At 38.8% G+C, this 60948-nt stretch overlaps 3 protein-coding genes across 3 annotated transcripts in view; 1 reads left to right on the top strand and 2 right to left on the bottom strand.

The window, feature by feature from the left end:
• Window positions 1-8278: 8278 nt before the first annotated feature.
• Window positions 8279-15924, bottom strand: LOC139136184 (uncharacterized). The gene is made up of 6 exons (XM_070703932.1): window positions 15721-15924; window positions 14891-14960; window positions 14291-14566; window positions 12672-12940; window positions 9985-10331; window positions 8279-8591 (listed from the first exon to the last, which is right to left on the bottom strand). Exons 1-6 carry the CDS (start codon window positions 15793-15795, stop codon window positions 8576-8578), a joined length of 1053 nt encoding a protein of 350 aa, XP_070560033.1. The 5' UTR covers window positions 15796-15924; the 3' UTR covers window positions 8279-8575.
• Window positions 15925-21221: 5297 nt separating this feature from the next.
• LOC139137128 (sulfotransferase 1B1-like) lies at window positions 21222-28732 on the bottom strand. Its single transcript, XM_070705090.1, has 7 exons — window positions 28489-28732; window positions 27933-28056; window positions 25826-26036; window positions 23960-24086; window positions 23326-23420; window positions 22122-22275; window positions 21222-21640 (listed from the first exon to the last, which is right to left on the bottom strand). Exons 1-7 carry the CDS (start codon window positions 28640-28642, stop codon window positions 21534-21536), a joined length of 972 nt encoding a protein of 323 aa, XP_070561191.1. The 5' UTR covers window positions 28643-28732; the 3' UTR covers window positions 21222-21533.
• Window positions 28733-36937: 8205 nt separating this feature from the next.
• The window catches only part of LOC139137127 (solute carrier family 7 member 14-like), a 51965-nt gene continuing 27954 nt past the window's right edge, over window positions 36938-60948 (top strand). Inside the window, exon 1 of the mRNA XM_070705089.1 lies at window positions 36938-37240. The gene's annotated coding sequence lies outside the window, so the exon portion shown is untranslated. The remainder of the gene's footprint in view (window positions 37241-60948) is intronic.

Raw genomic sequence — 60948 nt, 5'->3', positions numbered from 1 at the left:
AGCTTGGTGGTCGTGGCACGCATCTGCAAGCCGCCTACATTTTTATTTTAGCCCCCTACTTCAAAACTTAGTGAAATCCCTGTCATACTTACAGACAGACAGACAGACAGACAGACGGACAGACGGACAGACGGACAGACGGACGGACGGACGGACAGTAAATAAGAGAAGTAATGACAGTTATAGACTTGGTTCAAACCGGTGAATTTTAAAAAAATAAAATCATTTATAATAGTTTCTCTTGTGTCTCTCCTATTTCGTACAAACCTATTCGGAATTTGACAGCTCACGCCAGGTTTTCCCAGCGATTGAATGCGTCATGTTTGAGTCTGCGCAGTAGTGAGTTAGTTTCTGCCGGATTCACCGACTTGGACTTCTTGCAAAATACAGGCGGTGAGACGGACTGTGTACTCAGTGACGTGGGGGCAAATACAAAATGATTGACAGCCCCCGCCGTTATTCTGGCCAATAAGAAGAACGCATGCTAATAAACCTCTGCATGTATTAAAAAGTTTGTTGTCATCTCCGTGCAAAGCCAGACATCGAGTACGTTTTATATCGGGCGAATAATGGCATCAAGTTCGTACATCAACCGCGTTTTACAACTGATCGGTCGATCAGCGCTAATCATGCGAGATTACCAAAGAAAGCTTGTTGAGAGTTACATTGAGGGAAAAGATGTGTTTGTCTACGCACCAACCGGCAGCGGAAAATCACTGACATACGAAGTCGCCCCACATTGTTTTGATTTCCATCGCTTTGGGCACGTAAGAGATCACGCTACAACTGTAAGGACGGTGTCTTTTTCCATCCTTGAATAACCGGCGACAATTTGCGCATTTTGCAACATGGGCCCCACAAACAACACAGATATTTTCACGCGTTTTCGGTGATACAACAGAGGTCGTGCTGACTTTTGTGGGAGTGATCGCACTCGACATTTTGTCAACAACGCCATGTGAGTTTTATGCACGTCTCGTTTGGGTCAATTAGTAACTCCTCCCAATGTGTAAAATTTAGTGATGCCATCTTATGAATAACATATGAGTAAAGAAAACGTCATCTCATGAATAATTTATAGCAACGCAGATCCTGCAAGAAAGCCAAGTCTGTGATTCCGGGTGAAACTCCGCTGTATAGCGTTCACTCACGGTCCCAGGGACCGTGGTTCACTCCACTCATCGCGTCCACTCACGCGCGCGTTTCACATGAAAGCAGAATACAAATCATTGCGTTCACTCCACTCAAACATTCACAAATCACAGACTTGAACCAAGTCTATGACAGTTACGGTAGTTAAATGAACACAATTGCAAAAATGTCCATAAATATGTGCAGCGAACATTATACCTCACCCGTAACTGGTACGGATTATGTATGATATCCGTTCCGCGATTTTTTCTAAATTCGCAGGTACGCCATTCATCAATGTGAGCCTCCAACGTCTCGCAGGTCTTCAAGAAGATTCAACAACTTCGTATCATCAGACATGATTTCATTGACGAGCACCATTTTTGACGACTCGGAGATTTTCGTCTTTCGTCCTTTTCGCCTGTGCTGCATGTTGGTTGGACTGCGACTGTAAACTCAGATTGCAACCAGAGAAGGCCCGTTGATTTTGGGTGCGTATGTCACGACTGTCATTTGACCTTGGCACTGGTGATGGCCTTCTCAGCGATTCCGTTGATTTTCTGGTCAGTCGGACATTCCGATTACCTCTCACGCCACCCGATAGATGTAAAATTGATCTGGAGCGGTCTATAAGTCGCAACATTGAAGCAAACATTATGATAAGTACTGAAGTATAGCTTGGGATGCGGATTTGGTTCTGGGTGTGGCATAACTAACTAGAAGGCAGTCACCAACTTGACGTCCTTGACAAGTACTAACCTTCATCTGATTGCCTGCACAAAGACCAAGGACCCTTCTCCTCGATCGGAAACAGGTGACACTCCCCTATATCAAAAAATGTGCATTTCAATATACAGGTATAGCTGTTTAGAAATTGCGCATGCTGTCTTCGGACCGAACGCGCAAAGTGAATTTGTATACGTAATCTGTTTTTTAGGCGCGTGAAGTTCGTAAAAAAATAGCAGCTGATTGAAACACAGCATGGAGGTCGGTTTTTACCCTCATGATCACGGACACTGCCAATCTATATCTACATATAAATGCAGGTATTTTTGTTGTGTTGTCAACCAATATTCCATTCGCTATGTCACTCATCATCGGGATCGCTCAATCAGAACCTTCCGCGCCTATGAACCCTTTTCCGAGATCGAAATTCTTACACAAAATTACATTGTACATTTACGCTTGTGTAGACGGCATCGAGATGCCGTAGCAGTCCCAACAGTTAGGTCGAACAGTTAATACTCTGTCTAAATCTTACAGCTAATCCGTCATAATTATGCATAAGGCCAAAAAAAAAAGAAATGTTTCTGGTCAGGTCCTCCTTTAAAAAATGGTGCGGCGACGCGCATTTTATTTTTTTTTATTTTTTTATTTTTTTTCCCTCAAGGGAGGGAGGAGGGTCAGTTTTATAGTTTTATCAATAAAGTCACATATATACTGTTCATGCAGTCACTGATCATGCCTCCCAAAGAATTTTCTCTTTCTCTTCAGCCATTTTGGTTTGGTGTCAGCCACGGCCGCCGGCCACAAACAGAAAAAAAGGGTGACGCGCTGTTGTTTAAGTGACGCGCGCGCTGACCAGAAACATTTCTTTTTCTTTTTTTGGCCTAATCCCTTCCTGGGCCCTCCTCAAGTTTATTTAGTCATAGTCAGACCTTCTACTGTCTATGATTTAGTCATAGGCCACTGTGTACATTGTGCTCTGAGAGGAAACATCGCTCCCAAATCGCCCTAAGCGTTATTTCAACCGTTGACATTGATTTCAATGAGTGAAAATACTGTTTGGGCTGAAAAGTTGATAACACTATCTTGTTTTGGTGTTTTATCTGTCGAGTAAATTGTTTATGGCCATTCATAAGGACAAAACCGAACCAATTTACTAAATCGCCTTTTTATTAGTTCAGCATTTTGTCACTTTGCAGCACGCTCAAAAGAGAACACACGAACGCAAGTCCACCAGATTTTCACCGATGTTTGTTGAATAGGTTGTCTCTAAAATACTGTCTCAGTTTTTTTAATGTGGGTCCTTAGAGTCGAGTTATCGCTGGTTAATTAGACGGCATTGTGAGACTAAGCGGTTCATAAACTTTGATTGAACACTGTGAAAAAACTAAGGCTTTTTCAAAAATCTGAGACACGGTTTTGTAGCCAGTATTCTGAAGTACAATTACTCGTTGACACCTAGACGATAGCCCCCTTCCGCTCTGACTTAAACTTTTTTACGTCAGTTTACCCAATTTCTTTTCACTTTCACTAAAATCTTCACAAAAATTCATCGCCCATTAATTTTTTCGCTCAAACCAAAAAATTCATAGAAATAGCTTTCCGGTGATATATAATACTTGGGTAGAAATACACAACTTGATGGTAAAATTCACATTTGAAAAGAAGTCGTCGCAAAGCTGGAATGCTACCTTAAAAACATGTGCTTGTCGTAAGAATTCTATTAATATTCTGTAATGCAAATTGCGTACAGAAGAGTCCTTTGTGACAACAAATGGTGAACAGATATGCAGCTTGAGCTCAAAGTTCCCCAAAAGAAGTTTCCACCTTGGTTTACACCTCATTTGGTTTTATGCGTTTCTTTACAAATAGCTCAAATAGTGCAGTACAATCACGTGATCATTTGGACAGAAAAATAATAGGAAGAATATACAACTTCAAAATGTGACTCACGTATTTTTTCTAAGCCAAAGTTTAGGGATTGCATTTATATCAACCCCAAATGTTTGGGACAGTTCGTTGTAATCTTTATATATCACAAACATCATAGAGTGTCGAAATAGCGCCAGTTCCATCAACAAGATCTGATACACAATTTTCTCCTTTGTGATACCAAGTTGTATAAAACAATGTATTATTACTCACCTTCATTTAAAGGTTAAACAAAGTACATAGACAACATACATAATCAATTTCTTACAAAGCGTTTTAGACCAACTAAGTAAAACAGAGTACCAAACATTATGTCTGAAATAGCAAACTATATTGTTTGCTCAGCAGGAGATGTGCACGGTAAGTGGGATTGATGCCACCTCAGACCGTAGACGGTCTAGCCAAATTGAGAATCTTGATTGAATATTATAGAAATAACGGGCGACGCGCTGACCATTAACGTTTATTTGTGGGCAAGGGCGAGAGGAAAGCCAAAAATTAACGGGCGAGGCTTGCCGAGCCCGTGCCCACAAATAAACGTTAATGGTCAGAGCGGATTCTGTTATTTCCATTATATTATCAGCGAACCTAAGAAAACCGTCAAAATTTCCGAAAATTTCAGGTGCGAACGACAACTGGGCCCCAGAAACTGACCAATACGCGACGCACTGTCACGTGCGCTGTAAAAAAATGGCAAATCCGGAGATGTTTTCAGAAAAAAGTATCTCAACTTGACCTACAAGTGCTCCATTTTATTTTATGATTGATTATGATTTACGTTTGAGGTATAAAGTTACGATACTTTCAGTTGTTAATCTTATTATTCATATTCACGGGCATGTAAACAAACCATTACTGTGTATTTGTGGTCAGTCACGTGGTTCAGCTCGAGCAATCAAAATGCGACGGGCAGGGTATGGTAATATAATAATCTATGAATACATGCACTGCTTCGTGGAAAGACAAGAGCAGTGTCATTCGCAACCCATTGTGCTGATAGTCACAACAGAGACTTACTCTATTTTCTTTATCTTCTTTTGAATTCCAAATAAATTTAAAGAAAACCTTTGACGCTGCCATTCAATAGTTGTTAGACATATGCGGTAACGAATAAATGACATGTCACTGAATATACTTTAGGTAAGGCAAGAGCTTTGATTACAATAATTTACAGCATAAAGACATCGGACGCCATCTAAATCAACACTAAATTAAATACCAAGTACAGGAAATAGTTCGTTAACCTAAGGTAATATTTTTACTAGTAGCATAATATCCCTTGAATGGCGCTTAGAACCTATCCAGACCAGCTGTGTTTTCTCACAGTTAATGCGAAGACAAGACAAAAGTGATAATGCGTCTAAAATGTCACGGAAAAAGCAAACGGTTTTCGTAACCATCCAAGATTACAAATGTATCATATGCCTAATCAACGATTCTTTATCGCTGAGCATAATGCCCTTGATATTTGTGTGATGGCTCCGATTTAGTGTGAAAGAATTTCTACACAAGTGATGAATAAATATGATATAATGGTTGCCCCTGACGGACACCACAAAATAATTCTGAAAAAATGTCACTGATCGCACGACTGGTAATATTTGAATAACAAACTTTTTTACGTAAGTTAATTTGGATTAAAAACTTGAAGGACTAATAGAAAGAAATTGAGCTTGCTGCATAAAATGATAATACAATAATATGACTGCAGGTACAGAAACTATAGCATTTTTATTTTACTTCATTACTGATTTTCACACTTGATGTTATTCTCCAGTAAAGATATACATGATGAATATTGACATTGATGTCAATCGTAACAATTTTTGAAGTTACAAAGTGCAGGCAATATTTTTAGGGGAAGAGTCTCAATTTACAGACAACTGCAACACGTACTTAACACGGTGGTGTTTTCAGGCAACATAATGATAGTATGAATGAGTTTACTCTACATCACCCATGCACAACTGCTGTTGGAAATGAAGCATGTATCCTTCGTCTAAGAAAATAGGGTATGTCGAGAAAAGGGTTTCTGGTGTCGGCTGAAAATAGACAATGCCACATTACCTTACCAGTGAAGTTTCATTTGTTTCAATTGACCCATCTGATATTTGGACAATTCGCTGGACGGCATGTCTCGTAATGCATAAGAGTTCCGTAAGAGCAGATGAAACTACCGCTACATATGTACCTCTGTTGGGATAATCATATGCCTCCTTAAGGTAGAACGCACCTCGGGGACAGACATTCGGACTCTCAAACTTTTACAATTCTCTTCTGATATACCACATGTGGGGGTTCATTTTAAAGCTCTTGGTGAAAGAAATTTTTTCACGGGCTTAGTTTTTTGAAATTCGAAAATATTTTATTTTTCGCCATAGAGTTAACACAGGGATGGCGCCCATTTTGAATTTCTAATATCGGTAAATCTTGGGTTATTTGTTTCTCTAGTACCAAAATTTGCACGGTGACCCCCTATTTTTATTCTTGATTTTGAAAGAGAATGATTGAAAGATTCCTTGAGGAAAGTTAGAGCAAAAGTTTAAGTCTTTCACTTTCGAGGTGCATATTACCTTAAAGGTTAGAAGACCATGCCTTTATTGTGATGGAATGGTTGCCTGAATATTTAAGTCTACAACAAGAAAAGAGTTATGATCGGACATTTTAGTTGGACTGTTTCTCTAGAGTCAGTTTTAACTTACTTCTATTGTTCTGTTTGTCAAACCAAAGGTAGGGGTAGATGAAATGAAAGACAACAAGTAATGAAATTGATGTTTGTACAAATCTTAGAAAATACCCTCTCCAAAAGGATGAGCTTTTGTCCAAGGGGGTGCCACGTATCGACAATTGTAGACTCATGTAGCTTTTTGAACGATGAACTGTTGATATTAATGTAGACGATTGACCCCTGCGTTCACAGTGACACAAATTTTGGCACCCAAGTCAAAACTTGTGACATGCCATTTTGTTGAAAATATAGTGTCAACATATTGGCCAAAAATATTGATCTTTCAACCGTTCTCCCTGTTTAACAGTACGTTGTGGTGGTTTTTGTATTTTTACCTGTCAAGAGTATTAATTCGAAACTCAGTGCTCCCTCTCTGGACTTTGAATAAATCTATTCTTCAGTTATGCCTCTTTCGTCCGTATTCCTAACTGCAATTAATTCTTTCATGCATAGACAATTTATAATCGAGGCCGACCGTCGTTAGTTTCATAAATTTATAGATAGGCATCAGTTGCTGGAAACGAGTAAGCCTTTGAGATGAGCAACGCTTTTCTGACCATTAAATGTTTGAGCAGTATTTATAGGAAATACTTCTCTGTTTGTTTGTCATATATACCATGTAGAATTTTACAGTTCAACAATATCTTATGAATACACACACAGCTGCAAATATGAGTGTTTAGTATGTACTTTTTGATCAAGTTGTATTGGCATCAGGAGAAGCTTATGCCGATAATTTGATTGTGGTGTTTTTCTCTTCATTTCATACTGTATTCTAAGTTTTTGTGCTTTAAACTTAAACGTTTGCTTTTTTGCAGTATGCAACGTTTCCTAGCATGCAAAGATGCATTGATAAGCATTGTCCGCAGTGAAGTTTTCGTCTTACCATGCCACCTAAATGTTGAATAAATACAATTCAAATTCCAATATTGTCAACATAATGGTTAGCTGCGTCACACGAATGACTAATTATTTAGTAACACTGTCACTTAGAAATGCCAAACGTTCTAGAACGTTCTAGAACATGCCAGATTTAAAAATATGCTTATATATACTTACATTTTTAGTTTTTAATGTACGATCACCATGCAACACTAACCTTTTTGCGTTTTTTTCTGCCTTACATCTTTATTGAATTACCATTTCACCCTGTTCTCATCTTCATGTCATCTGCCTTTCATCAGCATTTCATTTAATTTTCATCCACATTTTATATTTTCTAAATATCGTCTTTTTAATATAGTCTATTAGTAGGAGCAATACCTGTACTTATGTATTATCTATGGTGGGATAGACCTATATTTTCCATTAGTGATTTGGAAGGGGAAATATATATCAAACACCTTCGCAGATCAAGAAGACAATCAAATCGTGTATGCGATTTAATCATGACTGTAACATTCACGAAGTAAGTTACTCCTAGGAACCTAAAAACTAACTTGAAAACTATGGGTTTAGGGAAAAAGACAACAGTGTTAATGGCGGTATGAAACTCAAGTCACTGATAGTATACCTATTTGTATGCAAAATTTGACTTGCTTTAAATGGGTTTCTATTTATTGACGTATACTGACCCATCTGACTTCGGGAATCTCGTGAGATTTCAAAATCGGCGGATGAAAACCTATTTACGAAGTCAAGACCATTTAAAAAGTCAACGTCATTAAAGCACATCACAACAAAAGGAGTATTTGTATCCTTTCTGGGTATTTGCTGGGTGTAGCCAGAAAACAAAACAAGCAACGTGTTTCGTTTTTGTTTACCTTTGCTTTATTGCGACCACAATACCAGAAATTAATTGAAATACCTTTAAATTTAAATTCCCCCGAAATCGATAAATATTAATAGAAATATTTTCACGCGGTCGCTGAAAAGTTATACTTGTTGAAGAATCATCTTCCCGAATTTGTAATTACTCGTACTGTTCGAACGATAAAGGATTATTCACTGGTATGTATTCCTTTATGTACTTCCGCCACCATTTTTGTAATTTGTTGAATCTCCATATTTTACTGCGTTAGTGAAAGATTCGCTTGGTTCTTCCAGACAGGTAACTCTTTATGACGATGGACAGCTGTAAAAGAGAAAACCGATCAAAGTAAACAACATACCGTATTATGGTCTTTTGGTATAAATATGCCGCTCATAAACTTTGTCACATATTCTTAGGATATGACTAATATTGAATCTAACGATCATAAAGCTGAAAAATTAGACGAGTACACCAACTTGAAATGGTCGTGTAGAAATGGTAAATCATGTGAAATCAAATTGTCACAGTGAATAAATATGTGTGAAAACAAGAAAATATATATATATATATATATATATATATATATATATATATATGTGTGTGTATGTGTATATGTGTTTTGTTCTTATGCATATATCTCTTGAATGCTTGATAATGATTTAAATTATTTTCTATAATAATGAACAATGACCATTAAGGAGCCAACTGCACACTTTTGGCGAGAAAAGCAATTCAGTTAAGCGATCGATATTGAACCCCATCTTGAAATTCAAAAATGGCTACTTGCGGCCATGTTCACTATGTTAGCAAAATCAAATCTTTAATTTTAACGAGAGCAATTCTGGTCGTGCCACAGAAAATGAAATGTAAACACCTAAATATGCATAAAATTTCCCAAACTAAAAGATTCAGCATTTGCGACGATAATGTCTAATTGTCACAGGAAAGCGAGTGGGAAGGTAGAACTGCGTTTTGTCGTTTTGTCCAGATGTTACATATAAATCTTCTGTTTGCATTTAGCAAAATGGTAATTATACACTTTTCCAGTTATGAATCGTCACCATTTTGTACACTGGGTGATTTGCTACCAGAATATCATGTATTCTTGTTCTTTTAAAAAGGTCAAAGAGCTGCTTTGACCCTGTAAACGTTGATGAAAATGTCTAAAAGTGAAGCGACCATTAGCATCGTGAACGCATAAGAACAAAAATAATTATCAATACATTTTGAATGTTTCGACGCTATCAACTCCGAAGTGTACAAATATTTTTGTGGAATTCACTATATTGGCACAAGTGAACGCTCCGGCTGTGAATTCGTCTGACGGACAAAATGCGACTGTACTATCACGTACCATAGAAAAATAGATTATTTCGAATTTTCGTGTTTGGTAAATTCAGTTAATCCTCTATCTGAATTGAGCTCAGGTCACAACATCGATTCACCTAGCGAAGGCATCAGCAGTCAAAACCGTTAGGCTAATTCCCCACTCACAAAAGGATTAACCGAACTCAGTTGTTGTAATTTTTGGCCGGGATACCTCCATACGACGTAGGGTTCACAAAGCATTCCCACATAAATACTCACTATCATACATCGCGCACACACTTAACCAAAGCAATAATTACTTCGCTAAACTGGGCTTCAGATAACCTCGGGGACAAGTCTATACACCATAAAAACTATCCACCAGTACAAAAAAGCAATATCTTACAATCGTGTCCAGTTATCTCCAAACGCCTCAGCATTTCCTTTGCTTGTTGGTATGTTGGTGCCGTTCTTCAACAAGAAGTCGTTCGCAACATTCGGTGGACTGTCTGGTGTGCCAAACATTCCGCATATTTTGTTGCCACCGAGCCAAAATGGATCGGTCAGGAAGAAGTACAGCCTGAACTTGCCGTTGAACTCGACGATGCCATACCCATGAACGAAGAAGTGAATGGTGTGATCGACCTGGGCGCCATCTTCATACGTCAACAATATGGTCTTCAAAACTGTGACATTTTCAGCATGATATGGGAAACTAGTCACTGTGACTGTACCTGTAGGTGTGCTCTTATCCTGAAATAGTACATAACATTTTAAGGCGCGAGCCCTGGATCTAGTGAAACAAAACGGGTAGCGTGGACATTGAATACGATGGGTTTTCAATCGGGCTGGAACCCACAACGCACGGTACCCGATCACCTGGCAGCAGAGTTGAAGACTTTACAATTGGATGTCAAGTGTGGGCATTGATGCTTTACTGACAATCAAATGTTAGACGGATATCCCCCTTCACACTCGAATGACGGAAAGAAAATGAGAAATGGGCAAAACAAGGACAAATGCATTTTAACGAGTTCATCATGGGTGTAGCCAAAATGTTTGCTTATAGGTTAATTTCATCAACCCAGAGTTTCACAAAGGAGTGTATCATAAATGCAACACAAAGCCTGGCATGAAGGCTCTGCTCACATATGTATGAATATTGACAAAGAGGTTGAGAACAATAGAGAGGGATTTGACATTTCATTGACCATGTTTAGGGAGAATTTTAAAAATTAGGGTTATTTGATAGGATATCCGACACTTGCTGAAAAGGGAAAACCTTCATTTGTTGAGAATATTTTCATTATTTTGCCGGGTTCTCGAAAATTTTTCATAATTTCCTTGTGATTCTCACTGAATGTAACGTATTAGCCTTATCACCACACAATTAAATTGCATTATCTACCATAAACATTGGTATTTTTGCTTATGAATTCTCCTTCAATTCAACAGTCAATAATTAGCATCTCACTGTACATTGATACAGTGTGATCGGCAGGTTGAAGACTTGACATTTGACATGGCCAGTAATTGAACGTTAAAACCATATCACATAAATACATGAACATATTTCAAAAGTCACAGGTAAGGGGCTTAAATGTCTATTATTAAAACGTCCTACAAGCATTTCTCGTTCTCCTTTGCAAATAATTACGTTTACAAAGCTACATCGGTTTACTCATTCCTCCTTACATGTTTAACTGCGCCCACGCATATACTTCTCACCGACACATTACTTAGATTTTCCCGCGTAGATGCATGAGTATCATTTGTGACACTATTCATAATGCGAAACTATTGATAATGTATTTGTTTTCGGGAAGATATTCTCGATAACCAAACTGTTTTTTTTTCTTATTTGTTTGTTTTGTGGGCAATCTTCACCAATCATAAAATTTAACCTAAGTTTTCTCAATAAAAAGCCAGGAGGAAGCTTTCAAAATTTCCACACGCCCAAGTTGAAATCTTCTAACCATATATAATCACAAACTGACCTGTTATTTGGGATTTAAAGTTAAAATAAGACACTCAGTTTAAGGACTCTAAATTGACAAGATACGGTTGTTCAATGACACTTAGGGTCTACCATTCAAGGCGGCCGGAGTTAAAATACGCCTTGTGTATCGCCCCCCCCCCCTTACGGGGGCGGTTGAACTTGACAACTTTGGTGAATATCATCAGGTCGTTTACCGTAAAAGGGTACTAACGTTTACAAAGCTACATCGGTTTACTCATTCTTCCTTACATGTTTAACTGCGCCCACGCATATACTTCTCACCGACACGTAATCTATTGCTGCCTCTGAAGGTTTCCTAAAGCAGGGGCCTTTGCTATATGTGCTGAACCCTTGTTTACGTTTTGAATGCAATGTCGACCAACGTTTAGGGTGTTTATCGTAAAAAGGTGATCCATTTGGGAACACTTCCCTTTTACCTTTCTATTGGAGTACATATGAAGTAGCGGCTACTAAGGGGATTTTCCCTCCTTCCCCCATGCAAGTTTAACCATATTTGAAAGAAAGAAGAAATTGTAGAATGATGTGTTTTTCCAATTTTAACTTTGTTTCGGAGTAACTTCAGGCTGCCTGACACATAAAATTAGCGCAAGGCAAGTCTCATCCGAATCACCAAAGCTGTCAATAATATCAACGACAGGTCGGGGTTCTTGTCATGTTATGTGCCTCTTAAAATTACACGTTCCTGAAGATGATTCAGACTATGTAAAAAAAGTTTCTTTAATTTTTTGAGCTAGTCGTTAATGCTAGACGTCAATGTCGGGTTGTCAGAAGAGAAATAAAGTTCTAGCTTCTCTTTAGGTTACAAGATAACTTTAAATCATATCACAGACTGTTTGCAAATGTTCACTTCGAATGTATTTAATTTTGTCATTAAAGAGAGGTTCGGGATATTTACCCTTCCGGGCAGGAGTTTTCAAGATAAGGCTGTAGCAGGGGTGCTTTATCAAAACGTACAATATATGACAATTCTTCCACTCAAATAACTTTTGAATGTCTTTTCAGACAGCAGATACAAATACATTATATGGTATATGGGACAGGTCCTTCCCTTCCAAGTCCTCACCGAAACTCACCTCTACAATGCCGCCTTTCATCATCCGATACAACCTACCATAAGCTAAGATGCGGACAGACTTAAGTCTTGTTTTCAAACTAGCATCAGTGCTCAATGGAGACTTTTCCAAATCGATTTGTACTGTTAATGTTCCTTTGTCACGTTCACGACAGTCCATAGTCAGCGTGATGAGACAGCCCTCGTCGCCCTGGTAAGGGTATCTAAAGCCATCGTACGTCCGGAAGTGAGGTTCACCATACACACATGCCACCGGACAGCTGTCAATTCCTACACAATGTGTGAAAGTACACCACTCTTATGTCACCTTCGGAACTATAGCTGATATGAACTGGTAGCCTACTAACAACATCGGAATTGCTTCAATAAAGTCATCATCAACAAAAGAGAAAGACAAGATCTTTAATACCTTTTACTGGTGTCGTTAACAGAGGAATTGTATTACACTGCGGGCGATGAAAAGATAAATTAGCAAGAACCATTTTCTACTACTATGTTGTAGCAGACTATGTTACTGAAACTATGTTGTAATCCGCAGAGTGAAATTCATTTCGAGTTACGCCCATAGATACAATGATACATTGATACATACATAAATACATCGTTATGTATGTCATTTTGCCCCACACTCATCATGACCTGAGTTTAAGTAGTCTAGAATATTCTCAGGGTCACCGCCCATAACGACCTCACAACCTTGAATTCAATTAGTCATGTTTGGAATGTTCTGGAAATTTAATTAGTTGTGTATGAGAGATCATTTTAGAACAGTAATTAGCATGTCAAATCCCAGACAAGCCCCAAAGTTTGTTATGTGTAGAAAACGAACAAAAGGGTGAACTCAGTAGTTTCCGTATAAAATGAAATTTATTACGAAAAATAAAACCAATTGCTAAGTCAGGGATCGAATACAAACTGTAAAAGTGTACAGACTACTTATCTCAGCTGGGACGGCATAGCTCCAGTCTCAGAGTTGTAACAGTCAGTCGGATTAGTGAACAGTCCTTTGGCTTGCAGGCTTGAAGTTGCACAAAGTCCACAGTATAAATCCAGCGTTGGCAGTGAAGGTCTTGAAAAGTCTTGAAAATGATACTGCTGGAGTTTCAAAAGTCTTGAAGTAACACGCAAGAGACACGATCCCAAAATGTCTGACTGCAAGCTGTGCACGTCCCTATTTATACCCATGTGCTTACATAGGAGCATATAAGAACAATCTAGAACTTTTATTGACCGGCTAATTACTGTTCTAAAATTATCTCTCTTGCACAACTAATTAAATTTCCAGAATATTCCAAACATAACTAATTGAATTCAAGGTTGTGAGGTCGTTAAGGGCAGTAACCTTGAGAATATTCTAGACTAATTAAACTCAGGTCATGATTAGTGTTGGGGAAAATGACATACATACATACATACATACATACATACATACATACATACATACATACATACATACATACATACATACATACATACATACATACATACATACATACATACATACATACATACATACATACATACATACGTTGTAAGGCCATTTTGATCATCTACAGTAGTGTTGCTTCCTCTAATTGAATAGATATCAGATAAGTCTTTGAAATAATATGCTACACTCACCGGTGACTATCGTTTTCTGTTCCTCCGTAACAGAGTTGCCGCTATCGTCGTAGTACACAATGCTTAAATTGTATGTTGTGTTTCTCTCGAATACCCTAATCACTATATCTTGGCAGTAGATACCAACCAGAGTGAAGTCAACAGTCCATTCGTACAGGACGCCACCACTGAAACCCAACACCGATATCTTGCAAGATTTGATGTATGTCAAACATAGTCTCAGAAATACCATTTTGTCATAGATAAGAAGAATGTCGGAGTTTACAGCGGGTTGAGCTGCCGAGAAAGTAAAGCAAATAATGCGCATGTCAGCCACAGAATTCCGCACACTCCTGATATATACAATGGAAAATGCGAGGTACATGAATATTCTACATTAATTGAATCGTTAGGATAAAATGTGAAGGGAAACAATGCTCATTAATATAATCTGCATACATGAAATACTAATCCATATGCCATATTGCACTAATAACCCTGAGACCAAACTGTCTTCAATTTAAACTCATAGTCGTAACCTTTCTCTCAGTTCTACTATATTTCATACATGTATCCGATAAGGAGAACGGCCTCAATTCAGAAGTACGATCAAAAGCTTACGAGATAGTCTAGTTTCTCGCTCGAGTTCCGGAAGTTGTGCTAGGTCCTCGTTCGAACCAGTACTCGGGAGCTGAAAAAAGCAGGAACATGCACGTAACAGAGTAGAAAGACAGACAGATTGTCAGGAAGAAAGAAAGGGGACCCGACAGACACATCATTAATATGTGGTTACATCTTCGAAGTTACACGCCCCGCTACAGATAGATTCGATATGCGATTAAAGTGACATAGCGCTTTGAGACATAAACTGCAACCGCTAAAACTATCGATGATTCTAAGTTTGCAGAAAGAGGTGACGAAAGGTTGAGGCAGCACCTCGGCGTTCGCAAGTTGTGGTAAGAAACATTTAACAAGAACATTTTAAGTTAAGTGTTACATATAAATGCATACTTTGAAATAAGAAAAGTAAGTTGTTCCCGCACGTTCTCAAAATATGCAAACCCAGACTGCACAAGTATTTAGCATCTGCATAAATTTGACAACGCATCAGGCATTCGGATTATCAGAGAAAGATAGGGCAAGAGGCATTTTCCTCCAAACAAAGGCTCGGTTGAATTATCCCATAGTGTTGTGATGTTGTGTGACTGCAGTGAGTAAGCGTAGGATAAAACTGTATCATTTTCATTTTCAATGACATTGCCCATTTCAGAATTTACAAATAAGAATGGCTATTACTGAGTATGCATCAAGAATAAAATATCATTCCGAACATTTACATCTAATGTTGAAGTAAACTAGGAACAAGGACAAGCGGACAATATTTGCTCAAGTTTCGGGTAGCCCAGAGACTGGGTGAAAAAGTAAACAGTATTAATAACGGACAATCTTACTTTTGCTGCGTTAACGCCGTTACAGGCGAAAACGACCAGAAAGATCAGGAGTAACAATGGTTGGCTTCTGCACATACTGATAATACCAAACTTTTGCTTGCTTGACGCAAGACAGAACGAGTTTTCTTCGCTGGACCACTTCGATCAGTAGGAGCTTGGTAGCACGTTGTTCTTTCTTCGGAGAACGATGAGACTGATGGCAACACTTTGAACCGAAGTTATTTACATTTATAGAAATTGCATATGCAAGAGGGTTAAGTCGACACATATTGTATTATTTTTGTTGTTGCATCTGGTGCGAAAACGGGATTAAGGTAATGGGTAGTTTTAAAATGAAAGTTTTTTAATATTTTATTGTACTTTGTTTACGCTATAAACTTTAGAATACTCTCTCCAGTCACAAAAAGTAGGAGTCGCTAAGTATGTTTTAAGATTTTGTCGCATTTTCTGATTTGTTCTAGATCGTAAATTAGGTACAATTCTCTGTAGGTTAAAACACGCAAGTTAGATGAAAGCATAATTTTCTTTGCAAGTCTAGTGACAAGCTACAAACTAGCGATGGCATGGCTTTGAGAGTTCTGAGGAATATTCTTCCATAGCAAGACAATATTTGAGAAAGGGTTTGTTTCATGACATTTCATCGCGGTTCTTCCAAGTTTCTTGTTCCATAGTAATTGTCATTCCGTCGGATGACGAGACCATGTCATGAAAGTATTCATATGTGAAAGAGTGTGTTCACACGAGTTGGTAAAATGAGCAAGTCTTATGAAAATGACTATAGTGCATTACCCTGTCAAATGGCAACAGTTGCTGAGATTATCATATTGTAAAATTCAGAACATTGAAAACATTCGACAGAGTTTGCGCAGATGTGTTTTAGAATATGCCGGTCCTTTAATCCTAATATGAAAAACTGTGTTCACATAGGTTTATAACAGCCCAAACATGAGAGACTGTGATATATCTAACCATGCTGTGGTTGCCTAATTTGCATACAGTCTTACTCGACTATTGGCACGAAGTAACGTGCTTTGGGTATTTACCAGTGAGGCAAGGCTGGCACGAGCTCTTGCCCCCCACCCCCTGGAATTGGTCACTGGTAAATACCGAGCCGGACACTTTCGAGTTCATCGATGGAGACCGATATGGATGCGCCTATATTATGAGCAGACACGCCGGGAAAGCACCTAAAGCGATGGGAGACCTGATTGGTTATTCCATTGCATCGTTATTGTGTCAATCGTTTTTGTGAACTTTGTTTGTTTGCATTACCTATCGACGCAAGCCCCTTGTGACATTAGATAGATACGTCGAAATGGCCAAGCTGTCGCCCCTTACTTTTTGGACCTACAGCGAAATCGATTAAACTATAAAAGTTGGCCGTGAACAGAATTCATACAAGTCAATCTCATCTAATGATCGGAGGTAAATGAGATGTTGCTAAAGATAAACGATCGTAGAATTGACCGAGTAAGCATAACTATAACTTCAAGTTTGACCCGTCCTACGACCTTTTCATCTTATAAGAGCATTTGAAATTAATCTTTCTCTTTAAAATGACATTATGGATACATTATTTGAGTTCGAGGAGCAGTAATGATTGATAATTTCGAAAGGAAATAATGTATTCACAAAGTCCTTTCAAAAGGGTCAATCATTACTTCTCCTCGAACTAAATGGCAAAGAAGTCTAAAACTTTGCCCCTCTAATCCCTTTCGAAATGGTTCGAACAAAACAAATATTACTTTATCAACAAGGGATTGCCCCAAAAATTAAGTATTTGTAATGTATGTAAATCTTATGAAAATGACTAAAGTGCATTATCCTGTCAAATTGAAACATCTGTCGAAATTCTCAGTCCCAGAAGATTGAAAACACATCGACCCAGTTTGCACGAAACTAGTTTAGTTAACATGTGTTTACTTTAATCCTTAGACTGGGAACTGTAAGGACTGTGGAACTGTGGGCTAAGGGACTGTGATACGGATCTAAACCTGTTGTGATTGCGTAATTTGTATATTGTCATATTTGGCACCAAGTAAGTGCATACCTTGTGTATCTGCAAATAAGGCAAAGCTGGATTCTTGCCCCTAGGAATTGATCAATTGTACATACTCAGCAGATGACTCTTGAGCTTATCGATAGAAACTGAGAAGGAGGCACATACAGGGAAAGCTCCAAAAGCGATAGTTGACCTGATTGAGTGTGTCATTGCACCATTATTCTGTCAATTATTTCTGTGAACTTTGTTTTATATACATTACCAGTCTACTCACGCCCCTTTTGACATCAGATAGATTCGTCGATGGCCAAGCTGTTGCAACGCTCACTCTGGCGCTACAGGGAAATCGGTAAAGCTAAAAGTTTCTTGTGAACGGAAATCAAACAAATTCTATCATCTCTAGTATTTGGAGGTAAAACGTGACTGTTGTTGAAGACAATACGCTCGTAAAATTAACCAATGAACCAGAATGTCAAGTTTGACACGTCTGACATTCTTTTTATCTTATTTAGAACATTCGAAATTACTTGTCTCTCAATCTAAATGAATTTATAAATATCTCACTTACTTAAGAGCTTTGTGTTCCCCTTTAGTCCCTTTTGAAATGGTTCTGACTAAAAAATACCCTGCATTTTGATATTTCTAAATCAACAAGGGATCGCCCTGCACTAATTTGTAATTCATATGAGTGCGATGCACTTTGAAACCATTGTTCCAAATCCCAATGTCCGATGTGTTTTCTCAGACGACGCACGCACAATAGACTATGATACTCTCTGTCCACCAAAGAGAGATGATTCTTCATTGTACGATATAATAATAATAATATATATATATATATATATATATATATATATATGTAATCTATAGTCAGCATAATATATCAAAATATATATATATATATATAATCTCTGTGCCCAAGTTCAGAGGTTGCCATAAAGCCATTTAGGTGATAACCGGGAGGGCACATTGTATACATTTTGTACATATATATATATATATATATATATATATATATATATATATTATATATATATATATATATATATATATATATATATATATATATGATTTGCACTCACATCGAGGCATGTATAATAATATATATATATATATATATATATATATATATATATATATATATATATATATATATATATATATATATATATATATATATATATATATATTATATACATTCATTAGGGTTTCCGCCACATGCAGTAATTTTGGAAAATCCAGCGGAGACTAAATTTACCTGTAATTTAATATTTGATACCATTTGCACACACTATCTTTAGAAAACTCTACTCTATATAAAGAGAAAGGATGGCAAGCAAAATATAATATTGTTTCATATTTCTGACCGTTTGAATCGCATTGTTTCATATTTCTGACCGTTTGAATCGCAATAGGTACTTTATGAAAAACTCAACACTGAAAGCACTATTTTCCTTACAAGTTTAGTGATCAATCCAAGGAAGAGGCAACTGTGTGGCTTCCATGGAGAGACAATATTGAATTTCGAGAAAAAGGCTTGATTTCGTCACTTGTCGTCTGAGTTCTTCCCATGCTACAGCTCCATAAGTATTTGTATTCACCCCTTCGGATAATGAGACCTGGTCATAAACTTATTTGCACCACGAAAGCGTATTCAAAAGTATTGTTTAGTTACACAAATCTTATTTCCTGCCAAATGGCAACATCTGTAAAGATTCTCAATATTCTAAAATTCTGGCGATTGAACATACATCGACAACGCTTTCAGGAACATATTTTAATAACATGTGCTTTTTAATCCTTAAAGGGCAACCTGAGTTCAAGTAGGTTAATGGCCCCTCCATAAAGGACTGTTTAAACCGAACCATGCTGTGATTGTGTAATTTGCATATAAGCAATATTCAACAATTTGCTCCAAGTAAATGCATGCTTTATGCGATTGTAATTAAGGCAAGGCTAGCATACGTTCTGATCACCACGGAATTCATTGATTGTAAATACTCAGTAGATGATTTTTGGCTCATCATGGCCAAGTGTATCCACATATGTACGGACGCACAGTAAAACGCCAAAGGCAATGGTTGATCCGATCTGATGTGACAAAGGCTCGTTATTCTCTCAATTATTATCTGTGAACTTCGTGCGAGTTTATTACACATTGGGTCACGCTATCTTTAACGTCAGATAGATACGCCGAAAGTGTCAAACAGTCGTAAGTCTGGCCTTGGGGATACATGGAAATTACTGAGACTAATTCTCGTGTCAATTATGGGAGGTAAAATGGGGCGGTTGTTGAAGAGGTACGCCTGACGAATTGACAAGTAAGGCTGGTTATAAGCAGAACTATCACTTCATATTTGACACTTGCGACAATATTTTTAAAAAGAATTCACTGGCTGTTACCATATTTTCGAATCTATTGACATTTTATTCTGACAATAATTTTACCGTCACCTGAAGATGTTGAAACCAAACCGGCATCCGTTGCCCATAACTGCGATCAACCATGGAACAATTAAATGCCATAACTGCCACGATACTTCACTACAAAAACGTTTTACAAGTAAGTGTTGTCTTCAGACAACACTTTGATTGAAAAGAAATTTATCAGAAAAAAACATATTTACAAAGTTTACTTCTATCCTACAATGGGCCAAGAAATATGGAATTAATACACTAATGATTAAAGAGCAATTTCCCTTCATATTTGGGGCATTCAAAAATATTTTCTACTTACTATCACCTATTTCTTTCCAAAGTATCAATCATTATCATTCCTCGCAACGGTTAATCTATGTTTCAAGTACACAAAGTACATTTTTAAAACAGGCGGTCACCTAACTCACATGTCTTTTCACGTTATTTGCATGAATGTCCCTATACATTAGTTAAATCGAGACATCAGCAACCAAGTTTCTCATGCCTATAAATCGCACATTTTTGCCATAAGTCCTCCCTGTTACCGATGACGTCACTGTTTGTAGCTAAAAGGATGAGATATTTTCGAACGTGATGGCAGCTTTCTGTGAAAGGGATCAGCTGCAGAAACAGTGACAAATATTATCTATCGATAAAGACCCTTATTATGAGAAATTCAAACGTACATTCACAGGTACACTGCGCGTATATCTTTCGAAGGTAACCCGTTTCCTGAGCATGTGTATGTCAACAGCGTCACAGTGTTTAAACCGCAACTGGAGATGTTATTTACCGGCTAAACAGTGTACACATGTGTATGCAACATGAACTCCAAAACAATGGTTTTGAAGCAATCAGTAAGAGCGAACAGAAATCCAAAGTAACTTTTGCCGCTGTCGAAGCACGCAAAATGGTATTTGCAATAATTTTAACCTAGGGGCTCAGATCGATTGACAAGTATGGAGTCACCGAGGATGTGGCTAACAGGTCAAAAGGCAACAGTAATGCCAGGTACAGACATGGGTTTGTTGGTGTTTTGAAGGGGTTAAACTTACTATTAAACAAAATAGACTACACACTGTCTCTTTTCAAGTTTTATATTTGCTATATTATGCAACGGTGTAAATCGTGTTAATCGTATACATTTATTATTAGTCAACAAATCATTGATATATTTGCATGAACACCCGGTAAAAAGAGTTGAGTAACCAACGTTTTGAAAATAAATGTTAAAAAGTCAAAAACAAAAAACGAACTGGTTTTGTTTCACATTCCTTTTGCTATAGCCGATTGTGATTGTGTCGGTCGTTTTAGCAGAAAATTTAATTCACTTATGAATGACAATATTGACGTTGATATTGGGTGGGCGGGATATTTATTCGTTAGTTGCAGTTCACCACTCAAAGTCGAGGTCTGTGCCTTTCATTCTTTCTTGATACATTTTCTCGAATTCCTTATTTTGCGCCACAGTAAAGTTATTTCTCCAATCACCAATTACGCCTAGAAAAGAGTAACATATATACTTTAATCCGTTGAAAGCTTTCTTAGGAATCTATCGTAGAACTTCGAAGAGGATGGTCAAATTGATAAAACAATCTGCACAGAGAAAAAAGTCAAAATGTTTTGCAAGTCACATTGTGTTTTTGAAGAAAAGTATTAACACGGAAGTCGGTCAAGTAAAATGTGTGAACTTTGAAAAAAGACAACTTATGTATATTCAGGCCATGCAAATTCAGTACCAGCGACATAGCGGCCGATATAGCTTCGGTGTGATATTTAGGAGAATGAAGATAATAAGTGTTGTTGGTTTGTGAATGAAGGCAATACAGATAAACATTGGACTGATGGATGGGAAAGTCCAAACAGTGATCATTAGCATACATCAGTGCCGGCTGGCGACTGTTGGCGCACTTTGCCTGACTTGATTACACATGAACAATTATTGCAAGCAGCGCATACACACAGGAAAACATAACATTACCCTTTCGAATAAAGCTCCTTGATTGATCAAAGTTTACTGCTTTGTTTTCTTTCATCTTCCTGAACGAACAGTGTTCCAAAATCACGTCCTCCATTTCTTCTGTTACTCTGATATCAAGAAATCGTGCTGTGTCCCGCAGAACTTCTCTAGGATTCTATGACACATTGAAAAAAGGAAACGCGAAGATTAACTTGTAAGGGTAGCTTAGCTGTTGGTCCGTAACTGTGGTGGTATGGTTTTCTAACTGGCTTTTTGTTCTTCACGTGCTGATTTTGACCATGCTCACCATTCGTAACGCCATCACAGCTACTGTATATTCCATAGACGAGCAACCGAAGACGTGTTCAAGTGAATGGTCGCGGACGATTTTTCGACCAATCTGCAGCCAATTACCAATCTTCCAATACTCATTTATAACATGTTACTATAGTGATTTGTCATGACCAAAATTCATCTGAATACTAATGTTTTTCTAAATTTTGTTTCAACTTGGCATTCCGGAAACTGCATTTTTCGCCGTATAACTGCCGGATGAGGTTTGGTACACAGGCTGTACACTGGCAGCACGTCACTACATTTACCGCAGTGGTGACCTTAAAAGTTTTATTACATGATAAAGGCACACTGAATTTACGGTGGCTGCATCAGCATTCTGTTTTTTTCTCCCTCGAACCTTGCGATTGATTTAACTTAGACGACTGGTAACTACAGAGCGATATGAGGAAGGCATACTGTAAGGCAGCTTAAAGCCCAGTTGTTGGTTTAGTCTGCCTGTGTCATGAGATAAAGTATAGAGGTCACCAAGTAGCGACGTCATTAGTGCCGTACCGAACATCTACCGACAGTTTAGTAGATAAATAAATGGTAGAAAAATGCAATTTATGTGTAGTCATATTGGCAACAAATACGAGACAGTTGTATTTAGCTGAACTTTGTCAAGAATTTTGGTCATGGTAAGTCCCTAAAAACAAGGCTATCAATGTGTGTTGGCAGATTGTAAGATGTTTGTGAATTGGTCGTAAAACCGTAATTTATGTTGTAATTACGGTAATCATGTAATAACCATTTTAAAAAAGACGAGTTGGTAAGTAGTATGATTATGTTCAACATGCACCTCACTAATAAACACATAAATAGTACTTCCGAATAGAAAAGGGTTATGGGTACTATGTGTGTAAATTACTTTGTAGTCCAATAACATTACCTTCTTCAGATCTTCATATTTCAGGAACAGTATGTTGCTGTCGCCTTTGTGGTCCCACCATTCTAGCACGTGATTAAACCAGTCTCCATAGCACACTGAAATTTAAATCGAGTAGAAATGGACACCTTGGTTGAAAAGAATCTTTTTTTAAAAGCAAATAGGATGGAAAGGTTTGTTGTCTTGAAAAAAGGATCACAATTACACTTTTCCTGCGCTTTGTGCTAGATGTAAGGTGTTCCAAATAAATTGCCATATGCCCTTCATAGCATAATTTATAACGCTAATTTCATTTAACTTAGCATTCTACCCTAGGGAAGTTATAATATTCGTTTGGCATACCACTTGTTCCGGCTCATTTTGTGCTTTATGCTGTCAAAGTTTTAATCGGCTTACTTTTGTGAAAGATATGGAATTTTACTTTTTTACCCCACAGACTTTATTTCAAATTTCAGTAAATATTGGGCAAGTTGTTTCTCTAGTGCCTAAATTAGCACGATGGTCCCCGATTTTTATTCTTGATTTTGAAAGAGACTGTTTGAAAGTTTTAGCAAAAGTGTCTTTCTAGCACAATCATATGCTTTATTTCTAAGTTTTTGCACATCATTTCCTTTGTTAATTTTCGCCATATACGTACGTTTTCCATCAACGAAGGTTCGGTAGAAAGTGTCCCATGGTATCCAGAAAAAATGTGGCGGGTGAAGTTTGACGAAATGTCGATAGGAAACAACGACATCTTTCGGGTTTCGTGCGATGTACACAATCTAAATTAAACCGATGAAACAAAGAGCAATCAGACACAATGTTATCCGATAGTGGAAGCTCCGTTGGATGTCTGGTAGATTAGCCAGAGAGTTATTCGGTTTCGTCAATTGATTTACTGTCTATTAGTAAGATGACATGCCTTCATAAGCATTTACTACTTGTCTACACCCATTATGACATTATTTTTCGAGATCACGGGAAACAATAAATAATTACGGCGAATGGAGCATGAAATAAACAAATTCGCCATCAGCAAACATGTTTGTGTCTGTGTTATAATCTTTATTTGAAAAGTCAGTGCAGTGTGGATCAGGATTAAAGGGGAAGTTCACCAAGGATGATTTTTACATATGTGGTAGCTATGTGGTCATTAACCCAGGAAAAACTATTTTCACCATTTATAACTTGTAAGATTTTTTACAAAAACCGATAGAAATAGTACAGGAAGTTGCCCATGTAATTTGAATCATGGGAAAAAAGCTCCAAACTTGGAGCTTGCATAATGTGATATGGAAGGGACCATCTTCGGACGGGTATGGCCCCAACAATGCCCACTCACAGTAGCACAGTACTAAACAGCAACACAAAATCTGACAGTGGACAGTTTATTATGAGTGAATTATCGTTAATGCAAGGATACTCAGTATAAACAAAAGTTATGTAAATACGCACAGCCTGGTTTATGCATGGGTGAGTAGACAATGCCATACCTATGAGAAAATGGTCCCTTCCATATCACATTATGCAAGCTCCAAGCTTGGCGCTTTTTCCCCATGATTCAAATTACATGGGCAACTTCCTGTACTATTTCTATCGGTTTTTGTAAAAAATCTTGTGAGTTATAAATAGCAAAAATAGCTTTTCCGGGGTAAGTGGCCACAAAGCTAGCACATATGTAAAAATCATCCTTGGTGAACTTCCCCTTTAAGTCTCGTCCCCTGCCCCATTTCTACCGCTGGCTGCGCTGTTCACGAAAATAGAGACCCACTTTTCATCAGCAGCGCAGCCAGCGGCAGAAATGGGGCAGGGGACCAGACTGCAGGGCTTTTTTAAAAATAGGGTCTGACGTAAAAAATACCTTCAGCGCCGCTTACGTCATAGAAGAAGTTGGTTTCTGACGGAAATTAATGCTTATGATCTACCGACTTGTGCAAACTTCATCAAATGGTTCAGCAATGTTTCGTTCATTGTTAAATACGTCCCGGCAGGTTTTTCGGAAACTCGAACTGCTTGCAATGTAATCGAAAGTTTAATTTCCTTCCATGGAGTTAACATATAGGGATAGAGGCCAAACTTAATGTCAAGTATCGGTAATTATATTATTCCTTACATTGATGGCGCGAATACTGCTATCTAGTTTGTCGAAAATAACCGTGCTATATTCGCATTATATGACGGTTGGAACAGCCACCAACTCTCAGCTAGAGAAAACTTCCATTTTTGACGTTTCTCTCCAGCAATAAAAAAAAAAACTCATCAACGGGTATACCACTCGATTTTGACCATTCGCTCCATATATGCACTCGCCACCGCTCGTGAACATATGTCACTAACTGATCAAAATCCGACGGTACCATCGTTGGGTGTTGTTAATTTCTTTCATATTATGCAAATGGTCTCTCTTGAACAAAACCAGCATGGTGATTAATCGTGATGTTTATTTGGCGCGTACGATCATAACAACAGACTTTCAGTTCAAAGTTGATATCTTAGAAAACATTCAATGCATCTGTCCCACCTTGCAGTTTTTCCGAAGAGCCTGTTTCGGGAATAACTTGTACGGTAGGTGGGTTTTGATGAGCCTCGGCTTTGGTATTCGTTCTATGTGACTGAGGCCGTCGAATGAACTGAGGAGGTCCGGCGTCACCCATGGAATAAACAGACGGCGTCGTATGAATTCAGGTAGCAGGTGCAAGATTCTGTTCAACAAGAGGTAGAACCAGCCATACCTTTGTGATAGAGCGAAGATAAGATTAATCAATCAGCTCCAAACTAGACTATAAAAAATGTTGACTGTACCGGCCTGTGATTAAAATCGGATAAAGGGAGTGCGCCATTTCTGCTCTTTATCATACTCTAATGGCCGAAGACAGCTAACCAACCTATTTCGTGACACTGTAGTTTAAAAAGTAAATACATTGACATTATACGAGTACACTGAAGAAAATTAAAATTTGGAGTCAAAGATAAAAGTTGATCGTGACCTTCTCCTCCGGATACTTCGCACAAAATGTCACTATGATTTGACAATAGTTTTGAGTCGACATTATCCACTGCAAGTTGCAAGTTGTGATCAGAATCAGAAAATCAATGGTCATTCGTCCAATGGTCATTGATTTATTCTAACCTTTGAAGAAGTACGTTTCATAGTGCCAGAGGGATAGGTAGTCAACATTGACCACCGCACACTGAACGTTATTGGTCAAAAGCAGAAAATTAGTGATTATTTGTTCAATGATCGCGGAAAATTTCGAAATCTGGAAGAAATAAATTTATATCCCACAACATGTGAGAAAATACTGGATTTGACAGGTTTTGGTAAATGTAACTAAGTTGTTGTATTTGTTTGAGATCAATCAACATATTGTACTTGACAATAAACACTTGCATCAACACAAAAATAATTTGCATTCTGTTAGTTATGAGTTACAGGGCCACCTTTTTGACGTGTTACCCCCATTGTTCTACTTATGTGCTACCCTAATCTATACCTTACAGGGCTTTGTTTTCCATCGAAAATTCCATCCCTCAGGCCAATTTGCTTCCTCCTTGAATTCATCAGAAATATGCCTCTCTGATATAAGTTTATTGAAATATAAAATCTCACATAGCGGTTTAGGCCCATTTTGTGAAAGTTACCATAAATTGAATAAATGTAATAAAACAAATTCAAAATTTGCAAACATAAAAGGAAGGATATGTTAAGGTCAAAAAATGGATCAAAAATGAAGAGAATATTCTATTTCTAAAATCATACACCAATTAATTCTTTAGCAACAAAGATGATTGAATATGCTGTAAATGGAATGACCTTTTTCTAGAAAAGAACTGGCAATTTGAAACCGTTACGTCATCAAGTCGACCTCATGAACTTTCACCACAAAATGGGCAGAAAACATAGGTCAGTAAGCCGTTACGTCATCATATCGAATTCAATCGACATCATGAACTCTCACCACAAAATGGGCAGAGTACACTGGCCTAGTTGCTTTGGCCTTGAGCGGTGCATTTGATCCCCCCCCCCCCCCCGCCTTCCAACTTTCGAAAACAGATTGATCCCCGAGCCAGTGGTAAAAAAGGCATATCGTACTGAGTTCTCATTGGGAAAACAGTCAAGGGTCAGATTTTTGTAATGCTTTGTATATAAATTGTAGATTTCACAACGATGCGTACGCTTTGCAAACTTTTATAGTTTCAACGTGCAAACATCCAGATATCTTTGGTATATAGATTTTTATGTTAAAGTTTCGCGCAAGAAGGGCGCCATTATGGACCCGTGTCTTGATTCCAAAACATACTGTGCCCCCTTGCCTATTGAGTATTCCAAAGACGTGGTGACCACCCGAATCACCAAAATAAAACACAGGGTGACCCATCCAAACACCTCATCATGTGGATCCGCCCACGGCGGAAGAAACTCAGCCGTTACGTCAACATGAACTTGCACCACAAAGAGACCCGACGATATTTTGAAGATCTCATTACACAAGCAATACCATGGCAAATGCACTACTAATAAACGAAAATATCTTAAACCTTCGTCAGGCATGACAGGAAAATCAAATTGTAAGTTTATGTTTTTATGTGAGTTTAAAGTGCCACTGTATGGTAAAAGGTAAACTAACCGGGTCATTTGTTTGTAGTACATTTCAACCATGGGGACACGTGCCGGTTGCGGTGACGATAAGTTTGCCGTTACGTCGGCGTCGTTCATTAGCAGAGACACCATTTCGATCATCACGGTCGTACCTATAATGGAATCAAGCCTACAAGTATTCAGCGAATACTGAAGTTTACAAAGTTGATTACATGTGTAAGGCCAAATTTCAAATAAAAAATTGGTGTGTTTCCGGTAACATGTCTCCGAAAATTAAGATAGTCCATGTCACGTCAACGGACTGTTTTATTTTTCTTGTTGTTGGCTAATATCCATAAAATACGGTAAATTTAAGACAACTTATTCAATTTATTTTTAAATTCGAAACTAAATCAGTGTCCAGGGTCGGCGGGTTTTGCTAGTGTAAGTCGGGTTACCGGAAACACATACTTTCTGTTATTTGGCCTAAGCACTAAGGCTCTGACAATTCGTCAGAAACGCGAGTCAACCTGAGCGATCACCGTGTTTGTTCGCTGTCTACAGTAGACGACATCGAGGGTTGCGTGCAAGACAAGATACATTACCTGACTTCGGGTAACTTGCCACGAACACGTCATCTTCACGGCACTTGACTATTTCTTGGTCTTTTACAACACGGGGGTTGATAAAGTTGAAGAATGTCACCCCGTCGTGTTCGAACTGGCTCGGCCAAGTGAAATGTTTCGGTTCGTCCGCCATCGCTCTGTCGCGCTAACGTCAACGTAGGGCAGTGGTTGTTCAAACCGTGTTGGACTTAAATTGTACTTTGCAGTTTGTACTATCCTTACGTAATGAAATTAAACTCCTCTCCTTTCGAAGCTAAAAATAATATGTATTCAATGACGCCACAATTGATCACAGCAGCTGAGGACATGTCTATACTAGAATAAAACACAGAAGAGGACAAAAAACTTGTCTGTGAATAATAGGACTGTATACTAAATAGATTAGATCGATTACTGACCAGAACCGCGGTAAAAGGGAGTTAGCATCGTTAGCGACAAATACGTAATTTAATTGGCAAGGGTGAACAGCGTTTATGGGAGCTCCGCAAAATGATCTCGCTGATCTGAATATGCAGTGGGGGCTTTTTTTCGACAAAATTTCGTGGTAGATAAGGGAGCCTTCAGTAATTGCAGGGGCAGGGCCGGAGAAGTCCGTGCGTACCTGTACTGTATAATGTGACCCTCCCCTATCCTCGTGTCCACAATGTAATCTTCCCCTATCCGACATTTTAAAACTTTACCCTCCTCCCCCCCCAAAAAAAAAATTACTGAGGTATTCTCCCCCGGAATATATAACTGAAAGAGTATCAGCTAATTTGCATAACAATTGGTTTAATTTTTATGTAAGTTACGGACAGAAATTACAGGTGGGAGGGCTGGCGTTTTCGGAGGGGGTCGCAATTTATCACGCAAGCATTTTTGAAGGGTCATGCATTTTCGGGAGGGTCACCATATTTTGCGCAACTATAAGGGGGCAAGATGTAGCTGAGTGCTTCACAAATCATAATACATGGGAGTCTATCAGGCAAACTATTGACGATTTCCCCCCACACAACAAGCTATATCAATACATAATATGTTTGTTTGATAATATATGGAAATGTGCTTGAAGTGGGAAGAAAACGTGCATGTGTGTACAAGAAATTTGCTTTTTAGATAAATTTGCTTTTTGGATTTCATTCAAAATATTGATTCTCTATGCACCGTAGTCAATGAGAAACTATGAATATTTTTTCCCATACAAAACTATATAAATCAATGTATTTATGTACTCTTTGTTATTGATATTAATGTACTTGATAAGACAAGGTTGGCTACAAATGGATGTGTGTGCAAGGAATTGGATTTTTGAATTTCACCCAATTTTTTTCCAATAGAAAGCTAACAATATCTCTTCGCGCATTTATTGACATTTTATAATTGATATACACTTTTCCATCTGTCCCGTATATTTTTGTCTCTTGTCTTCCATCAGTTTTAATGTAGGATACCGTTGGATCTTCTTGGGTGTGAAGCTTGTCGATCATGTGTATGTATTTTAAAAAATCATTGTATGTCGTTGGTAATTTCCTATTCAGGAAATATCACACGGACAATCAAAAGTTTGCTCGTAAAATCAGCTTCTGTTAAAAGTGACCCTCCCCCAAGATAGGATTATAAAAAGTGACCCTCTCCCTTGGACAATTTTCTCAGACTCGAAAGTTTAAAGGGAAAAAAGAAACAAAACAAACGAAAGGCTAATAAACTGACAGCCAATAGAGATGATAACAATTGTTTCCGTGTACTTCGGAATATTGCTCCCACGTCACATTAGCCCACAGGGTACTGCAGGCATTATTCGTCTAGCAGTTATTAATATGAACATGTGATGTATTAAATATTTTTTTCATTATACCAGCCTCTCCTGTGTCGCGTACGTGTGCCTATTACTTTATCCGCGCTATCTCTGTAGTATTTCTAAGAATAACCCAAATTCTCTTCATTAATTTGTTCTACCGAATAAGGAAAAAAGTTCAATACATGACATTTATTGATCATATAATTTATAGATGAATAATGTCTGTAGTACCCTGTTATTAGCAATGGTAAACCCAAGCAGTAGAAGAATGTGACATCGACATTGAACGTCACGTGTAGTGGCAATGCGAAAGGTTGACATACGTTACCTGAAAAGTGTTTGAAAAAATGCTGGTAGATGAGTATGCAAGATCAAAAATTATTGATTATTTGCCACACAGCTCTACCGATGTTGATGGAGAGCAGAAAGGTGATGATGATGATGATGATGATGATGATCATCATCATCATCATCATCATCATCATCACTATCATCATCATCATCATCGTCATCATCGTCATTATGAGGAGGAGGAGATAGAAAATCATGATGATGATGATGATCTGGCGATGGTTTCAAAATATGTGATAAATCAAATAATCATAAAACAGATGAGGATGAAAGTAACCACAAAAACTGATGTGCCGTGAAATGTTGTGGACATTATTTTCAGAGCGTGTAGAAAGCACACGTCTTCATTTCACTGACTTGATACCTTTCATGTCTGCACCAAGAGTGACAAGAGACTGACATATGTAATTTGAATACTCTGAAATTTGGTGTGCAAGATACTATGGTTACATGTCACCATTTTAGTTTTACTTAACAATCAGAACTATACTGAGAAATTCTGTTCACATTCAATTATTGAGGCTATCTGTAGATTTGAGTTTGTCTGGAAAATTAATCACTCCGCACCCAATATATATCAAAAGAATATGATACACTTGTATGCCAGAGTCTAAGAAAATGAAAGCACTTCATCTTCTGGAATCACAGCAGAAGAGTTGTAAATGGACGTTGTTTAATGCAGTTTTACTACAATTAATTATAAATGTATTATTGCAGAGGATTGACCTCAGTGTCACACTAGAATAGTCACAATATGACATTTCCAGTACCTAACCATAGGGGCCTTCTTAATTTGGGAATATTCCCTGCTTAAATATTTGTGACCCTCCCCAAAATATCGTTTGAAAAAAAACATGACCCTCCCAAAACATGAGCACGAAATTTTTTTTTAATTGTTCGTGTCTTCTAAAAATACTCATTACTATTCTTTTTGTAATGTATATGTAGACCTGAAATGGGCAAACTTGATTTGGTCATTCATCGAAAATACACATAGCTCTCTTTGGCCATTCATATTCTCTCTCTCTCTCTCTCTCTCTCTCTCTCTCTCTCTCTCTCTCTCTCCGAACCCATCCCAAAGTGTGAATCCCACATAGAGCTCGGTTTGCGCAATTTGATCAATAAAGGCAAAGTGCGGCGATATGGCGTGGCCAGGAGCGAAGGTACGCGACGTAATGTCGCGATTCGATAGTAAATCTTTCCCTCCCCACCGTTCGCGGCGCACTTTACCATGATTATTATGCGGGCGCAAAGGTGTGGAAGAGAAGATCAGGTGGAGCACAAGTTACTCGCAATGGAAAATAGCATTCCAACATGGGGTTACCTCCTTCCAGGGCAGTATCGATATTTCCGCCTGCCATTCATGACGACATGCTTTTATCTGAGTAATATTTAAAAGCACGACGTCAGACACAAAGCCTCGAAACAAAGAAAATTATGAACATAAAAAAAGAAAGAAGAATGTATTTGCAAAAAGCGAACTTAAGCATGATTACATAATTATAAAAAAAACAGAAAAAGGAAGAGAAATTTAGGAATCGGAAAATCGTTCGATAAAATAATGAAATGGCAACGAATGGGCGATTATGGAAAATGAAGCTGGGGAGCGAAACGTGATGAACACATTTGGAAAAATGTTCACACGGGAATTCGCAAATGCAAAAGTGTGTGAGTTGGAGGGAAACGAGAATGAATAATATTCATGAATGCGAAATAATTAGAGGTTATTTAAGCAATAAAGCACACCAAGTGATGGTATGACACGAGAGATTTTGACCAGTTCACGACATATATGCACGGGCGATAGCGGAGTGCATATATGAAGTGAATGGTCAAAACTGCAAAAATGCAGCGATCTGATTGGTCGAGACGTGACAAGAACCTTGGTATATTCGTGGTATACCACGGTTGGCAAACTCTCGGAAAGTGCAAAAATCCTTTTTTAACGTTTCATACCAGAATTTCAATATATTATTATGACATAATGGCAATAAAGCATAACCAAGCGACGCCGGGTATACCACTCGATTTAGACCAGTCCACTTCCTATACGCACTCGCTATCGCTCGTGCATATATGTCGTGAACTGGTCAAAATCTCATGGTATACCAGCGCTAGGGGTGCTTTATTGCTTAAATAACCGATTTATCATATATTGCCCAAAATTTTACAAATGATAGGAAAAACCATAAATTTTGTGGCTTTAGTTTTTCTCCGCGATGCGCATAAATACAGAAATATTTGTGTAAACAGGTTTCATGCATAAAACAATACGCAGAAGTAAACAAACGCGCTACAAATCCTCCATATCTCAATCAACACCAAAAGAAAAGATACAAGGATTTCAAGATAGTCTTATGGGAAGAAATTCTTATGGTGCAATATGTTCTTACAATCGTTACGGATCAAAAACTTACATCCCCTTTAAATCTCTTCTGATTTCGCGCTCCGTCGTCGTATGGAGCGGAGAAAGGCCGCCATTTTGTTTACACTGAAAGTTATCATGTCAACAGGTGTCGCGCGCGCGACATGTGGCTGTCACGCTACGCGCTCAATATACCTGTTCGGTGGTTGACCGCGCCGTGCGTGCTTAAGGTATAATATTTGCTATAGCTTGCCTAGAAAATTACAAGAACTTTGACGCCAAACCCATGGGATAATATTGCAAGATTCAACATATTATTTCCGTATTCAGCTACAAGAAATATCCTTGCTCCCAAAATCCGTCCACATTTTTCGTCGGCAACATCGTATCATAGGTGGAGATCGGCGGCCATCTTGTTTGTGTACTTTGTTTACTATAAGGCCAGAGAAAAAAAAATCTTGTTCATCGGATTTTTTGGACCAAGTCCCTGGAGCGGCGAGCGAATTTTTTTTTTTTTTTTTTTTTTTTTTTTTTAGGCCGAAGGTAAACGCGGTCCTCTGGCATTTTTGCACAGATGCAGACAAGGCAAGATAATTGTTTCCCTTTTTACCAGAAATATCTCAGACAAGAAACACTGATACTGGTAACTGAATTCAATACTATATTTCCCAACAATAGCATAGGCCATTACATTCACAGTTAGTGTTTGCACAACATATTCTGAGTATTCTTGACCGCGGACATCCGGGAACTTGCGGTTTTTTACGTCATTTTTGCGTCACACTGCCGTGAGAACAAAATATTGAAGTGTGAATTTTTCAACCTTTACACCAGTATTCAAAGTTTCAACATTATGTCAATGATAAACACTAAGTTCTGTCCTTTGTCACATAATTTCTGCATTGTTCACTGTCCTGTATAGTCAAATCCCCATTCATCTCACTCGCTAGCAATAGGTGAAAGTGACGTCACTCCGCGGTCAAGAATTTCAACATTCTCTCAGAATAAAACTGAAATGTACAGCAAATTACTGAAATCAAACAATTCAGTATTGTCCTTTAATGTTTTCCAGGTGGGACCTAGCATCTGAGTTTTTTCATTTTACTTTGGCCCCATGTTTTGGCCTCTTTACCACTGTCTCTACACATTATACACGATGGTCTAACAACACTGTACTGTGATCGGAGTGAAGTTATATAGTCATCTTTCAGATCGTACTTTAACATCGACGCAACCATGTGTTTTGTCATTGCCGTAAATCTTTATACTTTCGATGCAATTTTCATTCAATCGGACGCACCGTCCATCTGCTGTCACGATCTTGTTGAATAAATCGCCGAACGTAATGTCAGGACAAACACTGAATAGCGTCTTTGGAACTAACTGTTGGCCATCACGTCAAATGTTGGCGATCAAATTAATACTCACGATGTGACATGTACTAACCTTTACAAAACGAGGAAATTTCTGGCCAAATCGACCCACTTTGCGTCGTGATTCGCCAAATTCAGACGTCACAACAACGTGTTGGCGGTCAACTACGTTGGAAGTCTCATCCAAAATCCCGTGCCCGCGAAAACCCGACAAAGTGTAGGGCGCCACCAGCGGCAGTACTAAAAATATTTGTAATGCGGAAGTAAGAATTTGCCGCGATCAAAAAAAAAAAAATTTCCAAATACGCCAAAGTAGAAGCGGCGATTCCGATGAACAATTTATTTTTTCTTCCTGGCCTAAAATTGCAAATGTAGTTTGGGAACACGCCAAAACTGATGTCGTTTATCGTGCATATCTCGACGTATACCGTAAAATATCACAGCTCATATTTTAAGGTGAACGTAACTGGGATGGGGCGACATGGGCATGGGTATTATATATGATAATATTACATATCAGCATTCTGACCCTCTCCTGCCTCTGAGATCTATAGTGATTCATACCTATGTAGCACTTTACGGTGGGATGTAAAAGTTACACAATATTATATTATTATACAATATGGGGCAATATATATACTGAAAATATTTTCTGAAATAATCAGTCCGCTGGATAATTGAAGTAAATAGTTTTGAATAATATAACAGGCGACATTCGCTAATGTTTTTTTTTTAATTTAAGCTTTAACCTTTTATAGGCATCCCGCATTCGATCAGTTAAACTGCCCGGTATATAAAGAATATTATAGAGGTATTTGTGCATCCCGCCAAAAGAAAGTGGCAATTTAACGTGCAGCCTTTTGGAGGATATAGAATGATATGAAATATCTATTTTTCAAAAGTTGAATACCACTACCCTTGCTGCCTTGAAAATTTTCAATTGGTTTAATTTACAAGAATTGTTCACATAAATTCAAGTTCTTAAGAATAAGTGAGCTCGTTTTACTCGGATAGTAAAAGTACTGACCGCTGATAAATATTGTTGCTCACTTGCTTCTCCTCCCTCAAAAAATAGAGCCCCCAACGTTGAACAATTGTACAGAGCATGTCAGTGTGAGTTTAAATTTGCAAGATAATCATTGGAACGAATTTGAAGCAAGGCTGCCGTGTAATCTCCCCCTGCCCATCCCTGCAGGTAAGTCATACAGATAATGTTATCTCTGTGAAAAGTAGTTTCTGTAATTGCTTTGGGGAGTTGTATCCAAGTGACAAATTCGACATGACTTTCAAGATCACACCGAAATGTTCTCTTTGAAACGCCGTAGCTCGACTACCGATTCACTGAATCTCAACTCATAATTAAGGACCAAACGAAGAACACAAATACACAGTAATTGGATAGTGTTATTTAAATACATAATTAGAAAATAAGGCATATTGATTCATTGACTCATTACATAAGTAAATTAGTCATCAATCTGTCTTGCGCCTTTACTACGATAATATGCCCGTCCATAATTGATGTTTCATGCGAAATTAAATGATCGATGATCAGGCCATTAGTCTTTTAACATGCCGGTGTTGGGGTGTCGGTTTTCTAGACGGTACAGATGATTACTAGAGCGATTATCTAGACAGTGTAGCCACGTGCACTCATTAAACCGTTACCGAATTCTGGTCCTCGTCAGCCGTAAAAAGACAGAGAACCACGACAAACATCATACAACTTAATAATTTATCTATTTTGCTTTGGGCTTAAAGGCTGTGCAGTCATTTGTGCGGGGCACTACTACTGTTACAGTAAAATTTGCCGTCCTTTAGCCGTTGCCAAGGGAATGAAAATAAAAAAACACTGCGAGCTATTTCCATGGTTTCAAATTTGATAAAATATGAGAAATGATAACAATTAGGCCTAGTCAACATTTGTGTGGTGATCTTTCGACGTCATGAAAAGAACAATACTCGACCTCTTGTTTTAATTTGTCATTCTCCCCCATAATTAAAACAGTTGACCTAGTAACCTTATTTGACATCTTCCATTCTCTTCTACGAAATGAGTGTTGTCGCCCACGTGACACGTCATAAATAATAGAAAAATGAAAGAAATATGACTCCCTAGCATGTCAGTTTGCTCACAACACCACAGCTCATGGTAACTTCAAATCAAGAAAACTAATACTTTACGTTATTGTTTAAAAATGTTTTTCTCAATCCTTTTGTCAAAGGAAGGGACAAACAGTCGCAGCAAATTATCTTTGCGATGTCAATCGCTTTCATAAAATTTCGCCAGTAAAACGTGTCATGAAATATTCACTTCGATGACTTACAAATTGTTGACGACAATTTTTATAGACTCTCAAATCAGTTAGAATATATCTTGGCAAATATTTCGTATTCCAGTAACCCCGTGTAATATTCTCTCGCAAGAAATCGACATTTGCTACACAAGGCAATTCCCGCCAAAATTTTGTAGCAGACGATAAGAACTACCGATTTATTTTCCATTGAGATAAGGAGCCCACCGGTGAACCTTAAAGGTGGAGTCAAGATTCATCGCGTATAATCATATTCAATTGTAAATGAATGACTTACCCGTATTCGTTTACACAGGGGAATTTAATAGTTTATACACTGTATTGGGCGACCGTTAGTGGCGTCGGGATAGGAACGGCCAGGCCGGCGCTGAATTTACTGCCTTCAACTGTGTAATTTTCCTCTTCAGATGAGGTGACAATCAGGGCTACGTTCAAAAATTTTGGGGAGTAAGTATCAAGGAGAATTTGAGATCGTCGAAAGGGGGAATTCTACAGCGATACACACGGCTTACTGAAGACAAAGTGCGTCAGAAAGGAAAGGATACATCAGGTGAGACGTGGGATTATTTTCTCACTGCGTTTTCTTTCAGTTTTGCGCTCAGTTGCCGCGGTATGAACACGTCATGCGTCGCCTTCTTATAAATCTTATGGGATTCATGTCAGACGCGTTGTAATGTAGGGTAGGTAAAGTAAGGGCGCGATTGCTATCTGTGCGCGGGAAATCGAACTGTGTGCCGGCCTGTTAAAATTGTGTCATCTTTGTCGTATCTTGCAGCTGGAATTGGTCTGTCGTATATTTCGTACGCTGTTGGGACGACACATTACAGAACAAACTACAAGCGCTGAAGCTTGCATGATCAATTCAGTTCAATTTTTCCGCTCACTATTAAACCAAATCCCCAATTCTAAATGATCGTTTCTTGCCGGAACAAGAAACAAAGCTTAAGTAGGCCAGATGATCACAGCTCGTAAGTTGGAAAAGTGAATATGTATAAATCTACGAATAGTAAATCAGTTAGATTATATTTATAGATAGCTTGTGCTCTAACGAGTATATTTTGCAATAAATGTCTTTCAATATGGGGATGTAAAAGTGATCGTCTTGAATCGATTAAATTTGTTGGCTCAAAAATTACGATTTAAGAAAAATAATCACCGCGGGACATATTTATTATTTCAGGAGGGCCTTAAATATTGATGTGCATTTAAAATTCTACTTTAGCAAATGTCACAAAACGTCGTAAAATCCATTCACAGAATTGACTGTGTAGTGTTCGGCGGAGACATTTTAATTGGCCACAAAAGGACATTCGGCGTATTCGCGGGATTGTTAAGGGATGATTGACGCATTTCGGAAATGCAAATATCGAACAAATGGACCGGAAAGTACTATAATGTGCGGTCAACGTCCATGGAAATCTATGAAAATCAAATTTGCATATTTTTTAAACCCCAAGAAATCTTGGTGTCGCGTGTTTATCGACTCTGCGCAATGGTTTTTCATCCTTCTTGGGCGACATCAATCAGTTGTCATGCGAAGTAATTCGATGCAGCGTTCGTGCCTCGCCCCGGCTTCGATTTTCCCCGTTCGATTGCTCCATGGCCCGTGGCTTGTCGTCCATTAATAATGATGCTGAATCGAATGAGCCAGGAATACCTAACGAAACAGCGGATTCTCTCTACTTCCTTGGAAAATCTCACCTCTATGCCAGGGTCATTTACATTCAAGCATGTCAGTTCTATTAAATATTAAGCATGATAATAATCAGTTGGCATGGCGAGCGGAAGGAAACAATTCGAAGAAACAGCCCGGATGTAATAACATCTAAATAACATCAAAAGAAATCTGGTAGAAGATCAAACGATTACGAATAATTATCGGAAGGCGGGTTTTTTTTTGCTACCCGTATCCTACATGTCTCGCTCGCGCTCTGTTTAACTAGACATTTTGGTCCATTGCAGATGTAGTTTGTATAAGTAAGATGCGCCCCTTCCGTTTCTATAAGATAGAAGAACCGTCTTGCCGTTTAATAAATTCCTTCCTTTAATTATTCAGTTTGCAAGTGGTTAAAGTACGGGGAGCGAATTTCAAAATTAAGTTTCTATAACGTCGAACCGTCACATTGTCGAGGTATACGCTGAAATGCGACTGAAGCCGTAGAACTGAGAAATTTCTGCTTTTTTGAAAAGAAAGTCTGTTTTGTCGTCCGCAGGTCACGGAAATTGAATTTAACGAGAAAATTTAATCAACCTCGCTAACATAAACGCTTCGCTAATCAGATATTTTCCGTGATGGGACGCGAGTAATTAGGTTGTGTTAATCAGGAGTAGCGAGGCTTTTCCGATATGACCCCTTATCTTGATGTAGAATCTATAAAGTGGGCCACTTATCTTTAGTGCTGACCTTTTCAATGGACACGAGGCTATATATCAACTTTGAAAAGCCTAGGTGATATTTTTTCAAAGAATTCGGCCGGACTTTGCGGATAACGAACGCAGCGGTGGGAATGAACGATATTACAAGAAGTAAAGCGAGTCCGTAGATTGGCGTTTGTAACGTACATATATTTTAAACACGGTCCCTCAAGCAAGGAGGGGGTGTGTTTAAAATATGATACTGTGTTAGCCGTACAAAATTGGTTGAAGGCCAGCATTTTCACGACACAGTGGCATGAAGGACAGTAATTTCACTGCATAATAGAACGAAGGACAGTGTTATTAGTGCAGAATATGATGAAGGACGCTATGTTTGCTACAGAGTAGGGTGAAGGACAGTATTTTCACTTCAGAATTGTGTGAAGGTCAGCATTTTCACAAGAGTGAAGGACAGTGTAATTAGGTCACAACATGGCGAATGAGAATATTTTCGTGTCAGAATAGGGTGATATTACTGCTGTATTTCTTATCCTGCGCTGAAAATGTTGTCCTTCGCCCAATTACTTACAGAAAATACTATGTTTCACCACTGAATTAGGATTTCTGTTCGGCCTTCTTTGTCCTTCTGCGTCCTTCCATTTAGTTTTTGCTAAACGATATTCCTAACAACTAACCAAGGAACAGAGAGAGAGAGAGAGAGAGAGAGAGAGAGAGAGAGAGAGAGAGAGAGAGAGAGAGAGAGAGAGAGAGAGAGAGAGAGAGAAAATAATATTTGAATATGAGAGATTTGTAGGTTTTGTAGCCTGGCGCTGGTAGTTACGCTTTCATATCAGATTTCCCGTACGCCATAGCAACGTGCAGATTATAAGATCAATATTTTATCGAGACATTAACTTGGTCAGGTGAACAGTGGCCTGTTTAATCTTAATTACACTGCAAATTTCGTCGCCATGGCGACACTCTGTAATTCGAATCGGGGAGTGTTGTGTTGCTTTCGTGTCCCGAAGAGTGGGGGGAAAGCTACCCTTGAAAATCATGGCTGGATCGCGATTTCACGTCAGCGCTCTCCAAATCGTTTTGTCATCGAGAGCCGGCGACATCACCAGTGACGACATCGGCCTGTACCGTATAGCATGGAAATTGGAAATGGCACCCGCAGTTATTCATTAGCCATTCTAGATAGATGCAGGCATCGGTGACTCTGCCAAACTTAGATTCGCTGTAGTGTCACAAACATGTGCCTGAGTAGATACAGACAGAATTGGGCATTGTCAACATGATGATCTTGATAGCCATGGTCTGATATCATCTGGCGCGGCATACATAAATCCCTGCATTTCGGAATAGTAATTGAGTATAACCACGTTATGGAATATGTAACCAGCCAATCCAGCGGAAACACCAAAACTTCATTCTGTTGGTCAAATGTGAGTGGATTTCGCTGTCAAGGAATTTGGTCGACTGACTTCTGTCCAACGGTGGTAAAAGGCACGGATCACTTTAATTCATGTGGCCAGTACTATTAAAGGAATCAGTCGCTTTACATTTCAGTCCGGCTGTCCTTCAAAGTCCCTACTTTCAAGATGCAAGAGAGTTACTGAACAGTCCTTGAGTCGCGTCTTCTTAATAACCGATGAAAGGGCTAAGAGTTAGCATCCTGAAGGCGCGAGAAGAAAGCCACGAGATATCAGCACCACTCAAAGAAAAATGGCCGTCAAAAGTAGAGTCATGCGCAAAGATCAGAAAGATCATTGACTGTTCACGCGCAGAGTGAATTTCTGCACGTCATTTGGTTCAAGCGTTTCGAATGCACTATTAAAGACCTTTTATGAAGACAAAAGATCATTTCTGAAGATGATTCCTCAAGGCTACGTAAGGTGTGACTTGCTCCTCTGTGCGTCTATTTACGCACAATTTTTCTGCGCGTGTCAAAATGCCGTGATGCCAACAAGTCCTCTATGTGTGTACTGTCAAAATGTTTCATTGAAATCTGATTTTTAACCCGGAAAATATTATACGTGTTCATAAATATATAGCATACGACATTGTGAACGGTGCATTTTTTCTGTGAGGTTAATGCTTTTCATTGCAAAATTATGTAAGACACTGAATTGTTTTTCATGTACAGAAAAAAACCCCGAAAACGTTACCATAAGTTACAGTTTTTGCCCTCTCAATCGTCCGGCACTGCCGTGATTACAACCCATTGACGGTACACAAGAAAGTTGAGTCACAGTTCCGGCGAACTTCTGCCCGTCCGTTTGTTTCTTATTTCTTTCCTCGTGTCATTGTCTTACCATGAAAAATATGCTCCCAGATTTCCCTTTAGTTTTAAAATAACACGCATTTCGCACTGTTCATCCTGTACCGGGTACTGTCATTGCGTAGAGTTTAAATGTTATTATCGGAAAATCACAAATTATAAATAATAGGATTTGCAATCGACATGGACTTTAAACTTGATTAAAAAAATCACCCAAAAGCCACATAACTCTAAAAAATGCTACGGTGATTTCGTGTGTGCGATTTATCTCAGTACAAGACGGTCTTGCAAACAAGGAGAGGGTATATTTTTCAGAGTCAATTTTCTGATCTAGCGGAGAAATCGAGGAACAGAATCAAAATGTCAGGGGTTCAACTCTTATTTGCTCTTCCATTAAAATAATTTACATAATTCTTCCTACCTCGTTATCAAATCAGGGAATAAAAATAGACATGTAGATCGTCGTCTTGCGATTGCCTTGAGTCCAACAGAATCGATGAATAAAATCGTTATGTGGGAAGCAAGCTGATTTCCAAATCAAAGCACGTATTCGAATTAAGGGAACGATATTGTTCTCCAGACGAATTATACTCTTTTCATCGTGAATTTCTGACAAACAATATATTGGCTCTAATTGTCCGTAAACAAGTTGATGGAATAAACTGATCAGCGTGTATATATTTTCATAATGACCCATCGATTTCTTTTTATTGAAGTAGCGTGACCTGACGGTAAAGCGGCGTGCCTTTTCTCATCGACTGCCAATCAGGGAGTCTTCACTTATTCTGCACAGCGGAATGTTGAGATAAAATCTAGAATAATGAGAGGAATAAACTTGAACTTAAATTTATCACGGTGGGAATTCTGTCCACAAAATTATAATTTTGTACTCCATGTGCATGGAGTGGACGCCGAATAATTCCGTTGCTGTGCATTACGAGTGAGTAGTACAAGATTAGCTTCATTGGGGTCCGCCGCCTACAAAAACAGCCTCCGTAAGATACAAAACGACGACTGCGAATTACGCCTGGGCCTCTGAAGGTGCGTATGTCGCAATCTCAAATGTAACTATTAAAGCTTTATGTATGTTATCTCGGCATGCGATTTCAGCCGAGCAAAGTCCGGTGGCATAGAAAGCTAATCGTTGACATGGTGACGAGCGCGTGGGGTTAATTATCTCTGAAATTTATTCAGACAATAGGCGATAAGCACTGCGTCAACATTCAAACTTTAAAGTGATGTTTTCAAGCATTAATTCCTTAACATTGTGTAATCGACAACTTCCCTGATATCATCTTTTTATTCTTATTGACGAGCTGGTTTCGTTTACGCTTTTGTGTAAATGCAAGCTTTAATTTTTTTTCGAATCGGTAATTTCTTCGGCTTATATCGCTTCACATAGACTTAATATCTCATTCCAACTAAAACCTCTTTTCGCTGATAAATCTTCACCTTGCGAGTTCAGTCGTAAGTTGTTGACTTCTAAGATATTGATTTATAACAGGTCGTATGTTAAGCACATATACGCATGTGTGGACACACGCATGCATTCATACACAGACGGACAGACACATTATACATATATATATATATATATATATATATATATATATATATATATATATATATATATATATATATATATATATATATATATACACAATTTACATATATATTTCTAATCTCTCATTTTAAATCTGGACAACAAATTATATGAAAATTCTCTGGGCGTTCTCGCTTTTTGCTGTGATTGAAACAATCTCCCCGGCGGCTAAGCGAGTTTTTTACTGCCCAGTCGTCAAGTCCGCTTTTGAATTCGTAATTGATGACTAAATGAAGGAACAGTTCTTCTTCCCTTATAGTGCTGTTTGTACAAACTATTTTCTTGTGTTTCTCCGTATTAGGCGATTCAGATACTGCTTCTCTCGTCCCCGCCCCTCTCTGTGTCTCTATGTATGTACGTCTGTCTCTCCCCTCTGTCTCTGTCCCTGTCTGTGTCCTTGTCTCTCGGTCTCTGTCTGTCTATCTGTCTCTGTCTGCCTGTGTCTCTGGTCTCTGTCTGCCCGTCTGTCTGTCTGTCTGTCTGTCTGTCTGTCTGTCTGTCTGTCTCTCTCTCTCTCTCTCTCTCTCTCTCTCTCTCTCTCTCTCCTCTCTCTCTCTCTCTCTCTCTCCTCTCTCTCTCTCTCTCTCTCTCTCAAAAGTATTATGACAAGCCGTACGAATCTAACTTATGTAGTAATACGATAGCCAACGGGTTGTAGCAACCCCCTCAATCCATAATTAAACGATCTCTGTTAGCGATGGCTTCAAGGAAATCCAAAGGAACACGCGTTTACAATTGTCTGTTCATGTTTAATCTATTTTGCATATGAAATATAAATTACGTTAGTTTGCTGCCCAGGAATAACGGAAATAATGTTTTCTTTGAATACCTAAAAAGTCGGTCTTCTTTGTGTCAACGCTTATATAAATGTTCATTCATTGAAGGTACTGTAGTGAGCAAAGTATTGCGAGTTTCGTGTAGAGAACTAGCGTTTAATATGGCGTTTGCCGTCAGCTATAATATTTCCGGTATAAATCTCGTTGCTTACGAGATTAAATTAGCATAATATTTACATTCAAATAAAAACTGCAATAAATCAGTTGCAATATACAGGAATAGTGCTGCTGATTTTGTTTACCTTCATGAATTAATACACCACGTATTAAATATAATGATGCCTACTTTAAGGAGGCGATGGGCACGACACATTACATGTATACGCATAGGCTTGAATGAAGAAAGATTCCAATCACGGTTGAGTTGAAAATTCTGCTAGAGAGAACATAAAACCAATCTGTCTGCCGGCGGCTAATTCGAGCACGGCCATTTTTTTACTGTCTGCAAGTTTACGCATCAAGAGTTCACTGGAATTGCTGTTCATTTGCAATACGAATTTTGTCATGCACATATAGCGCACATTATATTACCATGCCCTGCCCGTCGCATTTTGATTGGTCGAGCCGAATCACGTGACTGACCACAAATACACAGTAATGGTTTGTTTACATGCCCGTGAATATGAATAATAGGATTAACAACTCAAAGTATCGTAACTTTACAGCTCAAACGTAAATCATAATCAATCACAAAATAAAATGGAGCACTTGTAGGTCAAGTTGAGATACTTTTTTCTGAAAACATCTCCGAATTTGCCAAATTTTTACAGCGCGCGTGAAACTGCATCGCGTATTGCTCAGTTTCTGGGGCCCAGTTGTCGTTCGCTCCTGAAATTTTCGGAAATTTTGACAGTTTTCTTGGGTTCGCTGATAATATAATGGAAATAACAGACTCCGCTCTGACCATTAACGTTTATTTGTGGGCGCGGGCTCGAGGAAAGCCAAATTAACGGGCTCGGCAAGCCTCGCCCGTTAATTTTTGGCTTTCCTCTCGCCCTTGCCCACAAATAAACGTTAATGGTCAGCGCGTCGCCCGTTATTTCTATAGCATAATCTCCAGCCTGGTTTATATAAAATAATGTTACTTTTCTTTAGAGCGCGGTAATTTTTTCTACCCGTCTACAGGTAAACACTTTTATTGCACACACAGTGAAGTGAACATCTGATTTATAAGAAACATTGTCACTTCCACATTGTCGGGATGCGGTGACGGTTGAGAGCGCGAAAATATCCACAAGCCGAGACTGTGCTTCAAGCTCGACGGATCTGATGAGTATACCACGTCAAGGTTTTGTGTCTCACCAGAGTACACAGTAACTTTGTCCACACAGATGAAATGTAAACCAATAAATGTTAACACACGGCGAATAGGGGCGCACATACTAGAGTTGAACTGAATCAGCTTGTTATATATTCAATATTCAACGGCTGATGACATACTGAAAACCAGATTTCTGTTTTTTTAAGCATTTACTAAAAGTCACTGTATTAACACCTATGCGAAAGAGAAACTTAAATTGTCCAACGGTATTCTAGATCTGTCACGGTAAATGAAAGACAATAGCTTAAATATATCTTCGCCCTTTTCTTTTCTCGATCTCCATCGTTCTTTTTAGTTCAGTATCAAAACGTCTTACTGGGATTACCAATCGAATTTTATACCTTCGCATCAGTAAATATCGCATCTCAAATATATGTCATGATTTAGTCCGTGAACACCGAGTGAATGAAGAATGTTTCATTCTGACATCAGAATTCTACAGACTTGCCGCGTAGGACACATCGTCCTTGTCACTGAATGACTGCAAATGTTGCAAATGTCATTTTCCAGACACAGGCGGAAGGACACGCCGTCCGGCGGAAGACTTCTCCCGTCTTGATCAGAAAGCTGTGATTGACAGGCGGACTGTGTCCTCTCAAGATTAATCTCAGGCGACACTAGAACTGCAACAATGGTTCAATTCAGTCTGGGTCGCGAGGTTTTCAGGCGATCGATAGGTTTGAATGAAAACCAATCGATGCAGTTTCCTTGCCGTGGTTTTTCGTGCTGCAAGGAGCTACATCCGGTATTTCACTTTCCAAAACGTGCCGTTTGTCCCCCTAATTCCAACAACAGTCTCGATTGAAATCTGCCAGACGTGATCAAGAACCCGGAAATTTGCAATTTACCTCCGTCGTTGTCGTCTGTCCTGCGTCATTTGCCATTGACGAATATTTGAACTTGACGGTAGATTAGCGTTCTTGATAAAGATTAGCGTTCTTATAAAGGTTAGCCACTCGGGTAAAAGGTATAGTTACTACATGCTACAGCTGCGTAGGGACATTTTTCGCAATTGAGAGACGTCGCGCACTATGCTGAACAACACATGACGTAGACAAAGTTCTAAGTGGCCATCATCCAAATATCAGCTCTGGCAAATTTTACCCATGGATATATAAATCCATATTAACAGTGGGTAACGCACGCACGCCATTATCTGCAGATGTTACCAAGCTCTCGGTATTTGTCACATTTCATTTTCCAACTGATATAAAAATCGATTTTTACTGAAGGAGTTTCATCACTTTTATTATATTGCTTATTACTATTAAACTTGGCCTGTCAAGATTCATTTTCAAGTCAACTCGTATTTATGGGGGAGCCACTCGAGTTAATGTGTGTGAAACCATTAAACTCAAAACACCTGATCTTATCATTTAACATAGAATACGAATAGTAATGTATCCCACGTGTCTACGGGTAACAAGCACACCTGTCCCTGATTATTTTCCAATATCGTGTCTCGGGCGCGCTGGTTTTTATTCGTTCGGAAGCTTGATAAGACTCCGTGTTACAGGGCGTGGGGTTAGGTGGGATGAATGGCGCATGAATGTGTCGGCCAAAGCGCTGTTTACTGTGCGATGTGGTAGTCCGCGTCTAATGTATAGCACTGGTTGTAATGTGCCATTTGACATCGCAGGCACACGCAAATTCCAGGACGGGATAGTCACGTGGTCGCCACAGCAATGACGTACTTTCCCCGTACATATTCAAGAAGCTGTTGCCGAGGGCCCAGTGGTCGTATAGATTCCCCCTCCGCTTGGTTCTTGCAAGTCAGGGCAACCTTTGGCGAATCGTCAAAACAAAGTTCAATGCGGGTTGGCTGATGTTGTCGTGGGATTAATCAACTTTCACCGCGATAAACAGCCAGTCGATATAAGCGATGGTCTCCATGTCCTTTTAACAAAATTATCGACAAAGGGGTTTGCGATGACGTAACTCTCTCCTCGCGAGGATAAATTGCACCATCCCGCGCCAAGGGTAGTCCTAGAATTAAACATCTGTTTAAAAAGAGCTATAACTACTGTGTTTGATGTTACATGCTACTCGGAAAAAGGATGGGAATTATTTTTTTATATTTTTTCATCCGGCCAAAGGAACAATGCATTTTTATTTATTCCGATATCAATGTTATGAAGACAAGATATTGATGAATTCGAACAAAAAGTTTATCGTCGGGGAGTCGAAGTAGGGTAGGTGGGGCTACTGGAAACACACGTTGCTTGGCGTATTCGTCCATGGCAGTATGGATAGCCCCCGCAATGCGCAAAGGGAACAAGCTATTGTATGGCCTCCTGGGTGCGTTATTTAAGCACCGAGTCACGAAAACAAGGTTATCAGCTAATAGTGCATTTCCCTTGCCTCGGGTCTCCAGAAAGACAGAGGAGACTGTTTTCAGGGAATGATCGTCATTCCCATGGGGACTCAGGAATACGAAGTTAGCCTCACTGTCAGTCAATACAGGTGATCAGGAAAGATAGAATCTGCAGTCAAAATGGCTGGTAAGGCCGAGTTCCAGAAAGACATTGTCGGGCGCGTCACCGTGATGTACCTTATAAAAGTACAGTTAGGCAGCGAATCAATTACCTATTGGTACAAGAAAATGAATGATAAATGAAAAAAATTAAAAGATGATTAGTAATATAAATAATTAAAAAAACTTGTCACAATTCTCTCTGAATTATTTGCGCTGACATTCCTTCTCAACGACGCGTCCATACACAGATCAGTACCTGTTTGAACTGACATCGACGCAAATTGCATAGTTTTACCGATAGTGTGGTTGTATTCAGTGCGGCATTAACGTAGAATGCGCCTCAGGATAGATATTTCTGACTCTCAAATTTTTGCAATTTTTTATCTGATCTATTACTTGTGGGGCTTATTTAAAGCTCTTGAGGTCAGAACAATTTTTACCGTCTTAATCTTTTTGAAAATCCAAACTTTCATTTTTTCCCGTAGAGTTAGCACAGAGGTTAAGGCCATTTTGAATTTTACATAAATGTTAGGTAATTTGATTTTCTTGTTCCAAACTTTGCATGGTGACCCCTGGTTTTTGTTCTTGGTCTGGTGAGAGAATTGTTTAATTTTTTTATTGAGGAAAGTTTTAGCAAAAGTTTAAGTCTTTCGCTTTTAAGGCTCATACTATTTGCATTCCCCTAGCTTTCATTTGTTCTGTATGACTGTTCCCTGTTGATTAAACTCCGTAGTTGAAATCATTGTATAGATACTAGTTCCGGAGGTATTTGTCGTGGATTAGTTTAGTGAACAGTAACCAGTGTGCGTAGGTGTGGCCGCAATGTTTACAAATCGTAGCTTTGGTTTTGAAAACTGTTGGCGTAAGTAGTAAATATAAATTTTATGGTTTATAGCGGGGTTTAGGCTTTGTACCATATCGAATCGCTAACATTCATCAAAAATTTACCAATTATGTAAGAAGTTTTTAGTACATTACGGTGGTTTGAGAAATTTTATGCCGGGCATGGCCGATTTGGGTTTGAATTTGTGTGAAAAAAGAGCCAAAACACTGAGCATTAAACAACTGGGTAATGATAGTTAGTTCCGTAGCATGTCATCCTCTGTTGGCTGCAGATGGTTAAAAGAGATATTTGTTGTTTGGACTGAAACACATTACTTAATTGGTGCTTTTTAAAGAGAGAAGGGTTGCAAAAAAAATTCTTCTATTATCATTTATTTTTGTTATTGAAAACAAAGCCATTTCTCTTCTACTCCCTATAGCATCAGTGTTGATATGCAAAATATAATAGCTTTACAACACAACACAACGCAGCGAATACGACGTGGAATCTTACTTTTTCCAAATGAATTCTGGTCGGCGCGAAAATTCTGTCGTCAACAGTAAAAATGGACATTGCAATGTCTAATTTTTTATGCTTTGCTTTGACATGTTGAACACACAGGATTTTGAAAAAGATTTAGGGAGTTCAGTGAGAAACTTATTTTACAAACGAAACAAACAGTGGAAAACACAATAAAAAAGTTATGGCTAATAATATATAAAGGTACACGGTCACCGTAAATTTGCATATTCTATATATGGTAAAGGGGCGGGACTTAGAGTACTACCCCTTAACACCTGTATTTCCTCTACGTCAAAGGACATGCAGACGACGCTGCTGTCATGGCTGGTCGTGTGGGGCGCCCTTTTTAAAAAGCGGCCACCCGCGTAAAATCTGTGATTGGTTATTAAAAAACTGGTGACCGATTACCTTTAATGGAGTACGCACAATTAGTGTAGCTCAGTATGTTTCTCGGTGTCGCCTAATCCTATCGGGCGGGGCGATTTGGACAGTTTCAGTTTTGTAGAGAAACAGTAAAACATTCTTGATCAGATGTAGAGGGTAACGTCGAGGCGTAGACTGAGTCGATGAGGTTTAGCAGACTAAATGGTGATGCACGTCTCGGTGAATCTAATCCGTTGAGTTGCCGTGCGTTTGCCGCCTGTCTGCCCGTGTCGTCACCTTACGGACTGCTTTGATGGCCGGAATTGTTATAAGACACGATATTTCCGATACCTTCTGATCATCATTCGGCAGAAGGGAAATTTCTACACCTTGTTGGTGAGTTTAGGTTTCGCACTGATATCCAGTATTGGGTTCTCATTCAGAAACGATGATGACAGTGTGAGACAAAATACCGAGTACCTGTGAAGCCTAACAATGACGCGTCATCCCATATTAAACTTTATTTTTTTACGAATTTGTGAGATATTGGTTCCCCCAACACATACAGCAAGGTGACCCTTTTTTGTGTGGACGCACATATCTCCCGCGCTGCTCATTGACACCCCTAAGGTGGCGTTTCGCACAGAAAGCAATATTTTTCCTCAAAGCTGACACAAGCCCCGCCCAATAATATACATTTTCAAAAAGCAGAGAATCTAATGTTTAGGACGTTAGCAATCGTTTATTCAAAGGATTGAGATAGTACGTATTTGGGGTGGAAACCTCAGTTTTGGTATTAATGACAAAAGTAATTTTAAGTCCAAAACTTGACTCTATATGAAATTCAATGTCTCATTTTGAAATAGAGTTTATGTGAAAAACGGCTACTTTGTCTTGCAATTTCCATTTTATTCTTAAATGGCAGAAATTGAAATACTTACATTAGAAAAATGTTATTAAAATCATGATAAGTAAAATTTGAATAACGCTTATCTAAAATGTAAGATATTATTTATTGCATCGTAAAATTACCGTTCTGTCGCATACTTCATTGTATTTCGATGATGAATGCCATGCAATTTGACTCGGCAAGATTGAAGTTACGTTTATTTTGCAATGATAAAAAAGGCAGAAAAAAGGAAGCCAGAAATTCGGGTGATTTGCATACATTTGCATAAATTTCACTTTTTCTAATCCAGCTTACAACGGCTTTCCCTGCTCGAAAGAAAATCCTACCAGTATTTCAATATTGTATTAAAAATTATATTGAATGATTTTTTTGCGGGGAGCCACATTTGGCAAAACCATTGTGTAACGTGCAAAGCTCCATAGGGAATAAATCTCAGATCTAGCACGGTCATCTAATAAAAGTTGTGCCGTCGACTTTATGACTTTGTGCGGACATTGACTTATGTAGCCCGGTTGACGTAATTTAATTCAAGCCTGTTTAACGATTGAAGGTACACTAGGAAACAATTTTGTCAGGGACATTTTGAAAACACAATAAACTCAAGCATGAAACTGTAGTATATGTGAACGTATGGGCGCCATGTTTGGTTGATCTCGCGTGATCACGTGCACGCCATTAGAAACTGTCAACCTAACACAGACGTTTCATTTAACGTCAGCTCGTCGAGTCCATTAAAGGTCACCAAGGCATGCACGCTCTTTGCTCCTGTAATTTTCTCTCAATACACTTAACTCTATTAACATGTCAGTACCCTGTGAAATTATACCTCGAGGCATGACTCAAATTGATGATATTTTCGTCGGGATTACGAGGTATCTATGCGGGACACTAAAAAATTCGTATGGTCACCTAATATTTCCGCTGGATTCATTTGTTTTGGCTCATCGCAATAGCCACCATTGGATGCGCCAGGCGTCTTGAATGGGGCATGCGCCTTTCCAACACAATAATTTCGACAAATTTTAGCATACTATCGATTGGTATGCCAACAAAATGCAGTGTATGCAATCTTCAACTTCAACTTTAACTTGATGGAATTACCGCTTGATTCAGACGTACAGCCTGCATATAACGTCTTACGAATACTGAACGATAAACTATTTTGTAAAAAATACAAATAAGAAACAGACAAACTCGAGAGTATCTAGATTATTCTACCTACGAACGTAAATACATAGGCACGCAGCCATACATGCACACACGTATATACATACATTATAGATAGATAGATAGATAGATAGACACATACATACATACATACATACATACATACATACATACATACATACATACATACATACATACATACATACATAAATAAATACATACATACATACATACATACATACACACACACGCATGCATACATACATACATACATACATACATACATACATACATACATACATACATACATACATACATACATACATACATGTCACAGATACACAGCACTTTAATAATTTCTTCGTACTATGAATAATAAACGGAACACTAAATTTTTCGGTCTCGTGCCGCATTGTGTTACGATGATTGGATAGAGCTTTCATCGAGTCGTGTAGGCGCCAAAGAGAACGGAAGTCCGCCTGGAAGAAAGAGTGTGTTTATGAGATGCGTATTTCGCCACGTTGCCATGGAAACTGATTACCGGCGGGCGCACGGGACGAGTGAACACCGTAGCACATACCAATGACAAAAGCAGCTTCGACTGTACGACGCTATAGACAACTACTTGCCTGAGGTTACACATGAAATGATCTCAAAAAGAAATTTGAAACAGAAAAACCGCCATGTTTATAGTGAGAAATGGCGAATTCCCCAAGAGGTTTACGTACTACAAATATGGTGTGTCATTTTCAGAGAAATAGGCAGGTAGACCTTGAGGCCTGAGGGCGCGTCGGGGTAGGCGGTAACTAACGCAAAGATATGGCAAGAGTAAATTGAATTCTCCGAATGTCTTTATCAGCGTTGTGACTGGGCGGAATCCCCTTACTAATCTAGCTGCAGCCTCACTAAGCATTTGTCTTTCCTGACACATACCAAGACGCTATCTTTCACTTCGCCTGAGATGATCTCAGGGCTTGTTATTTAGCATACCCAGCGCACGATTGAGCTTGGGGATTAACCAGGGCAGCCAGACTTTCCTCTGCCTAAGGTCACGACATCAATATTTCAAGATGGGAGGCCGGTCTGCACTAGGGTAGCGTAAAGCGTTGGCGTCTTAAAAAACTCCATCCGTTTTGATTAAAATTGTTATTTTTTCATGTTTCTGACAGCATTTAAGAGTATTAGATGTCTCCGTCGTTATGAGAACGCGCCATCGTTCTGTAGTCTGCGCAACTTGTGAAATTACGCAGATGGTCCATTATTGGAAAATGTTGACACATCTCTCGAGATACAATGGAACGTATCGTCTGCTGTTTGTCGACCACTCTTTCATTGTGTGAAGAGCATAGTGTGCGAGGCAGCAGTCGTGTGAAACCGTTGAATTACAGAGCGTTTGGAGCCATTTCTATCTGAGGATGTCATTAAAATCTTTCCAGAAGAAACGAAACATGTTTGGAACGCCCACCTGAAGTAATGGACCCCTTATTTCTTATATGTATTTCTCCGAATTTTAATGTTTCATCGCGAAATATTTGCACTTGTTAAGAATCAACAATCAGTCAAAAAATCGTTTTAAAGCGCCACTTACAGTATTTCCTGGTGTATTTTGTCGTGTGTTAATTCTGTTGTTGCTAAATTATGGTCTCTTGCTCTCTTCATCAAAAAAATACATGTTGTATGATGAGTGTTAGCACTGTCGAAGTTGTTGCTGACATTCAAATTCTTGTCTTGATGGGAATTCATTTTGTCAACTATAAAATTGTACACGGTGCACAATATACGTGGTATTTATAAGGCTGACACCGTGCAATTCAACAAAATGTTTTGTTTCCTAGAACAAAAATAATGAAAAATTTTTTCCAAAATGCAAGTATTTTCCCTTTAAATCGAAAGAATGGTTTCAACTTTTTCTTAATATTTTAAAGACATTCCTCTTTTAACAGTGCCATAAGTGTCTGCTAATCATACCTCAATATTCATACAAATTGTTCAAAACTGCAGAATGGACTTATCAGGTTTTCCAACAAACATGGTTGGCAATGCGTTAACATCAATAGCGTTGCGTTTAATTTATGCCCAGCGCCAGAAATAGATACGGGTAAGTATCGAAATTGAGAAGCGGATAGCATGGCTTGAGCATGCGTAGGAAGTACAGCACCCGCATACGTCATGTTGATATTAGGTTGTTCAATTCGGACAAGTCAGTGATGTTTCTGCCATTCTTTTCAGATGTTAGTATGATTTCAAAGTATTGCTTTTCTTAGGTAATTGTAACCTGAGACGTTTGAAAGGAAAATTGCAAAATTGCATTAAATGAATTGGTCTGCATACCGCCACCGTCTCTCTGCTGCGACTGCGTGAACTTACTCTGAGTCAGTCTTCGAGGACACTGCCCTCGCTTCACTGTAATTTAAACCCTGGCGAGGTCCTGCGCGGATATGGAATTACAGAGACGATAAAAAACGCTTCATTTCCTTAGCAACAGCACAAATGAAAATTTAACTCTCCCGCTGAGTTTGAAAACCGGGCAACGCTAGACGCGGAAACAAAATGAAGTCCCTTTGCCTACAGCATCCTGAAATCTCATCCACCGTCACTCCAATGACGTCATCGGTTACAAGTTGTCGTCTGCAGTCAATGAAACAAAATTGGAAGTTAATTGTTTTTGCTTCCGATGTTATGAAGCCTTGCTGAATTGAATTCAGTAACTTCCCCCGAGACAGACTGTACAGATGGACAGTTGGTTTGTAGAAAGAACCGCCATTTCTGGAATTTATTCTATTTCTTCCTGTAGCTCAGGGCGGAACCGCGGGTAGATTATCCGGACTCCAAATATTACAATACTTTATATTCTACTCCTATGTGGACTCACTCGCGAAGCTTGGTGAAAACATAAAGTTTTAGCCTCTTGGCTTTGTGAAAATCGAAAATTTACTTTTTGCCGAAGAGTTAACACAGGGATAGCCGCCATTTTGAAATTCAAATGTCTGTAAATTGTAGGTTAATACACAATTTTTCACTGTGACCCCTAATTTTTATTCGTGATTCTGAAAAAGAATAGTTTAATGATCAGCTTTAAGACAGACTACAGGAAAGAATCATTAATTTGGTGAACTATCAATGACTACAATAATTTACCACTATTCATTGTAACAGAAGAAGCACGACATTTTTCAGAGCCCAACCGGCAAACTTCTTTGAATGAATTGTTTTTGCACCTATTTTCCCCCAAGTTTTGAGTTCAGTTTCTCAAGACTAGCAAGATCGTCGATTTTATGAAGGTGGCTAGGTTAGGGAGAAGAAGAAGAATGTTTCCGTACAGAAAGTTTGAGCAAAAGTTGAGGTGCCTATAACCTTAATCCAAAATTTGTCACAATTGCACACGACACAACAGAAAATCACGAATATGCCTCATCAGAACGAATAAGGTACAACTCGGAGAATTTCTTGACCCTTTGAACCCGGCTCGGACAGAAATGTACGATGACGTCATAGAGTGCCAGGGGGTCAGGGTGCAAAGGGTTAATAGAGACATGGTCCCGCCAATTAGAATTGACATATTGACATGAAAATAATGGCACCTAGGCACGTTGAAATTGTTTTATCGAGTTCAAATAGCACGATATGAGCCGGTCACGTGCCTCTATCGCACTCGCACAAGTCGACATGACTGACTCTACTACACAAGAATACTATGCAAGGGCCTAATCTCATTTTGACGGTACTCGAGAAAAATCCGAGCTTTACTCTTAACTGTATCAGAAAACACTGCCGGCCACGTTTCTGCCATCTGTCCGATTTGAAGGTGACTGGAAACATAGTGAACCATAATGTTTACCGACATAACTTGTCGACTATGTCGTCTGTTTGTATGTTAGAATCAACCAGATTTTGGGAGGGGTGTTCATTATTATTATTAGACTTTATTTAAACTCGATAGACTGTTGAGCCGAAGGCTCTTCTCACACAGTGTCGAGATGCAAGAAATATACAATATGTACATTAAAGAATATAAAAAAAAACAGAACAGAGAAAATCAAAAAAAAATATTAAAACATTAAGACAGCAAGAAACAGACGACAAAATATAAAAAAACCGCTAAAAATGGCTTAAGAATTACATTTTGCCCAAAAGATGAGACTTACATTTCATTTTAAAAGAGTGATGAGTAGAGCAAAATTTGACATCTGCTGGTAAACTATTCCATATTTTGACACCGCTATACGTAAAACTCCTCTTAAAAATTTGAGTTCTGTGTTTTGGAATATATAATTCATTTCTGTCTACAGATCTTGTACTACGACTGTGGACGTTCTGGACACTTCTAAAAAAATTCAAATATTTAGGAGCCAAATTATTTTGGACTTTGTACATCAAGACTGATTCATTAAAAACAATCCTTTCTCTAAATGGTAACCAGTTTAAAACGTCGAATAAATTACGACTAGGAGTGCTAAAATCTGAGTTTAAAAGTACTCTGGCTACAGCTTTCTGTAGTCTTTCAACACGAAGTAAAAGTTTGTTGGAACACTGACCCCATATGTTAGAACAATAGTCAAAATGGGGTAATATAAAACAATTGTAAAATATCATCTTAGCTCTCTGAGTTAAAAAGGGACGAATACGTTTCAGATGCAGCAATTTAAAGGCTACCTTACTACAAACTGAATTTACTTGCTTTTCCCAATTTAGGGTGTCGTCAATGGTTAAACCCAACAATTTTTCATGGGTTACACAATCGAGCTGATCATTGCCACACATAACATTTGATGTGATTTTTTTGTTCTGGCTTTTTTCTGCGTTGTACCTATGACAATAACCTTAGTTTTCTGTGAAAAACTAAGTGGTTGGACCCTGCTGAACAAATCTGTGTGCTACGATATAGGAGATGGACCGTTACCATTATATCTCAGGTGGGGGCAGGTTAGAATCAGGGCATGCATCCCTTTTCGCGTTCCATCAATTGATGCATATTTCGGTTTCATTTGCATCGCCGTTACTATTTTTTGCAAAAGAAGGTCGATAGCGCCACTTGATACAGCGAACATGTTTAAATTTCGACAAAAGTTTGCTACCAAGCCAGCTTAAACTGAGCAACATCCCATGATTCAGGTAGAATATTTCCACGAGTGTAAAATTTCAAAATGTTTGTAAAATACTTCGCCGTCGATTTCATAGCTGCCTGACGTGATATTGTAGAATGCACGTATAGTGATTTTAAATGATTTGAAAAAGCTATTATTTGGCAAGTCTGTACCAAATATGTTGACAACAGGGTTTCCGAAAATGTAAACCTCCTTTATCCAATGTCTCTGCAACACCTTCGACATCGCAATCTACTTTGGCGGCAGAATTGATGTACCTATCAAAATGCAGTGGGCATATTAGCAGATACAATGTAATTGCGCGCACACCTATAGGAACTGCTTGAAACTTTGGTCACCGTTATCTCCCGTAGCTGTACGGCCATCAAGTGTTGTGAACAACATGATTTATGCTTCAGATCGTGCCATGTATATACTAGTTGTACCCTCAATTTTATTGTCAAGTATTATGCTCTCAAACCAAGCCGAGCCGAGACGACATGCAGAGGCAAGTACACAATAAAATACACATAAAAAGTGTGTGAACCGGTCACGACTTCCTCGTTCGTATCACCTTCAGCGATTCGCTAGTTTTTGAATTGTTTTTTCTTTTCCAATTTAAAGTAACATTTAAACAGCAATCTGCAAAATACAACATCTGATCCTGGAGTATTGTCATTCAGAAAATCATATCATGTGTGATGGACCGAAATGGAATTACGTGTTTTTGGGCAACGATAACGAAAAAAAGCAATTCCATCAGCGCGGGCAGATTTTGGCGGGACAATGTCGTACAGTCTGTCGTCATAAGTGAGGTCGCGCCGGATTTTATGGCGCGTTTTTTCCACTGCAAAAAAGCTGCATCGAAATAGTGATCTCAAGGCATTGCACTACAAGATAACTCTTGATTTTTTCCCTTCGAATATGATAACACAATATTCCTAAATGAAAATATGAATATTTTAAAAAGATCGGATATACCGCTGAAAATAGCCTGGATAACATGTAATCCGAAAGCGATCTTATTTCTTTTTTCACATGACGCGAGCTGTCGTTTTATCAAAGAGAGATCTTCAAACACCACATACAAATGTGCGTTTGTGAATTGCAACGGGTAAGGAAGCAAGTTGTGAGTTTACAGCCATAGTAAACACTGGCTGATTTCGCTTTGTACATAAAACATTATAATCCAAAATGTTTATTGGTAGTGCAACGAACCATTAAAATGAAGACGCAATTTGTAAGAGTAGGTTAAAGAAGGATGCACTAGGGATCAGATTATCTTGGTATATTGACATTAACGCAGATCATGTGCTACCTTCATATAACAGAGTGTTGGTCTACTCTCTGGCGGCCCTGGTTTTTCAAAAAGGTGTAAACGGGCTATGTCGGCCGTGGGTCAGCTCTAATTTACGTTAGTTCTGAGGGATGGGTTACGAGTCAACACAAATTTGCGACCGGACCCAAATTGTGTGTGTGAACGCTTAAAGTTGATGGGCTCTGTTGAAACCCTGACAGTTGGCCTAATGCGAGGTCGGTGACTGAATGGCGGTAGATTCAAATACATATAGTATACGCGAACTAACTTTTTTATCACAGCCTTGTGCCATATCCAGAGGCGGCCCTACGCCCGAGTATAAACCTTGCAATAGTTCATAGCTATTATTACTTTCAGTTAAATTCGGAGAGTCCTATTATTGCAGGGTTAGGGGCGCTTCAAATGCGACGGGACTTTCAAGAAAGCAGACGTATGTCCACTAGGATGTAATCGCCCCAACACAACCGACGCACACAAACCGTTAAATCATGGATGAAATACCGTGTTCACACTTGGTAAAACTGGACACGTTTTAGAGACACTATTTGTGATTTGCGAACATGGAGGATTGATAATTTGAGTTGGCGTGCATTCACACAGACAAAGTTAAGTCTTTGTTTAGGTGTTTTCACCTCTTTAATGCCCCTGCCCCAGTTCAAAATAATTATGTATAGGGCAAAGCACATGGTATTGCTAAATGGTTGGCGTAAACGATGTTGCTGTTGCTTGTTTTTGGTTTTGAGACGGTTACTTGAAGAAAAGCATCCAGATTCTCCCAGCACTACTTCATCTGTAACTGTCGACAACTTTCCTGTGTCAGAGTTTCAGCGACTTGATTTTCTGGTGGCACTGCTGGGCTGACCGCTCAAGCCCCCTTTGCATCGTCTAAATCTCAGCAATTTGTTTTTTAAACATGCCTGTCTCTGCATGTTCAGTTCAGCACTCGTTGGATGCTTTCGTGTGAGCAGACTGAAATCAGAAATTTAACCTCTTCCCAAGATGCAATAGTCTGTGCAGCGACAATGACGAAAGTGAGCTGAATGCTATACGTAAAAATACCTGGGTGAAGGCGTGTAGAATGTTCCTGAAGTGGCTCGGTCCATTCAGACAGTGTGTTGCAGATAGAGTTCATCCCTACAGTGGCTCAGATCTTGCTGGTCATACCGTCTCAAATCAGAAACATTCCAGGAACACTAAGGACCGTTCACACGTAATTTTATGCCAGTATTTCAAGTTGACCATAGACGTTTCAGAAACCTTTAAATGGATCCGTTGTGAAACAATGTAAGAAGCAGCTCCGCCTAATTTTTATGCCAGTATTTGACCTGAGACGTTTCAAAAGCGTTTCAATGAACCTAGTGTGAACACAGTATAAGCGTGTGCCAGATGATGTACACTTGGAGTACTTAACTTACTGGAAAGAGACAAGATTTGAGTTTTGACAGCGGTTCCGGTAGATCGCCAGGTCGAAAGATTACATAGTCTTCGGCGCTTGCATTTGCTTTAATAAACTTTGATGGATTATTGAATCACGGTTGAACGAACTGGACCAAACATAAGCCTATCAATATAATCATCATGGCTCTTAATCTTCAGTTCATGTTTGATTTCCAAAGAGGATTGACTTGACTAAATGTCGCGCAAACCCACAGAGTACTGAAATCAGCAATATTATTTATCATTCACCTAAAGGGCATGTTTCTAAATATTCATAATGAAATGGGACAAATCCAATCGGATTACAGTCAAGAAAGCATTAAGCCCTTTAGTACTCTGGAAATTCGCGAAATATCATTCGTGAGGTCTGGCTACTACTCGCTACTAAATTGCCTTCAGCGAAGTCAACTCAGAAGGGAAATCACTGTTCGACTTTAGAAAACTTACTACCAGAGTTGATGATGCAAGGATTGAAGTATCATTCCGCTTTCCGTAAATCCTTCGTATCGAGGTCTCAGCAAAATCGGCATTCTGTCGTTTATAATATCGAATGTTCATAGACAGAATTCAGCGAGAACTAATGCTCTTAGTGAATGTTGAATTCGTGTTTGCCTGCAATTTTGTCTCGTCGGCGTGTTCCGGTCTCCCTTGGGCAAACACCTCGTATAGCTTCTTTTACTGGTACCATGATGCAGTGCGCGCTAGAATATAAAACTCGCACGTTATGATCACGCATTGAATTTTTTAACCGTAGGCTACGTTAGGGTATGTTACTCATAGAGCTCTATAGCAGGTTACACCCTGCCCATAATTTCGTCGCTGATAGATATAATATACACAGGGCATTATTTGGCTTTGCAACATTTTGTCATTCTTGCATAACAATGCGTTATACAACACAAAATCAGTATATTTTCAATGTCTTGAGTGTATATACCATGTTTGATGTAGCCACTGCAATGCATTGTGGGATAACCGGGAAAAGGTCTATACATTTAGTCTGCCAGGGGCGAAAGAATATTGAGTTCCGGATCACAGCAAAACTCTGAACTAAGAAGACAAAATAGACATTATCAGATTATGAAACATATATTTTTATACAAATTTTGTTCTTTTTATTATTTCAGCAAAGCGTGATGTAACGAAAGTTGTAGCAGTTTGCAAATACTCATCTGAAGGTTGCTGCTCCGAACAAATAAGAAATGCGTTCCACTGAAGTGCTGAATATCCAACAATCGTAACGCTACTCGCTCTATTTTCATAAAGTAAAATTTGAGAGCGGGTCCCACGCACAGCTAATAATTAATTTCGTGTAGTGTATTGACATCTACTTATCTGGAACCCTTAACATTTTGTACAAAATTCTGTTGGTTTTTTTTCCACCATCGCGCCAAACCTAGCCTCGATGTGGACACAGACCTGGTTAGGAAATGTACAGTTCACGTGTCAATCACGTGACCAGTGACACTCAGTACAGGTCTCAAGTCAGTACTGAGACTCATTGAGTTGTAATTGGCATACAAATCTATATTTCGAAACTAACCCAATGTTACATAGTACACGATTGGAGCAGGGCAAAGTGAAAATTGTGGCTCACGTTCATATACTTTGCTGTCATTCTGTGTTCTTCGGAAACATAAGTCAGCAATCGCGTTTACTACTTTCACCATTATTCCGCAACAATACGTTCGATCATTGACTCGTGAGCTGCGCTGCCTTCATTCAGAAACGCTGTGTTATTCATTTGATAGCCGTATGG

This window comes from Ptychodera flava, chromosome 7 (assembly GCF_041260155.1).
Source record: "Ptychodera flava strain L36383 chromosome 7, AS_Pfla_20210202, whole genome shotgun sequence".
Classification (NCBI taxonomy): Eukaryota; Metazoa; Hemichordata; class Enteropneusta; family Ptychoderidae; genus Ptychodera; species Ptychodera flava.
Note: the sequence above shows the minus strand (reverse complement) of the source record. Positions and strands in the feature narration are given on the sequence as shown.

Coding starts and splice junctions, on each gene's coding strand:
- LOC139137128 (XM_070705090.1), bottom strand. CDS start 28,642: ATGGCGGACGAACCGAAACATTTCACTTGGCCGAGCCAGTTCGAACAC. Junction 23,421..23,959: donor AACCTTCGTTGATGGAAAAC/GTACGTATATGG, acceptor TTTAAATTTCAG/TGTGCTATGGAGACTGGTTT. Junction 21,641..22,121: donor AAGGAGCTTTATTCGAAAGG/GTAATGTTATGT, acceptor ACTCTTTTCTAG/GCGTAATTGGTGATTGGAGA.
- LOC139136184 (XM_070703932.1), bottom strand. CDS start 15,795: ATGTGCAGAAGCCAACCATTGTTACTCCTGATCTTTCTGGTCGTTTTC. Junction 14,567..14,890: donor GCGAGAAACTAGACTATCTC/GTAAGCTTTTGA, acceptor CTTTCTCGGCAG/CTCAACCCGCTGTAAACTCC. Junction 12,941..14,290: donor ACAGAAAACGATAGTCACCG/GTGAGTGTAGCA, acceptor CACATTGTGTAG/GAATTGACAGCTGTCCGGTG.